The 71,241-nt window shown below is 46.6% G+C and overlaps 1 protein-coding gene across 1 annotated transcript; it reads left to right on the forward strand.

Moving 5' to 3' along the window:
- Nucleotides 1-3,428: 3,428 nt before the first annotated feature.
- PLEKHO2 (pleckstrin homology domain containing O2) lies at nt 3,429-32,534 on the forward strand. Its single transcript, XM_055002766.1, has 6 exons — nt 3,429-3,787; nt 15,324-15,476; nt 17,699-17,815; nt 25,324-25,428; nt 29,033-29,131; nt 30,722-32,534. Exons 1-6 carry the CDS (start codon nt 3,779-3,781, stop codon nt 31,865-31,867), a joined length of 1,629 nt encoding a protein of 542 aa, XP_054858741.1. The 5' UTR covers nt 3,429-3,778; the 3' UTR covers nt 31,868-32,534.
- Nucleotides 32,535-71,241: the final 38,707 nt, after the last annotated feature.

The following is a 71,241-nucleotide window of genomic DNA, read 5'->3' on the forward strand; positions in this document are numbered from 1 at the left end:
TGTTGTGGCCTGCATCTAAGCTGAGGAACATGAACTCAGTGGCCACAACCCCACAGAGTGATGCGGATATGTTACTTGAGGCGACAAAATATCCCCAAATGTCCTAGACTGAGGTTCTTGGAGCTGGCCTCTTCACATATTCCAAGAGTACACATTACAGATCTGGTGTCACCCCCCTATCGTGGACATAACACAATCACACATCAGTTGTGGGTTCTCCTCTAATACTGTGTGTGTAGTGCCTGATTAGGATCAGGACAGTGGTGTATGAGGAAAAGAACCTTCCCCCATGCACATTCTTCTAACCTGAAACAGGGTGGCACTATTTGGGGAAGCCCATGTCGTCCCTGGAATACACGTGGGTTTCCCAACAGGTCCATTAGCTCGCCTGCCTGGACTGTTTCGGGAAACACATTGGTGGGTATCATGGCGCCTACAGGACTCACGTTGAGGCTAAATGCTACAGTACCTCAACTTCCTGTGTTGATCACGAGCCCTCGCAGTTCAGAGAGCAGCTGAGACAATTTTATTTATTGAACTTCTTGGAAAATCCCCTTAGGTTTTTTTTAAAAATCATTAGCTATGTTAGAAAAATGAAACTCCCATGTTCTGAGTTGGGCCGGCAAGGTTAATGGCAGAGGGTTCTTGGCTTGTTTGTCAGCATCTCTGAGTCATGTTATTTCTACATAAATAATTGTGGCTAGCCTCTTGGCAATAAGGATTCTGAGTGAGATACAGGTGTGGGCTGAATTCATATACATGAACCTGTCTTATACTGAATTAGAACATCAGTCCATCTACTGTATTGTCTCCTCAGGTTCTCCAAGTAGACATCTTTCCCATCGCCAACCACCCAATCCTTTTAACTGGAGATGCAGAGGATCAAACCTGGGACAATCCGCATGTGAAGCAGATGCTCTATAGGCCAAGCTACAAGTGACGAATGACATTTGAACGGCAAGTGAACAGACTCACATGTATTCCTCCCTGTTCACTTGTGTTCCAGAGCACAAGTGGAGCACAAGGGAACAGGGAGGAATACACGTGAGTCTGTTCACTTGCCGTTCAAGTGTCATTCATCACTTGTAGCTTGGCCCTATGTCTAAGGGCCAAGCTACAAGGGACAAATGACACAGATTGGACACTTGTCAGCTTCCCTCAAGTTTTGATGGGAAATGTAGGCAGCTTGGCGGAATGTTGGACAAGTGACAGTTGAAAAGTCCATTGGACAGCAGTGGGAGAGCCAAGCTGCAGGACTAGGATGCCTACATTTCCCATCAAAACTTGAGCGAAGCTGACAAGTGTCCAACCTGTGTCATTCGTCACTTGCAGCTTGGCCCTAAAAGACATACCCTCTTCTCATACCCCAAGGGGAGAGATCATTTGGGACATACTCTTTGGTACCATTTCTCAGTTCCATTCACACCCAATAGAAGAAAGCTGCACACGAATGCTGGACTATGTGTAACCCTCTAGTGTCACACATGTAGGCTAAAAACATTGTCAGCTTTTTAAACGGATTAATATTTTCCAGGAATACAATTATATTGGCCCACATCCTGCTTTTCTAGAGACCTGCCCATTATCCCCCCCCCCCTCCACTGTGTTGGCTTTTAAAGCTGTAGGATTACATTTCTAAATATTTAGTGTGGGGTTTTGACTAGCTGTGGATATACAGCGGGCCATTGATGCCTGTGGCATGCACATCTTTTTCTCTCTGTCCCACAAAACTAGTGAGTTACGCTAGTCTGTGTGTAAAGAACTTCCTTTGGCCTGCCTAGAATCTACTGGCCATCTTTTTCATTGGATGGCCCCATTATGGGAGAGGGAGAAAAGGTTTTGTCAACCCACTTTCTCTTGACCCAGGCATAATTTTTGTAGAGCCTCAATCACATCACCCTGCAGTTGCCTTCTTTCTAAAGCAAAAAAAATCCCCAGATGCTTAAATTTTGCTGCATAGGGAAGGTGCTCCAACCCTGTGATCATTTTGGGTTTCTCCTGATCATGGGATTGTAGCGCCTTCCTTTAGCTGAGAAAACTTCTCAAAATCCTCTTATTTTATAAAGCCTTGGACTCAGCTGGCCCCCACCAGAAATGAACCTTTGCACATTTTATTGAGAGTCTCTCTACAGAAGACATCTTACCCTGTGATGCTCAAGTGTAGGGAGACGCAATGTTAGCCGGGAAGCATAGTTTAAAAAGACAGAATAGGCAGAGATCCCTCCTCGGAGGGTTTATTAATTTCATCTTCACCTCCCCAAAGGCTCTGTCAATTTCACCTCCCTTTTGGATGAAATTAACAAACCCTCTGAGGAGCAAGCTCTGCCGGCTCTGTCTTTTACAACCACCCTGGAGCAGAGAGGTGAAATTGACAGAGCCTTTGGGGAGGCCTAAGATGAAATTAACAAACTCTCTGAGGAGCAATCTTTGCAGATTCTGTCTTTTAAAACTATGCTTCCTGGCTAATGTTGAGTCTCCCTACACTTGAGTGTCTTCGTGTACAGAGAGACTCAGAGTTGTATATGAAATGAGTATGAGTGCATTTTTATCCTGCGCTCCTACCCAGATGAGTGAAGGGTGCCATAGATAGTTCTTCCCATGGCTATTTTATCTTCTCAACAACCTTGAGAGGTAGATTAAGACAAGAGAGAAAGATAACAGTTGGGTTAAGATCATTCAGCAAGGGGTGTTTCCCTCTTCCATTTAATGCTCACAGCAGCCTTGCAAAGTAGACTATAGTGAGATGTGGAACGACTGGCTGGAGATTACCCAGGAAATGTTAGGATTCTTCCCTCCTCCATTTTATCCTCACAACAATGATCACAACAATCCTCCAGCGAGATTGATGATGTCCCTTTTCTCTGTATTAGTGGTTGGGTTGCAAATCAGCATTTTGCTGGTTCGAATCCCACCGTTCCCGTGTACTCAGCAGGTGGCCTTGGGTAAAGACCCTCTTCTCAGCCCGGCTGTATTGTGGGGGTAATGACAACAGCGCTCTAAGTGGGGCACTAATCTGTCTAGGAAAGCTGTACATAAGTACAGTTGTTGTTGTTGTTATAATAAATCCTCACAACAGCCTTGCAAAGTAGACTATAACAAGAGAGAAAAAGATTGGCTGCTGATCTTACATGAGGCCTGGACCGGGATCCAGGTTCATGTCAGAAAACACAAACAAGCCTGTTTGCTCTAGAGTAAATCCCTGCTGAGTTCCAGGGAACTGCCAAGCGCTGTGCTTGCCAAGGAACATCCCCGGGGCAGAACTTTTCTGGACGAAGCTTAAAGGCGCAGATCTAGGACTCGCTCGCGCTAAGGGCTGCAGCAGCCCAGATCTCTATCCCACCCGGTTTTGCTGCGGAAGGAAGGCGGGGGGGATCGCTTGCTTCCCCTTCTCAGCGGCTGGTTTCTCCTCCTCCTCCCGGACCGGAAACCAAACCTCTCCTCGCTGCTGCGATTCTCTGGTCTGCTGCGAAGTTGTTTTGGAGCGCGCCGGGGACGCTCCGGCGAAGTTGCAGCCGCCCTTCTGCCCCGGGGGTGGCTCGGCTCGGTTTCCCCGCGCCCGCCGGGGAAAAGTTCTGCCGCTCCCAGCATCTCAGAGCCGGCATGCTGGAGCCTCTGCCCGCTGCCTCCGGGGGACGAGAGGCGGAGAGGAGGCGGCAGCCCGGAGGCTCTTGAAAGGGGGGGAGGAAGGAAGAAGAAGCGATCTCCGAAGGAAGATTTGGGGAGGGGGGAGAGAAAGGCGGCAGGAGGGGCGCGTCGCCCCCCGGCCCCCCTCCCAGCTATGGAAGATGTGAGTATTATTGGGGAGTCTTGGAGGAGAAGCTGGGAAGAGTTTGCAAGGAGGGAGGAGGAAAGGGGGAGATGGAGGGCCCAGAGAGAGAGAAAGACCCCCCCCTTTTTTTCTTGGTGCGTGGAAAACTAAGTTTCCAGTCCTCTGCGTGCAATCCCCTTCTTTGCTTGGTTGCTTTTTAAAAACCCGCTTCTCTTTCTGGCTGTCCGGAACTGCAAACCCCAGTGCAGCGTTGAGTTTCACGGGAAGCAAGTTTTTCATGTTTTTTTTTCTTTTCGAAAGGGATGTGTGGCACTTTGGGAAGTCTCCCACCCACCCCCTTTCCGGCCCAGCTTGCTGCAGGAGTGAAACAGAGCGGCTCTCAGAAGGGCCTGGCTGGGAGAGAAGCCCCCCCCCCCTTTAAAGATTTGCTTTTTTTTTTTGGCAGGGGATGGCATTTAGTCTGGTGGGGGTGGGATAGCCTTGTTTCGCTGATGGAAATTGAGAGTGGCAAATAAGGGGAAGAAAAAGAGCGTTGGCTTCAGAGATCTCTTTGGGAAATGCTTCTTTGCTGCGAGCTTATAGTTTTGCCAATTTTTTAAAAAAATCCAGCCCTGTTCTTGTGCCTTTCACAGCAGATATTTTAGCAGGTAAACTTTGTTTCCTGTCATGGAGATTAACAGTGCAATCCTATGGAGAGTTACTCCAGTCTAAGCCCATTGAAGTCAATGGGCTTAGACTGGAGTAACTCTCCATAGGATTGCACTGTAAGTGACTAGGGGAAACGGGGAGCGGGGGCGGGGGGGGGAGAAGATCTTAATTTCTGGACTGCTGTTAAAGCAAAGGCACAAACTACCGCTAATGAATGACCTGAAAGGCCGTCCCAATTTAATTGCATACGGTAGGCACAGAGAAGGAATTGGTGCTGGATCACACCTATGCTTTAGGCAGCTTATAGGTTTTATCCTGAGCTTTGCCTCTAGAAAAAAAAAGCACTAATAAGGAAGGATTAGTTCGAAATGCACAAAAATGGGAACCAAAGAAGAGCCGTTGCCAGCTGGAAACATGGCATTGACCCAGAGGAGTTAGCCGTGTTCGTCTGTAGTTGCAAAATAGTAAAGAGTCCAGTAGCACCGCCAAGACGAAACAACTTTATTGTAGCATAAGCTTTCGAGAACCACAGTTCTCTTCATCAGATGCGTGGCATTGAACCAACACTGTATGTCACAGAATGGTGCAAGATCAGCTACCACCGGAGGTCTGCACCTTTTTTGGATCTTGATAACCCGCCCTTAATGCAGGACCTGCTTGGACAGCCCTGTTGAGAAGACTGGTGCTTCTGCCAGGGGCCTTGATTTTTTTTTACCCTCCTCAGAAAACCTGAGTAACTCGACCTTGGAAACAAATTCACAGATCTGACTGTCTTACAATATATTTTTTCCCATGCCTAGCTCAACTACCTAGGTGTGCCTGTTGTTTATCTGTGGGCTAAAACAAAACACCCAACTTTTTAAAAAATTCCCAGCTTGGTCGCCCGGAGGCAACTGTTAACTTGCCAGAGGGGAGCAGGCAAGTGGCTGAATCCCCTCCCCCAACAGAATTAATTCAAAAGGGTCCTGAGAAGCAAATGAAAAAGCCCTGTTGGATCAGGCCAGCTGTCCATCTAGTCCAGCAATCCGTTTCATACGGTGGCGAACCACTGACTCTGGACAGCCAACAACAGGGATTAGAGGCCAAGGCTTTCCCCCAATGTTGCCCCCTACAACTACGGGTCATATCCTCTGAATATGGAGGTTCTCTTTGCTCCCCATGGCTAGGAGTCATTGATGGGCCTATATTTTGTGTGCATGACAGGCTGCTTCTCCTACTTTATAATGCTGATAACTCCAGGGCCTGCTTTTCTAGCCACACCTTCCGCCTGCAAAAGATTTGCAGCGAGCAGCTTTTCTTCCCTACAAGGGTTAAGATACGTTCCTTTGAAACGATGTAGTACATTGTGACTGGACAGCAGCACTGCTGTTTATTCTTTTTAGGAAAAGCATAAAGAGCGTTCACTCTCGAGTGCTTCCGCCCTGCCCATGGATTTTTTTTTAAATGACTCTGTCAAGACTGGTCTGTGACTCCCCCCTTCGCTGTCTGTCTTTTGAAGCTGTTCAGATACGGCCCCTCTTTTGCTCCTGCCCATAAACTGCTTGCACCGATTCTGTCGACTTGCTTTGTCCTGTCACCCGTAGCTGTGTTCTCCTTGTTCTGTTATCGAGGCTTTAAAGTGGATTTCATGGAGTGTTCAGCTATGCAGTCCTCTGGGAGGAACTGAAAAAGTTGTAGGAGATTCACAGCTCCTCTGCCCATATCAAAGCCAGCTTGAAATCTGTTCGGCTGACCTGATTCTTGCGCAGGACAAGATCTATACTAGGAATGAAATGGGTAGAATATACTCAGTTTCTCTCCCCAAGGAACTGTGGGAAAAATAATTTGGGGGGGGGAAAGCCCACTGACTTCAATGGACTTGGAAGAGTGTGTCTCTGGGGTTGCACTGCAAACTATGGTTCCCAGGATACTTTGGAGCAAGCCATGGCAGTTAAACTGGTATTCAGCCAGTATAAGTTTGTAGGGCAGGTATGCCCTTCCGTCGCATAATGCAGGCACTTTTTTTGGTCCATTTGGCCACAGGCTTGGGCACGCAGTAAGGAGTTATTGTTTATGAATGTGCGACAGAAAGGTGCTAATGATACTTGATTAATTAAAACTCTGTACAAATGGGCTGCCACGGCCAAGACTGGTTTGACCTTCTGTCCTTTAGAAAATAGTGGCCAGATGGATTCTCCGGGAAAGCCCTTCAGAAATGCATAAAGGTGGGAAACCTGGCATATTGTTGGTTCATGTCATGTTGTATCCAAAGATATACTACATCTGAACAAGGAGGTTCCATTTATTTATTTAGAAAATGTCTTTGCCCTCTCTCCAGAGTTCCCGTTCAAAGTGGCATACAAAATAAATATAATAAAAACCAGGGCTTTTTTTCTGGGAAAAGAGGTGGTGGAACTCAGTAGGTTGCCAGCACACCTCCTGGCGGGAGGTGGTGCCCCTGGTACCACATGCGCACATGCAAAGTGCGTGCACACTTCTGGGACTGCTGGGTCAGCTGGAACAAGGGGAGGAATTTTTTAGAGTTTAAATCGCCCTCAGCGAAAATGGTCACATGAGTGGTGGCCCCGCCCCCTGATCTCCAGACAGAGGGGAGTTTAGATTGCCCTCCGTGTGGAGGGCAATCTAAACTCCCCTCTGCCTGGAGATCAGGGGGCGGGGCAACCAGCCATGTGACCATTTTCAAGAGCTGCCAGAACCCCATTCCACCACGTTCCAGCTGAAAAAAAGCCCTGATAAAAACACAGCACGATAAAAGTGAACAATTAAAACCCAGCCAGGGTGCAAAAGCAACAAGCTGTTTAAGAAGAGTCTCAGGACAGCTCTTAGCAAAAGCAAAGTGTAAAAGAGGATGCTAAAAGATCAACCCTTAATTAAAAATCTTGGGTAAAAAGAAGTGTTTTGGTCTGGTATCTAAAAGGGAGCAAGGCAGGCCCCAGCCATGCCTCGTGGGAGCGGGAGGGCATTCCAAAGAACGAGCACCATCTCTGGTCACTACTTGACTCACCTCTTCAAGATGGGATGCACAGAACAGGACTTGCAAAGAAAGCCTTCGTTGGTGGGCTGGTCAGTTGGGTGGAGGCTACTACTAGTACGTATGCATGTGCTGTCAAGTTGCAACTGGCTTATGGCAAATCCGGCAAGGGGCTTTCAAGGCAAGTGAGAAGCAGAGGTGGTTTGCCATTGCCTTCCTCTGTAGAGTCTCCCCTGGTGGTCACCCATCAATGTACCAACCCTGCTTAGTTCTGAGATTTGACAAGATCGGGCTATATGCTGCCAGCTTCCCTCCCCTATTATTAGTAACTAATCATTGATAAATCTACCTTCCTTAGGGGCTCAACTGTATGCTATGGTTTTGTCTGTGTTTATTTTAGACATTTTCCCCCCAAATACAGACTCTATGGGGTTTGTTTTATCAAGGAGGAGAATGACATGGAGGGAAAGTGACTCTTTTCTTTCCCAGCCTTTTTCTAGCTGGAAGAAAGCACCTCCTAAACAGATTTTACTTTCGTTGGGAGGAAAGTTAGAGGTATTTTTGGGGCTTGCAACTTAGAAGTTTTTTCCCAGTGGGGCAGAAAGGGTTAATGCTTCCTTCTGTCCTTGATAAAGCAATCCTGACAGCTGCCTTTGCAAAAGAGAAAAAGATCATTAGGAAATCCTAACTGTGGTTGCTCTCTCAGCAAACAGGCCCGTCACTACTTTTTCTTATTTCCCCTTTTCTCTCTCTCATCCCTCTTCCTTCTCTGCTTCCTCAGCTCTGATTATGAGGTATCTTGCTAAATTTTGTTGAATATATACTATGCAAATTCACCAGTCTAAGGTTTCTGGCATGGAAAAAATAGAAAGTGCCAAAGATGCTCATTTTCTAAAAAGCTGATGGGATTTTGCTACACATCAGAAATATAGCTCTTGCAAGCAATCTTTTCTTTTTTTAAAAAAAAAAGAGCTTGAGAGCAAAACATACGAAAGTATAAATGCAAGCTGTACGTATTTTCCCCATTGTCCCCGAGATGGGTCAGTCACATAGCTGGACAAAGTAGTTGAGTTTTGAGGTGGGGTAATGGACTAACAGCCCAGTCGTAAGAAGAGTTACTCCAGTCTAAGCCCATTGATTTAAATGGGCTTAAAATGGAGTAACTTTGCCTAGGATTGCACTGTAAATATACTACACACCTTTTTTAAAGTTCTCCTTTACATGAACAAATTCTCTGAAAGGAGGAAAAATAAGATACAAGGGAGTAAACTGGGTGCAAGTTTTTTTTTCCTGGGAGTTCTTGAGCAGCCAAAATCGGTATTCTGTATTTGAATTCTGTAATGTTTTGGCTACCACATATTCTGCTACATGTACAGGCCAGGTCTCAGGGCTATTCTATGGTTGCATCCACACCTCAAGGATTCTCTGTTCTTCTTGTCATCACCACAGTGAAGGCAGAAGCATTTGCACAGGCAACAGAGAATCCACACAAATTTTATGTGCACTTTCCTCTGTCAGCCACCCTGTTCCGTTTGCCACCATTGTCCCTGCATGTACACCCTCCATACCACTAAAACATGAAATCCTGCCCTCGAGTCATGGTTGACTTATGGCGACCCCTGGTGGGGTTTTCATGGAAAGAGACTAACAGAGGTGGTTTGCCCTTGCCATACCACTAGAAGGCTTTTAAAAATCGGTACTAGATATTGTGCTATTGCTGGGAATTCAGAAGAGCTAGTAGATTGTGGCAAGAGAGCATTATGATATTATAGCAAAGTTGTCATTTTTTCAAAAGCTATTAGAAAAAAGCCTTCAGTGATGCAGAGGGGGAAATGGCAGCCACAAGACAGTCATGAAATGATACTAATCTGGACGAGACCTTTGAAAATGCACACCTTCCCATCCAGGCAGTTTGTGAATGTGCTTTGCCTGCGCTCTTTCTAGAAAGATCATACTAAACCAGGTTTGAGAGAAAATGTTCCAGGGGATATTATCTGGATTTAGGTGGTAAACATTTGAACAGTGCACTAGAAGTTGTGGAATGTGTGCCTTTAATTTTTTTCCTCCTCCATGCAGTAAAGCTCCTTTCAGGTAATAATCTAGCTTAACCAGGAGAAAGATTGAGTGTAGCTTTCTTTCCGATGTGCTTGCTTGACCCCATTCAGGGAGTTTTTTAAACCTCTGGGAAAGGATCCAGAAATACAACTCTCCCCCATGTAAACCAAAGTAGAACTCTCCAGAATTTTATCGTCTCATCCTGTGTGATGTGCAGCTTGAGTCAGACCGCTGTGAATAAGCTGTTTGGCTGGAGGAGTGCCTTGCTTAACACAAATGGGCTGTAGCCATTGTGGTGATGAAAGGAACTGAGTTTATTTCCCGTGTAGACCTATGTGGGAGGGGCCGTGGTTCAGTGGCAGAGCCTCTGCTTTGCATGCAAAAGGCCCCAGATTCAATCCCTGGAATCTCCGGTTAAAAGGGCCAAGCCATAAGTGATGTGAAAGACCTCTGCCTGAGATTCTGGAGAGCAGCTGCCAGTCAGAGTAGACAATACTGACCTCGAGAGATGGATGGTCTGATTCATTATAAGGCAGCTTCATGTGTTAAGGTGATATGAAAGACCTCTGCTTGAGACCCTGGAGAGCAGCTGCCAGTCAGAGTAGACAATACTGATGCAGATGGACAGATGGTCCGATTCAGTATATAAGGCAGCTTCATGTGTGTCATCGCTTTCTCCAACACCCCTCAAACCATGGTGGACCACGGCAAATAGAGGATCTGGTGCAAACAGAGATGGCTGATTTCAGCAACTAGAAGTGCTTGAATTTGAAAGGTTGTGCTGGCTACTGTATATAGCCACTCAGAAACGGGTTGCATCATTGGAGAAGAAAATGCAGCCGAAGGCAAAGCTATTCTTTTCAGAACTCTTACTGATCGAAGGTCATCTTAGATGGCACACTTGGGGTTCCCAGGCATTTTTGCTTTGTAACTGTGTGTGAGGACCCATTCAGATTTAAACTGGGGAAGGGGGAGGGAAGTGGTTTAACTCCTTTCCCCCTGGCATGTTTCTGATCTCTAACAGCGCTCACAGAACTGGGCTTGCAAAGATGCAAGCAGCCTTCAGAAAACCCAGGGGTCATGGCATTTGATCCTCGTGCAAAAGAAGTCATGGACAGATTCAAATGTGTTTCTGAAAGATACAACAAAGGAGCCTTCATCTGACTTGTCTATATTTGTTCAAAAGCTGAAATCTACAGGAAGCGTCAAATTTAGCAAGACTCCACTTCCTGGTATCTTCAGAAGACTACTTTAGATTTTATTTTTAAGCTGATGAAGAACTCCTCATGTCGTTCCCAGAAATGCTTTGAATTGAAGGAAGTCTAAATCCAGTGAGATGCGGTTAAAGTCAGGAGGGATCACCTCTTGAGGCTCTCGTAAAGAAGAGATTTGGAATTCTGTGTTAGCGTATTATTAGAATGTTTCCTTGCTGTTTTTATTGAGCTTTCCAGAGTTTAAAGAACTCCTTAGACATTAGCTCAGGGCTTTTTTTCTGGGAAAAGAGGTGGTGGAACTCAGTGGGTTGCCAGCACAGGGGGCAACTCTTGGCAGGATGTGGTGCCCCTGGTACCACATACGCATGCGCAAAGTGCACGCATGCTTCCAGGACTGCACAATGACGTCACTTTGGATCAGCTGGAACAAGGGGGGAGTTTTTTAAAGTTTAAATTGTCCTCAGCAAAAATGTTCACATGGCCGGTGTCCCCGCCCCCTGATCTCCAGACAGAGGGGAGTTTAGATTGCCCTCCGCGCCGCCAGTGGCATGGAGGGCAATCTAAACTCTCCTCTGTCTGGAGATCAGGGGGCGGGGCCACCAGCCATGTGACCATTTTCAACAGGTGCCAGAACTCCGTTCCTCCATGTTCCAGCTGAAAAAAAGCCCTGCATTAGCTCAATAATCTTTGCAACTGCCCTGTAAGGTATGTCAGTTCTGAGTGTATGCTCTTCATTGCTAAGTATATTGCACACAATTGGATGAAATGGCCTATCAAATTAAAGAATCTAACTTTTAGTTTTCTGAAAAATTGGAATTGCATCTTTGAATGCAAGGGAAAATGCTTTGAAGAAGCAAGGAGGTTCCTGCACCTTTGCACAGAAACCTTCAGATCCTCTCCCCTCTCAGATCAGTGCTGTCGACACAATTCCTTTGACTCTCCGTGCATCCAGTACATGGGACTGCGGTCACGATTTCTGCTTATAGCTATTGCTGCAGGAGGGTTGGTATTGTCTCCTCTTTGACAATACAAGTCACCTGCCTGACTCAAAGCTAAATGGAGGATATTTCCTCCAACAGTTGGCTGCTTCCATCCAAACTGGCAAGGGTACCTCTTTGATTGTTGCACTGGGAATCCAGCTTGGGAACTGGCTGGGACAGGTTGGGATGGGGAAAGGGCTGTGGAATGGGACCTTGCCTCCAGCCTTAGTTCACAAAGGAGAAAGCAATAGTGAGACAGAGCCAGGCAGCCACATGTGGTTTGGGCAAGCTGGGCACCTTCTTCCCTGCCACAGGGGTTGGCTGGGCAGGGCACTTCCTTCCACGTGCAGCCGACTCGCAGCAGCACTTTACAAGCGTCGAGGGCTGCCTGATGGAGGTAGTGGTGGCTTCCGTGTGCCTGATATGATGAAGGGCTGTGGCCATCCTTTGCTTGGGTATCAGGGGGGAGGTGTGGGCTTGTTTTTCCTAGCCTCTGGCCCACTGGAACGTTTCCCAGTGGCCTTAATGGCCAATCCGTTCCAGGAAGCTGAAACTGAACTGAGCATTCAAAGCCTCCCCAGATCCTCCTATGGTTTACACATAACCATCGCTCCACCAGTCTGTTGGTCTGTTTAATCTCTTTTAAAGGCATCTTCAGCTAATGCCTGAGACTATATCTTGTGGCATTCAGTTACATTTAGGGTTGTCAACCTCCAGGTGGTGGCTGATCTCCTGGAATGACAATTCCTCTCCAGAGGACAGAGATCAGTTCCCCTGGAGAAAATGGCTGCTTTGGAGGGTGGACGCTATGGCGTTATACCCCACTGAGGTCCCTCCCCTCTCTAGACTCCACCCTCCCCAGGCTCCACCCCCAAATCTCCAGGTATTTCCCAAGCACAAGTTGGCAACTCTAGAGTTTCTATAAGTTAGTTATGGAGTCATGTGCAATGTTTGGAACAAGTACTTTTGAAAACGACTGCCTCCTTTGTTGGAGGATACCTGCTTGATTGTCTTTGAACTATGTCTCCTGGACATTCCCATGCACTTGGTGTGCTCGTCAGATAACTTCCTCCTTGTGGTGCCCTCTGTCAGAATTAGGCACCTGGCACCAGTTCCTTCACAAGCATTTTCTGTGGTAGGTCCACTCCTTTGGAATGGCTTCCGAAGGACACCTCTATCTTCTGTATTCAGGAAGGTATGATGGTGGGACCACTCTTATTCCAAAGGGCGTTTGGTGGACGGTAAAGTGTTCTTACAAATCTGGCTGCATTTTTATCTTGTGTGTTGATGGTGTTTTTATCTGACGAAGTGAGCTGTGACTGATGAAAGCTCATACCACAAATGTTGTTAGTCTGATAGGTGCTACTGGACTTTTGCTCTCTATCTTGCCGTTTGTTTTTTTTTATATTTTCGCATTGTGTTGCTTTGTTAGCTGCCTTGAGTCAGAGGAGATGGGGGTGAGTGGGGTATATGTATTTCAAATGAAGAAACAGAACTTTCGAACATTTGACTGCAGTATCTCACAGCAGTCATTTTGTGATTAGCCCCAGTCCCCGCAGTGGCCATTTTGTGGTGGCACCCATTTCCTGCGCTCAAAACTCCAAAAGTGCCCACAGGCTCAATTTGATTGCTGTTGTAGTAAAGATAAAATTGAGAAAGGGGCATATGCTGCTCTGAGATCCTCAAAAGAAGGGAAGGCTAGAAATAGAGCTCTTCAGCATGGGTTGCCAGCCTCCAGGTGGTAGCTGGAGACCTCCTGGAATTACACCTGATCTCCAGGCAACAAAGACTAGTTCCCCTGGAGAAAATGGCTGCTCTGAAGGGTGAACTCTGGAATTATACCTCATGAAGGCCCCAAGAGCCAAAAGAGCCCTGCCCCACCACAAACCCCACCCTCTCCAGGCTCCACCCCCCAAATCTCCAGGAATTTCCCAACGTGGACCTAGCAACTCTGTATCACACAGATGATATATCAAACACCCTATATTCTCCTTGCCCTGTTCACACATTATAGTAAATGAACTCACATCTGTCGGTAAGAGAGAGCCAAGGTGCTTTCACTTTAAAAATTAAACTGAATAAATGTGGGTTAGACATTCATACGCTGAATGTACTGCAAGATTTACTGAATGCATATACACAGAAAAATCAAGTGTACACTCTACAGATTGTACATACATTCACTGAAACTTGCAAACAGGGTTTCTCTGGCTGCAACTTGATACTGATGGGCGAACTGATTTTCAGGGATGATCATCTACTAGTGTGGTGTAATGGTTAGAGTGTTGGGCTAGGATATGGGAGACCCGGGTTTGAATCCCCACTCTGTCCAGCTTGCTGGGTGATCTTAGGCCAGTCACACACTCTCAGGCTAACCTACCTCACAGGGTTGTTGTGAGGATAAACTGGAGAGGAGACAGATGTAAGCCGCTTTGGGTCCCTATTGGGACCCAAATCCAGTGAATAAATAATACATTAGTTATCTTCTCATTGAAGAATGCCCAACCCCTGGGCTCTCTCAAACAAAGTTTGAGAACCTCTGGCTAAGTATCACTGGTGTCTAATAGCAGATATGCTTGGTCCTGGAGCCAAAACGCAAAGCCCGGAGACATGGCTGGTTCATTATTCCACACACCTAAGGGTCATTCCAGTATCTCTTTCTCTTCTTTCTTTCTGTAGTGTGGTCCCTTCTCTGCACTTTTAGTTTAAGCAAACCCGTCTCTGAAATGTTCTCATATGTTCACCTGAACAGAAGAGTTGTAAACAGTCTCATGAGAGCATGTGCTATAAAGTTTATGGGCATTCCACCTTTTGGCACTAACAAGATATTTCAAGAAGTTTAATTTTTAAAGAAGAATGTGAGAGATGCTCTTTGGTTTGGAACATAGAAGCTTCTTTTCTCCAGAAGGCCTGAAGGAAGGAAGCAGTCCCTGTATTTAGGGTGTATTTCTCCAGTCCTAAAGGATACTGGATGCTTGCTGCACTGGTTATGGGCTTTTATAAGAGTTGTTAGGAGCAGACCTGGCTGAGGTGAAAACCTTCTGAAAGCAAGGCTTATTAAAAAGAAAATGAAAAAGTCTGCATGTGACATAGAAGTAAAAAACTGAGGTCAGGAAAGGACGTGTTCCTGTATAACTGTGTTCTCAAATAAGCCCCTGGTTTATTTTATTTATTCATTTATGCCCTGCCTTTCTCCGCAAACTGTCTTAAATCATTTTCCGCTCCTACATGTTGTCCTCACAACAACCCTGCGAGGTAGGTGAGGCTGAGTGCGTGACCAGCCCGAGATGTGTGTGGCACTGAGTTTCTCCAGTCTCCAACGTAGCCAGAGCAGGAGGTATTGTTCTCTTCATCAAGCTAAGGTAGAAGGTCAGGCTTGGAGCATTCATCCCAAATCTGGCCAATCCAGTGTCCTCATGCTGTCTGCCAATCAAAGAATCTGATGTTGCGCACACTTAATGGGTGTGCTTGCTTGATTGGAGTGCCAAGCAGAGGTCATTCTTGAGAAGTGGATGCTAGCCTCGGGGTGCCAGATTTCCTGTTTGTGTGGCTCAGATTCCTGATGCCGCTCTTAATATGGTTCTGTTGTGCCACGCAAAGGAAAATAAGGAAGGTGCTTGCATAATGAACTGCAAGGCTGGGACTTGAATTTCGAATGACCGCCTTCCCTCTTTTTTCCCTCCTAGGGGGTGAAGCAGGAGATTCCCGAAAAACCAAAATGTGCTTCTACTGCCGACAAAGTGGGCTGGGTCAAGAAGAGCAGCGGCGGGATCCTGGGCCTCTGGAAAGAGCGTTACATTCTGCTTTGTAAAACTCAGCTCTTGATGTATGAAGATGAGGTAAGATTTGTTAAAAGCGACTCCTCAAGGAAGAGGGGACAGCTCCTGGGTAGTCCTGGGTGACATTGAGGGCCAAACTACAAGTGACAAATGACACAGGTTGGACGCTTGTCAGCTTCCCTCAAGTTTTGATGGGAAATGTAGGCAGCTTGGCGGAATGTTGGACAAGTGACAGTTGAAAAGTCCATTGGACAGCAGTCAGAGAGCCAAGCTGCAAGACCAGGACGCCTACATTTCCCATCAAAACTTGAGGGAAGCTGACAAGTGTCCAACCTGTGTCATTTGTCACTTGTAGCTTGGCCCTGAGTGAAATGATGTTTCCCCTCGCTTTTCCTTGAAATTACGTGAGGCAATTTTGGTGAGGTAAATCCCAAGGATTTAGACCGTCGAATTCTTATTTTCCTTCAGTACTGTATTTACCTGTAAAGAAGATTGGTTTCTAAAACTTTATTTATACTCTGCTTTTCCCCCAATGGGGACCTGAAGTGGATTATGCTATTCTCATTCCCTTTATATTATTCTCCCAACAACCCTGTAAGGTAGGTTAGGCTGTGACTGTGTCGTAGAGATATCATTTGAATCATATATATACATGAATTTTGGTAAATGTTGTATGACTTAGTTTATTTATTTTATTTATGTCAATTATAGTCCGCCTTTCTCACTGAGACACAAGGCGGATTACACAGTGTGAGATTAGTACAGTCAAGGGCCGATTCCAGACGGCCCTCTGCCTCCCGAAACGTTGCGCGTCGTCGCGCGTCGTCGCGCGTAAAACGCAAAATATCGCGTTTTCTCGCGCGAGTTTTACGCGACCTCGCGCAAAACTCGTGCGAGAAAACGCGATATTTCGCGTTTTCCGCGCGACGACGCGCAACGTTTCGGGAGGCAGAGGGCCGTCTGGAATCGGCCAATATCAAGGATATTTCCATAAACAATACCATAAGGTAAATAGATACAAGTTCACAAAGACGTAGTTTTAGTAGGAATCCAAAACAACATAGTGGTGAAGTCTATGGTCTATGCAGTTTAGCAAGTTGTGGGAAAACTCCTGGGTAGTCCTGGGTGACTGCAATGTCTGCATTGCAAAGGAAGCAGGTATCATGTATCATGTCTTGAAACTCTCCCTTACCCCCGTGCCCTTTCCCTGCAGTCTCGTGCTAAGCACAAGTGCACTTAATTGAACTGCAGATATTGCTTGATGGATTCAAACAGGCCCACCCAAAAATAACTCCGGGTTTGCGTAATCCTTCCATTGTGCTCCATTTTCTGCAAATGGCTTCTTGCAACTACCTGTGTGAGACAGATGTTGCAGGATTGGGAACAAAACGTTTGCCAGAGCCGGCATGTCCACTAGATTGCTTTATGTGTATGCGTGTATGAGCAGGTACCTTTTCGTCCTGAGATCTGTAGTGCACTGTGTGCATTCATAGCTATTTGATTACGTAACAAATAAAAATGGAACTTTGTGATGCTCCAACGATGGAAAGGGGAGTTTGGATCAGTGCAAATTTCGAAAGGCTAGAATGCATAGCTGTGCTAATTTTGTTTGCACCCTGTTTAGCTTTTAGAAGCTTCATGGTACAATCCTAAACAAAGTTATGCCCTTCTAAGTTCGTTGAAATCAGTGGGCTTAGAAGGGTATAATCCTGTTAAGGATCACACTGTGTAACAGTATGGTGCAATTGTATCTTCCCAATATACTGGGATTCCAAGGAGTGTGTACATTTATAGGGTTTGGCACTTTGTGCAGAATTCACGTTCTTGGAACCATAGTGTTCATTTTTAAAAAAGAAAAACACGTCACTAGTCTTTATGGCTGTAGACAATGGTGACATTGTGGAAATTACGGTTTCCAACCTCCAGGTAGTGGCTGGAGCTCTCTCAGGATTATAACTGATCTCCAGGCCACAAAGATCAGTTCCCCTGGAGAAAATGTTTGCTTTAGAGGGAGTACTCTATGGCACTATAGTGGGCTGAGGTCCCTCCCCAACCCTGCCCTTCCCAGGCTCCCCCCTCCCCTCCAAATCTCCAGGAATTTCTCAACCTGGAGCTGGCAACCCTAGAACTGAATAGGTTGTGCAACATTTGGCTGCGGCTTTTGCTGCCCCGCTGTGCTCTGCCCTTCCCACAATGAAGGCCCTTAAACTTTCACCGACATTAACCGTGATGCTATTTCCTATTAGACAATCAGATGTGAGTATTTTTCTCTACTGCTGTAGGATGAACAGAAGTGTGTGGAAACAGTGGAGCTGGAAAACTATGAGAAATGCCAAGAGTTGCGCGCTCTCCTGAACAGGAAACATCGGTTCATTTTAATTCGGTCTCCAGGTTACAAGGTAAGGGGATCGTTCTCTTTGTCCGTACATCTATTTCTTTTTGCCAGGAAGCAGATGGATTTCTTTGCATTGTGTTTCTAGTGGCCCTCTGCGAGGAGGGATTTAGTTCATATTTTGGCAAGCACCCCTTCCAATCTCGAAAGGAGAGCCTTGCTCGGAGTGGTTCACTCACCTCAATTCTTTTGCATCAGGGGTCAGAAGCAAACCTATATTTGACGTCTCATATCAGTGGGTGCGATGGAGTCTAGCAGGTTTCTAGTCCTTATGATGTCAGAGGAAAGAGTTCTGTCACTCAGTTGCTCATTCCTTTGAAAACTTCTTGGAGAACCAAACCAAGGCAAAAAAAAAACAACCTCAGGAAGAAACTTACCAATGCTGGTTAAAATGCTGTTTGGAGAAGATGATGCAATAGAGGAATGGCTTGACAAAGCAATACACTGTGAAACGGGCTGTCTAAATTGCTAGCGCACCCGTTGCCAACAGCCCAGGAGCTTCCTTATCAACCTTCAGGCTCCCGTCAGACCCTCTTCACCCTTCATTGGCAGGTTTGAAGAAGAAACAACCCGTTGGAACTGTACACTTTGAAAGACGAACTTTGTATTTATATGCATATTATTATACATGTGTTGTATGGACAGTATTCCATGCACTGGGGCTACATGCATGCAGATGGATAGTCCCTAGTATTTTTGGAGTATATATATTGGAATACTTATCTTGCACTTTTTGCACTCATTGCATTGGCACTTTCATGAAAATTGCATTATTGTTATCATCTATCAGGATTCTGTAAACCATTTGGTCCTTGTTTGGCAATATTTTGTTTGAAACCTGTCCCTACTTGTTTGTGATAAAAATGTAGAGACGCTTGTGAAGAGCCAGATAATATTTTTTTTCAAGGATGCTAAGTCTAGCTGTGAGGCAAATGCAGCTGGTCCTGATTTAGGCCCAAATTACAGGGGATGGTGTCAGCAGTGGGATTTGAACCCACACCTCTACACAGAAGTAATTTTGGATCTGTCCTGTTTAAAGGTGAAGCAACCAGTGGGGCATGCAGCGGGAAAGTCCAGGGTTGCCGAATGCTTTCCCTTTTGTGAATCATCCTGCGCCTCCCTCGATGCACTTTTTTGGTAATGCTGATGCTGGAAACGGAGTGGGAGGGATGCAGCTTGCTTCTCCATGTGCACTTTTGCTCCTTTACATTCCCTCACACCCTCTGTTTGCCTCGTGAGGGGTGTTTCAGGACACATGCTACCATTGTGTGCAGTTTGGGCTTTGCAGTAGACATGCTAAATGCCCCTCCCCGCCTAAAAACCTCACTGCTGAGTCGACTCCATTTCAGTATTCTGAAACAAATTGTGCATAGTGATGTGTTTTGTGAAAATATTCCAGTTTTGCTCTGCACGCCTCTTGTTTTTGGGCCTTGCACTTTGGGAGCTTTTAAACTTTTTTTTGCAGAAGTCTCTCCACTGTTGCAATTCTTGGTTTCTCTTCCCACCTTGTTAAGGGACAAAAGGAGGGGTGAAAGTGGAAGATGACGAGGTGGGGGGTGGGCAAGAGGGAAGAGATGCCTCGGGGTTGACGTGTACAAATGAAAAGTTTAATGTTCCTGGTCTTCTCCTGTCCCTCTTCTCTGGGAATCTGGTGAGCCTGTGGAAAGGCAGCAGATGTTTACAGATGTTCCAACAGGCATCTATGAGCTGCCCAACATATGCAACTGTGGGCCCTTTTTCGCTATTTGAAAATTGTCTTTGGGGAAGCAATATCATCAGCAAATCATTCCTGGCTTGCAATATTTGCAGCAATTCTTGACTTGCGATATTGACAGCAGCTTCACATACTGCCCCCTTCCCCAGCCACTGGATTCAAGTTGCTTTTTTTCTCCCATTACAATCAATAGGATGAAAAATCATTTTTTTCTAAAGATTTTGTAAGATGATGTGGAGTTTTGTAAGAGGGTGTGGAGAACTTTGTGTGGGAGGTCCAGAATGCATGCCAGATTATTTTTCTGTCTGTTATTTTGTTACTGCTCCTCTGTGGAACTCAGGAACTAAGTGCACTGGGTTCTCCCCTCTCATCGTTTTATTTTCACAACAACCCTGTGAGGCTGGACTGAAACTTTGGTTGGAGGGTGGGAAGGACAGAAGGAAGCAGGAAAAGTCAAGGATATGGGATCTGCTGGGAAGAGGAAAAGATGAAACAGTGTGGGGGGAAATCCAGAGGAGTTAGCCGTGTTAGTCTGTAGTTGCAAAATAGTAAAAAGTTCAGTAGCACCTTTAAGACTAACCAACTTTATAGTAGCATAAGCTTTCAAGAACCACAGCTCTCTTCATCAGATGCATGACAGGCAGATGCATCTGACAAAGAAAGCTGTGGTTCTCGAAAGCTTATGTTGCAAAATAGTAAAGAGTCTAGTAGCACCTTTAAGACTAACCAACTTTATAGTAGCATAAGAACCACAGCTCTCTTCGTCAGATGCATCTGACAAAGAGACCTGTGGTTCTTGAAAGCTTATGCTACTATGAAGTCTTAAAGGTGCTTGTGGGGAAGAGGATCCTGGAGAAATGAACTGCTCCCTGAACAAGTACTGGCTGGATCCCCACCGTTCAACTGGGCTCAGCCAGTAGCCAGCACTATGTAACTGAGCCATAGTTTTCCCTGGTTGAGGCTGCCAGGGTAGGGTTGCCAGCTCCAAGTTGGGAAATTCCTGGAGATCTGGGGGGTGAAACCTGGAGAAAGTGGAGTTTGGGGAGGGAAAAGACCTTGGCATGGCATAATTCCATAGAGTCCCCCCCCCCACCGCCAAAGTAGCCATTTTCTCCAGCTGAACTGATCTCTGTGGCCAGGAGACCAGTTGTAATTCCAGGAGATCTCCAGCCACTACCTGGAGGCTGGCAACCCTATGCCAGGGGGAGGGAAGGAGGAAAAGCTGAATACAAGAGGGTAGGTAAGGGTAGGTTAGCTGGTGGGTAGGAAGGTCAGAAAGAAGCAGGTTAAGAGGAAGAGGCTATGGATGATGCCAGGGAAGGGAAAGAGGAAACAGTGGAGGAGGAGGAAATGAGACGCACACCGCCCAGTCCTCATCATGAGTCCCTCGCTTGCCTCTTTCTATCTCTGGGATTTAATTTCTATAAATTGCCTACAAAAGCCATTTCAGTCAATGCCTCTCTTGTTACAAGCCCTGTCTGAAAATCCCATCTTTCTGAAGCAAGAACCTCACGCAACTGGCAGCTGCAAGCAGGTTAGGAAAATAAGGGGAGCTGAGTTTGTGTAACATATGATTGACACAGGGCCAGTTCCTGTCCTGCTCTTCCCTTGCTGCAGTCACGGCACCCCAGGACGAGGCAGCCCCAGAACAGAAAAAAATATCCATACTCTATTTCTGCTGTTTGTCGGCAGGTTTGGCTCAGTCACCTAGAAACATCTCCCTTCTGATACCACGTCAACTTGCCATTTTACCATGGGTTTTTTTCTGAACAGGCTGGCTGGCATGGAAAGAAGCTGTCCTGAAGGTCAAGGGAAGTTCATTGTAAAAGGCGTTCGATCAGAATTTCTGCATGAGTTGTATTGAGTTTAATGTGCCGTCAAGTCGCCTCCGACCTATGGCGACCCCATGAATGAAAGACCTCCAAAACGTCCTATCGTTAACAGACTTGCTCAGATCCTGCAAACTGGACGACGTGGCTTCTTTTATTGAGTTACGCCATCTTGTTTCAGGGATTCCTCTTTTCCTACTGCCCTCCACTCTTCCTAGCATTATTGACTTTTCCAGAGAATCTTGTCTTCTCATGATGTGACCAAATTATGATTGCATCAGTTTAGTCATTTTAGCTTCTAGGGAGAATTCTTTTATTTTTTTATTTATTTTCAATTTTTATTCCGCCCTCCCCACATTTCCAGCAGGCTCAGGGCAGATTACAAGATACATAAAGGTTAAAATATATAAAACAATTGTTATAATTAACGATTCTAAAAACATCCTATTTACACAATTAAAATACAATTATAAATTATAAATATCAGCATAGTGGCACAGAATTCAACTGATCAAAAATTTAAAACAACTTCAGAGCACCTCTGCATTAAAAAGTTTTTTTTTTTTAAAATGGGGGGTATTGGTGGTGGGGGAGGGCCTCGTCAACCGGCCAGGGGGGCTCCGCCTAGCACTGCCCATATGCCTGGCGGAACAGCTCCGTCTTGCAGGCCTGGCGAAAGGATAACAAATCTTGCCGGGCCTTAGTCTCTTCAGACAGAGCGTTCCACCAGGCTGGGGCCAGGATCGAAAAGGCCCTGGCCCTGGTTGATGCCAGGCAAGCCTCCCTGGGGCCAGGGACCTTTAACAGATGTTTCTCATTGGAACGGAGAGTCCTCTGGGGTTCATATGGGGAGAGGCAGTCCCGCAGATACACCGGTCCCAGTCTGCATAGGGCTTTATAGGTTAATACTAAAACCTTGAACTCCCTGCATGAGTTACTATTAGTTTTATACATAGCCTTGCTCCCTGACATTTTTGGTGGCAGCCTCTTGTGGCAGCCATTCTGTAGTTGCTCCCACTACCCCATGCCAGAATTCCAAAGGTGCCCATAGGCTCAAAAAGGTTGGGGGCCCCTGGTTTAGGGCCTCCAATTTAGAGCGGCATCAAAAATACAGAAAAATAACTAAATTATCTTTGGGGAGGGTAAAACTATGGGGCCTGTTGAATTTGGCATAGCATGGGGCGGACTGGGAGGCCAAAACACACCTGGAAAAGGGACCGTCCTGATGAAGACAGAAGGGAAGGAGAAACCGCAGACTCCATGAGGCTCCCACCTGCCTTTTGTGAACTACTGGATCACGGTGGCTCACGTTCACCTTTGCTAGTCCAGTCCTCCCAGGGCATCAGCCCACCAAGACTTTCCCATTAGCCAATTTGCCCCTGGATTAGGGTCTCAGCCTGTCTTGCTTTTGCTTTGCCCCCTGGGAGGAAGGGTGTGTTAAAAATGTACATGACAGACGCAGGAGTCTCAGTGCCATGGAACGACAGTCTTATTTTGTCATCCGAGGTGCTCTGCTATTCATTCTCTTGGCTGCGGTGGACAGCAGCAGTCGGGGTCGTGCCCTGGATTGTGTAACCGCATTTGTTCCAAGCAGCCGAGAGCAAATAATCTAATCGTGGACTCCAACAATCGAATGAATCGATGACATAACCCTTCTGGGTCGCTGGCGAGGACACACGGGGGGAGGGATAGGCATTGGGTGGTTAGGTCACGTTGCTTCTTGGCTAGAGACGGAGGAAGCTGGTGTGATTTCATGGAAAAATCCTGTCAGCTTGGGAAGGCCCGGAGAACTGCCTCGCCTCTTCGTCCAAAATGAACTGCGGGTGATTCATTCCCCTCCCCCTTTTCTTCAGGCTGTGATTTTTAGGGAATCGCTTAGGATCTGGGGGTCTCAACATAGAATTAAAACTACAATAAGCTTCACGCATCGCTCAGCTAGCTGTTGTGCCATGTTTTGCCAGAATGACTTTTTCCTGGAGCTCCCAGGACTTGGTTTATAAGGGTGACTCAGTCTCAGCTGGCCCAGCTGTTGGGAGGAGCACCGGTGTCTCTTCTCTGCCGAAAGTTCTTGCCTTGCAGCGGAGAAGGGATTCAGGTTACAACGGGTTTGCTCTGTTGCCTCATCCTGTCCCGGCGCTGTCGTTTAAAATGTAGAAGAGAGGCAGGTGGGGTAGGCCGTATGGTGCCGTTGTCAAGACTGGAATAGGAAAGGATTCAAAAAACTACTTCAGACAGAAGTAAACTTTGCAAAAGGTGCTGGGCTGCTGCTGAAACCAGCATCCCCATGTTTAGATCTCCCTCTATAAACAAGCCCTGCCTGGATAGCCTAGGAGAGTCTGATCTGGTCAGATCTCAGAAGCTAAGCAGGGCTGGCCTTGGTTAACTATTGGATGGGAGACCTCCAACGAAGATGAAGGTTGCAGAGTCAGGCAATGGCAAACCACCTCTGTTAGTCTCTTGCCATGAAAACCCTCCAGGGGTTGCCATAAGTCAGCTATGACTTGTGGGCACCCTTCACTACCATCACTACTGTAAAATAGGCTTAATATTTGTATGCCGCTGGTGGGGAAAACCCAGATGGTGCTCCCATTGCTACTGGGACGGGGGGCGGGGGGAGAGGAGAATGGCGGGGAAAATCTCTTGCATTGGGTGCTGCATTTCGTTTTCTTCTTTTCCCTGACAATGTTTAATCAAAGTCATCACATGATGCAATATCAGCAGTGTCCACATCGTTTCCATTAGGGACTCTGGTCATTCCTGAAGATTTGGGGGGTAGAATCTGGTGATGGTGGGGTTTGGGGAGGGTGCTCACCAGGGTATAATGCCATAGAGTTCATTCTCTACAGCAGACATTTTCTCCAAGGGAAATTGGAGAACTGATCTCTAGAGTCTGGAGATCAGTTGTAATTCTGGGAGATCTTCGGGCCTCACCTGGAGACTGGCAACCCTAGATCTGTGGAGCTTACCTTAATAACATGCTGTGATGTCAATTCTGGTTATGTCGGGCAGAAGGAGAAAACAAAATGAGAGCTTGCTGTTTTCATCTGCAGTCCTGTGTCTGTTATAATACTAGTTCCACACTTGGCCAAGCCAAGTGTTACAATGACTGCTTGTTACAATGACTGCTTGTTACAACTACTGAGCTTAGCCTGCTCTGCAAGATTGTTGTGAGGTTTAAGGAGTGAAAACTTGCCCCATGTATGCTGCTTTGAGCTCCATGGATCCAACTTGCAGGTGTCGAAGATCCTGCACAGTTTCCATTGACAGGTGGAGTAAGGTGGGGAGGAAGCAAGTTCCTAGCTCATATGATCAGCTGCAGATATGGTTGCCAACCTCCAAGGTAAAGGTGCAAGCACCGAGTCATTACTGACCCATGAGGGGACGTTACATCACGACGTTTTCTTGGCAGACTTTTTGTTACGGGATGGTTTGCCATTGCCTTCCCCAGTCATCTACACTTTACCCCCAGGAAACTGGGAACTCATTTTACTGACCTTGGAAGGTCAGTAAGTCAACCTTGAGCCAGTGATGAGAACCTGGCTTCCGCCAGGATTGAACTCAGGTGGTAATCAGAACCTCCAAGTGGGCCTGGAAATCTCCTGGAATTGCAACTGATCTCCAGACAACAGATATCAGTTCCCCTGGAGAAAATGACTGCCTTGGAAGGTGGATTGTATGGAATTATAGCCCTCTGAAATCCTTTCCCTGCCCTTCTAGGCTCCACTCTGAAATCTCCAGGAATTTTCCAACCTGGAGTTGGCAATACTAGCTGCAGAAGAGCCTCTATGTTGTTTTAGGCTAAGCAAAATGGTGATTGCTGAGCAGAAAAAAGGATTTCTGGTTCAAAACGCAGAACAGCATGGGGGAAATAAAAGAGAAAATAAGCTAATTGTGTGAGGCCAAATAGTACTCTTTGAGATAAAAAGCTTACTTCTCTCCTCCCTGCTCCCGTTCTTTTCTTTCCCCTCCCAGGTGCATGATATCAAATTTCAGGCATGTCATAAAGAAGAAAAGGAGTCCTGGATGAAAGCCCTCAATGAAGGCATCAGCCGAGGCAAAAACCGAATCTTCGATGAGGTAAAGTGTGGAGTCGGGGAGCTCCGTGGATTGGTTTAGGGTTTCCACTTCTTTCGCTGTGAGAAAGTTGACACAGGAGTCTCCTCAGACAGAAGCAGAAGCAATTCCATGGCGGAGGACCTTCTAGAGAATTCTGAGATACCTTAGAGCAGAACCACAAGTGACAAAAGGCACAGATTGGACACTTGTCAGCTTCCCTCAAGTTTTTAAGGGAAATGTAGGCATCCTGGTCTTGCAGCTTGGCTCTCCGACTGCTGTCCAATGGACTTTTCAACTGTCACTTGTCCAACATTCCGCCAAGCTGCCTACATTTCCCATCAAAACTTGAGGGAAGCTGGCAAGTGTCCAATCTGTGCCTTTTGTCACTTGTGGTTCTGCTCTCACTAAAGTAGGGATATAGCTAAGAGTACGGAAAGGACTTTGGGCCCCAGCGATCCTGGCGCTTCCCGTAGACATTCTGTGGACGAAAAAACCTGCAACAGTCCTGGGTTCTGCAGAGCTGTTGAATTCTTTACAGACTGTGCAAAACAGGTTTCTACTATTCACTTTATTTACTAGCTCTGCCTTCTCCCTGGAAATCAGTGGTCCTCCATTGCTTGGTCCAATGAATTTCAAATCTGTTCATTTATTTAGCATTTATTTATGCTGCCTCTTCAGACTTCTGCTTGAGGTGGAAATAGTGGAGTTGAGGGAAATGCATAGTTGTAGGTAGGCTTGCCACCCTCCAGGTGGGGCCTGGAGTTCTCCTGGATTTACAGCTGATTTCCAGACTAAAGAGATCAGTGCTGCTGGAGGCGATGGCAGTTTAGGAGGGGGGACTCTGCATCATGGCTCTGCTGAGCTCCATCCCCAAACTCCATTCTCCCCAGGTACTGCCCCCAAATCTCTCCATGGATTTCCCAAGTTGTGGTTGGCATCCCTAGTTTTAGGTTTGGGCAGGGCTTTTGGGGCGGGGGGTGAAGAGGTGGTGGAACTCAGGGGGTTGCCCTCGGAGAAAATGGTCACATGGCTGGCGGCCCCGCCCCCTGATCTCCAGACAGAGGGGAGTTTAGATTATCCTCCGTGCAGCTCGGCAGTGCAGAGGTCAATCTAAACTCCCCTCTGTCTGGAGATCAGGGGGCGGGGCCACCAGCCATGTGACCATTTTCAAGTGGTTCCAGAACTCCGTTCCACCGCGTTCCCGCTGGAAAAAAGCCCTGGGTTTGGAGTGTCAAGAGGAAAGAACGTATTTTGGCAGGTTCCAGGAGTGGAAAAATTGGTCTGCTGGCTCTCGGTGTAGGGCCGGCATCCACAATAGTTTTGGCAGTGGAATGTAAACTCTGAATGAACTTGAGTCTCTCTCTCTCTCTCTCTCTCTCTCTCTCTCTCTCTCTCTCTCTCTCTCTCTCTCTCTGAAGCCAAAAAGAAATTTGGGCTCTGTTCAGTGAGAAACAGTTTCATAAGTGCAACCCAAGTGGGTGGTTGTCTTTCTCAACAGCAGATTCAGGAAGAGGTGTGGTTTCTCACTCCTTCCCCAGCAAAATCAAATTGTTTCTGAGTCTCAGATTATTTAGGACAGTATCTCCCCCCACCCCCCGCCTGCCACTAAACCCATGCAGCTAAATTGTGCAATGGATCCAGCTGAGAACAGCAGACCAATTACTTTGCCTTGCAAATCCAAGCAGGCGAGAGAAAGGAAGGTTGCCGTCAAGCCGTTCCCATCTCCTGTTTCATAGGGAGAAGAATTTGGAGATGTGATGTCATTCTGGGTGACGCTGGCAGCCTTCACGGTATCTATGGAGTTGATGCCAGGAGAGGCCGTGCATGCCCAGCGTTGGCACGTTGCAAAGTCTGGACATATTGTTTTCCTCTGGCTGTGCAAGCTAATGTAATGAACTCCATCCGTCCCTTGCTGACGGTATCTAGAAGAGACTGCTGCCTGGGTGAAAAGGCTTGTAAAACTTTTAATGGGCCGGATCCTTAAAAAAATCTATGTGGGAAAGAAAACCCCAAAGGGTGGAGAGAAGAAACTACAGGCCAAGCTTTTCCATTCTTGAAAAGCCTAGCAATGTCGTTAATTTACACCAGGAGATTGCTTTGGCTGAATGTTTCGAATCAGAGCTGCTTTGCACACAACTAATGTTGGTCTTCGAAGTGGTTGGGGCGGTGGGGAGAGAAAAGGACGTCATTTTGTCATCTTTGAAATGGATGGCTGAATGTTGCTGTCTTTGCCAGTGCGTGCACCAGCTTGGGAATCCGCCGCGTGTATGGATTCCCTGTCCATCTGTCCTCAGTGCAAAGTAACCAGTTGTGCCACACTGTCTCAAAGCAGATGAGACACTATGTGAGGTGTCGATTTAATTCCTTGCGAATGCTATGTCTTTGTAGACTTGTATTTATTTACCCTATGACGTTGTTTATGGAAATATCCTTGACACTGTATGGCAGAGGTGGGCAAATTGCGGCCCGTGGGCCACATGTGGCCCGCTACAGAGTTTTTTGTGGCCCGCCAAGACAGTCAGAAAAATCCGCCTTGAACCGAGATTTCCTTCCCGTACATGACCGAAGATTTGCTCACTCCGGATTTAAAAAAATCTCACTCCTGATTTCAAAAAAATTGTAGAAAAGTGTGATAGGGTACATTTGTCTCATTAAACTGATTCTAAAATTAAATGTGCTTGCAGCTATAGATGATATGAAATTAGCACAATAAATAAATTGAATAAAGCTACCACTATTTTATTTAATTTATATTTATTGATTTTTATGATACAATTTATACCTTTTCTGAAATGCAAAGTTAACTAATGAATGCAATCATTTTAAAAGGTGCGGCCCTCCGCTAACCTCCGCTCCCACAAAGTGGCCCCTGAGCCAAAACAATTGCCCACCCCTGCTGTATGGAAATGCCTGCCCTTGTCCTTGCTACTGATGGTACTGATCTCACACTATGTAATCCACCTTGAGTGTCAGTGAGAAAGGCGGACTGCAAATAAATAAACAAACAAACAAACAAACAAATAAATAAACAATGGTTTTAGTGAATTGAAAACCAGAGGGTTTTAGCTCTTTTTAGCTCTTTTAAAGAAAGCAGATGAGCAAGAGATCGATACCCCTCTTCCTCCCTCTTCAAAGACTAATAATGGGATAAGGTAGAATCAATTGTTTGGGAAGGGTTAAGCCCCATCTCACCTCGATCATATTTTTATCCCATCCTTCTTTCGGCAAACTCAGGGCCTACATACAAGGTTCTTCCTTCCTCATAACAACCTAGTCAGGTAGGCCGGGTTGTGAGATGGTGGCAGGTGCCGTCACCTCTATGGATGAAAGGGGGTTCGAACTCGTATCTCCCCAACTGAGCAGCTTATTCACAACACCACATTGGCTGTCAATAAAAAAAATAGGGGATGGGGACCAGATGTGGCTCTACCTATCTGTCAGCCATCACCCTCATCAACAATATTTTTTGGCACAGAGATCAATCTCACACCAGTGAATGTGTGAAGTTAGTCCTCTGTATAACTTCGCGGGTTGGAAAGACTTGAATCTTCCTCGATCTCCAGACATCAGTGAGCAAAGAAAGTGATTCTCTCTCCCCTCCCCCTTATTTCTCCACTGTTTAAAGGTGAAAGTTGACGAAAGCCTTTCTCTGGAGCATGTGACCCGAGGCAGAGCCAAAATGGGGCAAGGCCGTCGTCCCCCAACCAGAAGCCATCTAAAAGAGGTAATAATTATGGCTGAGGGAACGGGGAACCTGTCTTTTTTGGTGCTATGGAAATCTATCCCAACAGAAGTTGGTTTGCCGGCCAGTGCTGGCCTCTGCGTCCTAGTCTGGATCGGCCTGGGCGGGGCTCTGTAGTTTGGACCGCAGGGGTGAAGGAGCAGTGGCGTAGCATAGGTTAAGAGCACCCCGGGCAAGACAAGTATCCTGCCTTTTCTTTTTTGATCTCCCTCTTCCAGTGACATCATCACACAGGGCACAGCTGCCCCCCTCTGCAGCAGCTGCCTACCCCGCCGCAGCCAACTGGGCCGCTGCAGGAAGGCCGGCTCGGCACCCAGCGAGCCAGCCATACTATCAGCGCGCAGGCAGTGTGGGCAGCCTCCCCAAGGGCATGGCGCAGTCTCCACTCCAGCGCAGTTGCCCATGCTGCCGTGCCCAGCGAGCCTGCCGCCCCGTCAGCATGCAGGTGGTATGGGCGGCCTCCCCAAAGGTGCGGCACAGTCTCTTGTGCCCCTACAAATTTAGTGCCCGGGGCAACCGCCCCTCTGCCCCCCCCACCCCCCGCTCTGCCACTGCAGAGGAGTTAGGTATGGGTGGTGGAGCGTCTCTCTTTTCAATCTTCTCCATGCAAAGGATTTCCCATTTGTTCATTTTTTATCTTTTTTTTAAAAATCACCCCTTATATTGTTATAACAGTGTGCAAAAAATTAAAGGGGTGTGTGTTGTGATGTTACCGATGATGCCATTGAGAACGACATCACCCTTATTTGAATACTCTGATTATTTAAGACATGTGCAGAACACAATTAACAGACTCCACAAATGTATAAATGCAGTGGGAGGGCAGATGTATGGAGGAGCCAAGCATCAGCTGCTAAAAAAATCAGGAATAAGTTGAGTCTGCGGAAAAGTCCATACACGGGAAGGAGGGGCAGTACAGGAAGTCCAAACAGAACAAAAAGGTGTTCATCCACTGGTAGAAGGTAATGAGAGAGGGAAACAGATGAATCTCCCTGGAGACAGAATTCCACAATTTTGGTGCCATGTCTGAGAAGGCCCCGCATATATTCAATCTTCATATGGCTAATACCCAATAAAAATATAAAGTATGGCATTGATTGACAAGAGAAATATAGCAATGTTAAGATCTTAAGAGGCTGGTAATGGATTTCTTTTGATGGTCATTGCAGAGAGGTTTGTTTTCAAATCATATAAGAAGGCCTGCAGGGGCAGGGTCTGCCAGTAGCACCACCTTGACTAGGTTGTTCCCCAGCACTGGGTGGCAGCCAGTTAGGCCCACTCATGAGTCCCGCCACATTCAGGCTTCTCCATGCGGTGATCTTCTCCTGTGCCGTGCAGCACAATCCACTAAAATTGTAGTTAAACCAGATGGTTTCAGAAAGTTTAGTTAAATAAGTATTAGTCAGACGGCACACTGCACAGTCAAGTCCTGATTTCCTCATTTTGGTTCCGTAGCTACTTGGTTTCAAGAGCTAGTTCTGCCTTCGCTGGTGATCAAAAGTTTCTAGACCGTTGTTTCAGAGTTAATTGGTTCATAGGATTGATGCAAAGATCTCTCTCTTCCTTGTCTAGGTTGCCAATGCCGTGTCCGACGGGATCCTGAGACTTGACTTGGACGTGCCGGACAGTGGCCCTCCAAATGCCACCTTGGTAACGAGCGACCATGTGAAAGTGCCTCCTCCTAACGAAAAGGTCAAACCACCCATGCCCCCTGCAAAACCGCTTGCCGAGGAGCAGAATCCAGATTCGATGCCGGAGGAGCTCGAAGTCAAGAAACCCCCGATGCCTCCTGCTAAGAATCTGAAAGACACCGAAACACCCAGTGACAGTCAAGGGGATGGGTGTGTTCAAGTGGGAAACGCCGAAGAATCAAAAGTTGGCCCAGAGGTGGAGAATTTGATGGAAGTCGGTGACCACGCTCCCAAAGTCCCGGTCCCTCTCCCGAGGGCTCTGTCTGTCAAGATGAGGGTAACATGGGATGACCCAGCTTCTGAACGGCCGGTTGTCGATGACGGGAATCCGCCTGCAGCTGGCAGCCAAGAAAGCCTCCATGAAGATGCCAAAGAGGTGGCCAAGCCCCCAACCCCCCCGCCTAAAATTCTGTCGGAGATGTTGAAAGCCAGCATGGACTCCAACCGGGGGGGCTCAGCGGTTGATGCTTCCGAAGACGATCAGAGACACGATGACCCAACCCCCCCAGTGAACGGCATTAACGGGGAAGGAATTACAGGGCTGCCGGACTTGGGACCGAGGGAAGAGGAACTCCTTTTGCAAGAGCAGAGAGAAAATTCCTCGGCGCAAGAAGCAAACGAGGAGAGCTTGAACCTTCCGGGTTTGCAGGAGTCTGCAGGAAGCTGTTCGCCTCTCATGCCTCGGTCGTCCTCTGTGGGGGACCTGTTGACGGAACCAAAAAAGAAGCTCTTCCCAGGGCAGGATCTTCAACTGGGACCTGCCCTCTTCATCACCCCGATGGAAAAGAAGGTCGCTTGTGAACGAGAGAGAACGGAGAGGCTTCTGCAGCAAGTTCTAAACGAGCAGCCCCGTGAGGTCAATGGACCGCCAACGAACAGGGAGACGCTGCTCAGCAAGGCAGTGGAGGAGCTTCGGCAAGCCACGCAGGCCTTGCAAGAGACCAGAGAACTGAAAAAGGAAGCTGGGGAGAGGCGCAAAGATGTGCCGAAGGATCTAATGACTCTGTATAGGAGAAGCGCCCCCTGAGTGGGAAGACATTCTCCGTTATGATTTAGCTGCAAGGTTGCCACCTAAGATTGTACAACTAGGCCAGTGTTTTTACAAAAGGGTGTGTGCGTGTGTGTTTTGTTGTATGATCCCAGCTGGAAATTTCTGCTTGATTTTGCATTGCCCGTTGTATACGCTTGGCTCTTTAGCTGTGGGCTGGACGCCCCAGGTGGGTCACCTGCGTGGAGATCGATAGTGCAGGGACTTTGTGAGTGATCAGTTGATTATAGAAAGCAAGCATTTGCATGTGCATATGGACGGGGGCAGGGGGGGGTCTTCCCACTCTTTAAGAGGTCTTGAACAGGAACTTTAGAAACAATGGCTGAAAGGCAAATAGCTGTGTCCTCTTTCTTAGCAAGAGATTTGGGGGGGGGGGGGCGTGTTTGAGCCAAAGGCCAGAAGCATACCTGCTGATGTAGCCTTTGATACTGAGAGCTGGTATAGCACAGTGGCTAAGAGAACGAGCTTCAAATTGGACACTATCTGGTTTGACTTTTACTTCTGCTATGAATTCACTTAGGCAAGCCCTTCCCTCCTTTCAAATCCCTTTGTGGGGATAATAATGCTGACCTAACCTTCCAAGATGGGTAACCATGTTAGTCTGTCTGTAGCAATAGAAAAGGACAAGAGATCAGTAGCACTTATAAGACTAACAAAATGTAGGGTATGAGCTTTCATGAGACACAGCTCACTTCTTCAGATACAGTTAGAATGTGAGTCCATCTGTCCTTATCTGACTCACATTCTAGCTGCATCTGAAGAAGGGAGCTGTGTCTCACGAAAGGTCATACCCTACAATACATTTTGTTAGTCTTATAGGTGCTACTGGTCTCTTGCTCTTTTCTATTCCAACCTTACAAGGATGCTGTGAGAATTACTAGGCCATGAAAGGGATGTGCTTTGAGCCCCTGAAAGTACTATGCCTATTGTTGCCTGTTCACCCCAACTTGCAGGTTGTTGGAAGTGGCCGTGGTAGCTCCAGGCATCTGCCAAAGAGATGAGCAGAATGAAGAATCAGTTTAAGAGAGAGATCTCTGGGTACCAAATGCTGGTAAAGCACTCTGTTTATGTGGTAGCTTCCTGGCCATCGCCAGACCTGGAAGTCTAGCTGCCCTTTCACATCAACAGGAAATGGTTCCTCATTTCTGAATGTTGAGTCAAGGGATATGCGTATGTGTTGACAGGGGCCATGAAGCCATGTTTCTAGGATGTGAGTAGCCCAATCTGAATATTTCAGGCACTCCCCACGTTTAAAGAATATCCCAATCGACGTTCTCTTTCTGCAGCCTCTGCTATTTGAGAATTGCAAAGCAAAGACCATCACATGTGGAATGTTGCACAACCATTAGAAGCTGCATGGATGGGAAGTATGCACCTCCTGTCCCCCTCCACACACATTGCATTGCCAGTTAGGCATACATCAGTGCTGCGCCTGTGGCTATTGCTGGAGACTCTTGCAAAATTCATGCACCTTGGCACCCACTTCCCGTGATTTTATACCCATGAAATGAACCCCTTTCACTTCCGGGATTCTCCACACTAGAATAGCCCCTTCCCCAAACAGAGCACTCTTTCATGAAACCTTGGGTCTGATCAGTCTTGCAGATTTGGGAGGCTAATGGTTAACCCTGTGCCTCTTTTAAAATTCAGATACCCTCAAAATACAGAGTGAGCACCGCATTGTTAAATCGGTAATTAGGAATCAACGTTTGCAAATCCAAGCTAGGTGCGAAAAACTGCCCTTTAACTGCTCTGCGAAGGTAACTGGTGTTCTCCGAACCCCCCTTGGAGAATGGCGTGAAGGATCATCTCACCCACTGGTGGTTACATTACCACTCATCTTGGGTTCTCACAATCTATCATTTGGCCTTCGTGTTGGCAAATCAAGGGGGAGCCATACAGCATGCTATGCTTACTAGACCTCATTTTGCCCCCAGCGCTCTGTTTCGTGTAGCTCTGCCTGTGCTCTTGCCAAGTTCATCAGGCCAGTAGCCTGACAAGTCAAGGAACCAAAGGAAGAAAATGAAAGAAGTTATTCTCTTAGCCCTTGTAGAAGGAGAGGTGGTCGTGGTGGGGGTACGTCGTAGTGCATCTGCCTCTTTGAGGGCTAGAATCTTTCTTTGTTTAAGTGGAAGCTGGAATTCTGGAGATCCTGAAAATTTTGACTAAGTGCCTTGGGGCTGCATTTCCCCATGCTCCCGTTCTATCTTGCTTTGCGGAACAGTCTAGCTCTTTTAATGTAACCTACTCTGACAATAATATGAGTGTCTGAAACGAAAATGGCCACTCGCCTGGTCACCTAGGGCAAGTCAGAACTGTATGCAGGCAGGGGAGACTTTGTGAATTGGAAAAAAAGTTGATTCTCAACCCTGGTCCCTTCTGAGGTGGTCAGTGCACTGCAAATACAGGTCAGTGCTTGCAGGTGAGCTGGTAAAAGTTTTTGTGGACTCATAATCTTTATTTATAAGGGCTGTGTTTTTAGATGAGGCTCCTGGCAGACCAGTCATTCTTGCCAAGGTCCGATAAATAAGGTATGGCCTGGGAGGGTGCCGGCATCTCCATGGGCTACCTGTTGGAGAGCTGAAGTCTTCCCTTCACGTGGCTTAGTACAATGCAGGTCTTGCATATTGCCCCATTTATGTGAACAACCAGGTCCTCCCAGTGGTTGCACAAGCCTGCTTTCCACCTGAGGACCATCCAGAAGTGACTTGCACATAGGCTTACCCAGGGGTCATTTCGTAGAGAAAGAGCCGGAGGAACTCATTAGCATAGCTCATTAGCATAGCTCATTAGCATATGCCACACCCTTTGCCATCACCGGAAGTGTGTCATTGGCATGACTGATTTGCATATGTCACACCCCCTGACATCACCTATCCTAGCTGTTTTGGACCCAATTCTGGCCATTCGAGGCAGAAATTGGGCCCAAAATGGCAAAAAGGGGGCTGAAAATGGCCCCAAAGGGGCCCAACATGGTCAGGATCGGGCTGCTGCTGAGCAGGAGAGTGATCCACCACCCATCAGATGCCCGATCCAGGCCGTTTCGGCCCCAATCCAGGCTGAAGGGCCCAAAATGGCCAAGAGTCAGGTGGGCGGGGCCATCTGACATGTGACCTCTTTGGGGAACTGCCGGAACTGTGTTCCTGTGTGTTCCCTCTCGAAATAAGCCCTGGGCTTACCATTTGCCTGGTGGCCGTGGCCAGCCTTCTGCCCCCACTTTGGCAATTATTTGGGGAGTGGGAGAATAAAATGGGGAGGAGGGAGAATGGTGCAGATGGGGGTGCCCTGCAATGTTGCATCCTCCTTGCTGCTTGAGGAATTTCCCCAATCTCTACGGGGAAATTCCTAAAACATTACCTGGATGTGGATTCCCATTCCCTCAAAACTCCACCCACCCCAAGCATTGCCCCAGAATTCTCCCAGTATTTGCTGGCAACTCCATTTGGACATGCAAATGAGCTGGAAGAGATTCGTTACATCTCCCAGTTAGAACTTGTCTATCTTTGTGCATCTTCTTCGGAGCAGCGCTTTTCAATGTGCTCTGCTTGCAAACTGAATTGAGCGTCCTGGGACAATTTGGTGGGGGTGAAGCAAGTGGGACCCGCCCCTCTGGAGTCAGACTGCAGATGATAATTTTCCTTAAGATGGAATTTGTTCTTTCTGCATCCTTTCATATCTGATCCCAATCTTAAAACTGTGGCCTGTATCTTTTTAAACTCTTCTTCTGAACAGCCACGAATGCTTCTGAAGGACGAGGAAATTTTTCCTAAACAGTTGATAAGCCCTTTCTGTCTGCTCAAGTTTGTATTTTTTCCCCGCTTCCATTTTGTAAGTACTTGGTGTGCTGGGTAACTGTGAGCCTATCTGGGCCGTTTCCACATGGCTTACCTTATTCTGCAAAATAGCGAAATCTCACGCGAAATCTTGCGAGAAGACGCTGTTATCACATGAGAAGATGCTGTTATTGCGCGAGAAGATGCGATAACAGCGTCTTCTCGCGAGATTTCGCTATTTTGCAGAATAAGGTAAGCCGTGTGGAAACGGCCCTGTTCTGACCACGTGACTCATTGTCAATGGAGTGTATTGCCCTGAACTTGGAGGATGGTTAAATCAAAGCAGGGATCTTCTCTCATATGTGATCTGTTTTGCACTTGCAACTTAAATATAGGATGATAGGTATTAATTTTTAGGACTGCTTCTTGCATTCCTTTTTTTTAAAAAAAGGTGGTTTGCACATACATCAAAAAGTACAGAGTGGGAAATGCAAAAAATATGGGTTTGCAAAAGAGAGGGGCAGTTCACACATGCGTGTTCCACTGCTGAGGACCGCAGTGTCAAGTGGGGATTCTCCCATGTTGGCGGACTACTGCAGATCTGAGCATCCCCAATAGAACTTGCCTAAAGGGTAAAGCTTTATTAGTAGAGTAAGTTATGTACATTCTGCTGCCAGTCATGAAGGATAAAGACTGCATCCGTACAGCAAAGATTCTCCATTTCACCATCACTGCCATGGTGAATGCAGACATTTGCACAAGCAACTGCATGAGATTTTTTTTTGCTCATCTTCTATAAGCCATCATTTTCCTTGTGTTTTTCCCCATCGTGCCACTGGATTAAAAAAAAAAATTCCATTGCATTATAGCACAATAACATTATTTTAAAATTTATTTTTACTTCATTTATACCCCATGGGGATCCAAAGTGACTGACAACATTCTCCCCTCACAACAACCCTGCGAGGTAGGTTAGGCTGAGTGTCTGTGACTGGCCCAAGGTCACCTAGCAACTTCATGCAGAGCAGGGATTTGAACCTGGCTTTTCCAGATCCTACACTGACACTCTAACCACTGCACCACACTGGCTCTACAATTTCCTAGTTCTTCTAAATCCCCAGCTTCTGGAAAAAAGTCTCTAGCCCTTTTTATTGCAGAGATAGCTGGTGGTATGGTGGGGAAAGTAGCAGGCAGAAGGAAAATGGTGCCAGTGTGGCTGAGACCTTAAAAATGGGCATCTTCTTTTCCAAATGGCTTGTTGACATGCTCACGCTGCCATTTTTTCTGGAAAGATCATACCAAACCAGATTTGAGGGGGGGTGTACTGAGAGCAGAGGAAGTCTCAAAAGTGGAGGATTAGAGGACAATGTTATGCTCCCCTCCCCCAAACCCTGCTGCAGTTTAGAAGCTGGGACACCTCTGTGTTTATGAAGTCCAAGTTTTGCATTTGTGAACCCAAACCACATAGATCATCTTATCAGGGAGTCTGGATTGACTGTAGACCCAAAGGAGTTAGCCGTGTTAGTCTGTAGTCGCAAAATCGAAAAGAGTCCAGTAGCACCTTTAAGACTAACCAACTTTACTGTAGCATAAGCTTTCGAGAACCACAGCTCTCTTCATCTGACAAAGAGAGCTGTGGTTCTTGAAAGCTTATGCTACAGTAAAGTTGTTTAGTCTTAAAGGTGCTACTGGACTCTTTAGGATTGACTGTCTCTCTTGCATATACTTGGCTGCAAATTTGGGATTGCTGCCACATGAAGTGTGAACTGGCCCATAGGTGTTTAGCTAAGCATGAAGGAAATTTCTGTTCACCTTGCTTGCGGTATCAGTCTATATTGCTGTTACACTGAAGGAATTGTCTGTCCTTAACAAGGAAGTCAATGTCGCATTTTTATTATTGTTTTTCAAACTAGAGCTATATATAATATAACCTAGAATAACAATAACTTAAAGATCTTTTCTATGGATGTCTTGTAAAAAACGGATAACTTAATCTCTGGGTTTTTTTCCAGCGATAGATGATGGGTTGAGTCATCAGGTGCCAAAGAGCCAGGTTGTCCAAAATGTTCTTTCCAGACAACTTTATAGTTTGGCACAAATACTGAAAATGCCTGGGCCCTTAAACTCCTGAGAAACTTTAAAGATTCTATTTAACAAGATTTTTCTGTGTCTCTTCATTCTCTTGTTTGGTGTTAGAAGTTCTGTTTTTATTTCCTTGAATGATTATCTGGCGATACCGTTATCCTAGTCCTTGAGAAGGGCATACTCATGTGAGAGAGGCTGCAAACAACTCCAGAGAAAGGAGGCCACGGTCTTCTCCAGACCGTTGCCAGTTTCAGATTGGGAAATTCCTGGAGATTTGGGGGTGGAGCCTAGAGAGGGCGTGGTTTTGTGAGGGGTGACCTTAGCAGGGTATAATGCCATAGAACACACACTCCAAAACAGCCATTTTCTCCAGGGGAACTGATCTCTGTAGTCTGGAGATGAGTTTTTATTCCAAGTGATTTCCAGGCCCCATCTGGAGGTTGGCAACTGTATCTGGACGTGACTGTCTCAGCTAGATGTAAATTAGGGAAGCCGCAAATGTCACATCGAATGTGTTCAAAATTGATCTTGCTGCATTTGCTTGTAGCTCTGTGTAGGCGACCCACCTGCTTGCTGGGGAGGGAGAGGGCCCATGGGTGCTAGCCCTTGCCGCTCTGTGATGGCCAAGATGTCTGCATAGTGGTAATATGTTCAGGAAGTGCCCACATGTATGCCCGCTCTTCATAATGCTGACTGCAGAGAGAGGGTGTGCATGCAATCGCTTTGCCCATTTGCATCATACAGACAACTCGGCAATTGTGAGGGATGGGGCCGGCATGCTCTTGCCCTCTCCATTCCCAAATGGTGAATGAACATGCGGATAAGTTTGTCTGCACAGGATAGACGCGAGCTGATCAGGGATCCTGTTCCGCTCAGCACTGGACCACTCAAACGCCTGCCACACAGGTTTCCTTTAGGCTTTCCGTGTCCCAGGAAACCAACTTTGAAACATTGGAAGAGAGATGCAGGGGAGGAACTTGGAAATGAGCGTGCAACAGGCATTTCTAGCAGCTGAAGAGTTCTGTGCAGGGACCTTTCACAACCTGCTGGTGTCTCCAACTAGCCCTTCTCTCCACCCCCTGTGGCTTCATACCACTGCAATCTGTTTTACGAAGCTGTTCCTAGCCCAGAGCAGGAGGATTGCTAAGTGCTGTGCTTTTGCTAAACAGCAAAATCCCCCAGCTGGTTAATAGTCAAGCCACAAACCACCGGCAGGGAGTTTTCCCTTATAAGGAAGACACACAGCTTGCTGAGAGAGCCTGAATCAGGGCTAGGAAGCAGTCGTGCTAGCTTCTAAACTTCTGGCTTTCAACCTGTTTCAAAAGGCACCTTTTGAGCCAGAAGGGCTCTGCTTGAACCGTGTGTATGTGTGGGGGGCAAGTTAGCAATGGTTATGGAGAATAGCCATCCAGGAGAGTTTCTTTCTCTGTGTTCCTTGTATTATTAGTATTATTTTATTTAGATGTTTTTTCCCATTCCGCTTCTTCTCTCCAATCATGACCCTCATTCCGTTATATCCTCAAAACAACAACCCTGCGGGGCGGGTTAGTGGTGAGCCTCAGATCACACAGCTAGCTTCCTGGGCGCAGTTGGGGATTTGAACCATCTCCCAGATCTTAGTTCGACACTCTTAATCATTCCACAGAGCTGCTGAAGTTTCAGGAGCCTGGATCTGACTACAGTTATCGAGGGAAGGGAGTTTCAATGCTGCAGAGGATCAATCTCTTAAAATGGGCGGGCCACGGAGCCAAGCCAGACACAAAGGAAGTACTTTTCTTTTCACCAAACTGGTAATTAATTTGTGAGATTTATGACCAGAAGATGTGGATACGGCCACTAGCTTGAAAGGGGGGGTTCAATAGATTCAGGCAGGGCCGGTCTACTGAAGGCGGTTAGTCACTTTGGCTCAAGAGAATCTCTGTGTCCAGAAGCAGAACACCTCTGAATAGCAGGCACTGGGGCTAACCCGTGGCGAAGGCTGACAGTCTTCCCTGTTTCTTCATGTTCTTTTTGTGAACGATTTTAGCCTGCAGGCTGTCTGGAATACGGGGGAAGAATCCTGAGTTGTTAAAGTGCCTTTTTTGTAGCCCCCTTGAACAACTGCCTGCTAGTAAAGAACGAGTACAGCAAGCGATTTCTTAAGCCTTGTCCGTTCCCTGCTGTGGCTGGTTCTTGTTTTGGCCTTGGAGAGAAGTGGGGTTTTTTTTAAAAAATGAAATGCACAGGAGAGCGTTCAGAGGTGTGATCCTGCATCTCCCATTTGGAGCTGTCACGGTCTCTGCATTAACGATACCACCTCAGAATCAGCAAAGCCCACCCCGAGGGTTGCCAGCTCCAAGTTGGGAAATTCCTGGAGATCTGGGGGGTGAAACCTAGAGAAAGTGGGGTTTGGGGAGGGAAAGGACCTTGGCATGGCATAATTCCATAGAATCCACCCTCCACCCCCCAAAGTAGCCATTTTCTCCAGGTGAACTGATGTCTGTGGCCTGGAGACCAGTTGCAATTCTGGGAGATCTCCAGCCACTACCTGGAGGCTGGCAAACCTACCCACCCTCCACCCATCAACTGTTCCCAGCCTCTAATACATCACTGTTTTGGCCTTGTTTCTGATTGTGAAGAGTTACTTAGAAGTCTGAGCATGAGCTGCTAGTCTGTTCACTGTCTGTCCCTAAAGTCTCTGCGAGTAAATCTCTGTGGCATGTATGGAAATTCCTATGCACAAGTACTGTGTACAGCCCACACAGCCTGACAATTACACTGGGCTTGAGGGTGTAGGGTTGCCAATTCCAGCTCGGAAAGTTTCTGGATATTTGGGAGTGGTGCCTGTGCAGGGTGGAGTTTACAGAGTGTTGTGGTGTCACTCTAGGACTAACATTTCTTCTAGACTCAATGGACTACCATAGAGTCTATCCTCTGAATTTGCCATTTCCTCCAGGGTAAGTTAGTCTGAAAGGCAGTGGTAATTCTGGGAGACTCCCAGCCCTCTGCCTGAAGATTGGCAACTCTAAGGTCTATAGGTTGCAAATCTAACGTAAGACTACTGCTGATATTATTATCAACAGGTGCCATGCTGGTGCAAGAATCAGCGACCAATTGGCTAATTATAAGAGAGATTTTTTCTCTCTGTGCCCTGAAGGGATTTCATGGTGGGCTTGCAATATCTGAAAATACACACATCATCAATAAAACACTTTAAAAATCATTTTTAAAATTTATTTCTTATGTATACTTTATTGCAACTTCTGAAAGTACCACATCCAATCGCCATGAATGTAATAGTGGAGAAGGGGTTCTGGCAGTGACCCTTGGGGGAGTATGAAGGTATTGTAAGTGTACACTTTCCCCCATCCCACCCCAAGGAATGCTGTAGGGCAGTCAGTCTTTCCTGGTGAGTGCACAGCTTTCGGTCTGAGCCAATACAAATTGGGTTTGTCGTGCCACACAATTCCAAGCCAAGATCAACACTGCTTTCAATGGGAGAGGAAATCAGACTTGAGGGATTGTGTGGCTGTGACTTAAAAATACAACCAATAAACAAACATGGCCTAAAAATACCCGGTTTATCGCCTTGACCCAGTGGCCAGAAAGGGTAAAAATGCTGTTTCAAAGCAGAGGGAACTCAGGCTTTGGGTTTTGAGACTTCCTGAAGGCTCTCCCAATAGCCTCTTTGTCTGTGGACTATTTTCACAGCTGAATAATACTCAAATGGGGGTTGCTGTTGCAAAATTTCCTATGAGCTTGAGGGATGGTTGGACCTGAACAGGGCTGTTCCTGTTCTTAAATATCCAGGGCAAAATGGGGAACTGTGCAATCTAATGTTAGCCTATAGTTAAGATGAACCCACGAACCGCCTGATCATCTGTTCGCGAACCGGTGGTTCATGAGGGTCCATGGCCAATGAACCAGCGTTTGTTGGAAAGCCCGGTTTGTTGTGTTTGCCCGTGATTCATGAAGCCAGACAGTCAGGCACCATCAATCAATTCCCTTGGAAACGGAGCTGGGGGAATGCCTGAACTCTGTCTGCACTCCTTCCGTCGCCCTGGAAACCCGAATTGAAGCCCAGCTTACCTTGATCGGCAGGTCTTCCTTCCAACCATGGAGCTGCAAATTGGTTACAATTGGTTACATGGAAGAAGACACCCGGGGGGAGGGAGGGGGAAAGGGGGTGTTCTGTAGCCATGGGCACTCCATTCTCATCCCTGCAAACCCTGATAGGCAGTTCTGACGGCCAACCCCTTGTACACTGGGCCAATGACAACTGGTGGCTCTAATTGTATCGAATGGGAGTTTCCTGGGGGCCTCGGATTGGAGAGGGTATAACTCCAAGATCCCTATTGCAATCTTGACCAAACCTGGGTGCTGGCTGGAGGAGAGCCTGCTAAACGCTCCCTGGGAATATGGGCTCTCTAAGTCCAACAGGGGCCATTCCGATGCCCATGAACCACGAACCTCAAACCGGTTTGTCAGCGGGAAATGTTCATTTCGTTTCGTTAGTTCGGGTTTATCGGTGGCACCGTTGGTTCGTTAAATTTTTTTGCTTCGTGCCCATGTCTAATTGAGAGCCAGTTTGGTGTAGTGGGACTCTAATCTGGAGAGCTGGGTTTGATTCCTTACTCCTCCACTTGAAGCCAGCTGGGTGACCTTGGGTCAGTCACAGCTCTCTCAGAGCTCTCTCAGCCGCACCCACCTCACAGGGTGTTTTGTTGTGGGGATAATAATGGCATACTTTGTAAACTGCTCTGAGTGGGCATTAAGTTGTCCTGAAGGGCGGTATATACATCGAATGTTGTTGTTGTTGTTGTCGTCGTCGTCATCATCATCATTATGGGCCCAAATCAAACTTTTGAATTGCAGCTGGAAGCAAACTGAATGTAAAGGACATAATAGGTTTGCTGAGTATGCCACAGCCGATTGTGTCTAGCGTCTTGTCTCACACATCACCAACCAATCACCCTAGAGGGCCAAGTAAATAGGCCTTAGAGGCCAAGGTTTGATGTTCCCTCCTAGAACTTACATCCAGAGGTTTACTGCCTCTGAATATAGAGGTGCCCTTTGCTGGTCATGGCTAGAGGTGTAGATGGACCTCTCTTCTACAAATCTAACCCCCCTTTCAGGCTGCCTGTGCTCATCAGTACATCCAGTAGCAAAGAATTCCACATTCATTGCTCATTGAGTGAAGAAGTACTTCCTTTTATCTGTCTAAATCTGTTGCGCATCACCTTTCTCAGTTTTTGTAATATGGGTGTGGAAGAAGCAATTATCTCTATTCGCTTTGGAAGCCAGTGGAGAACTTTAAGCATCAGCGATTGGCATTCAACTTTGTTGTCATGAAGGGGGTGACTGCTGCCAGGAAAACAGAATTGTATCTAGAAGTAAGGTGTATCTCTGCCTCACAGCCCTTAAACGGCAGCTTTCAGATGCGAAGCACAGGCCCTGGTCTTTCCACAACCCGCCTCCATGCCAGCAGCCAGCTTCTGGATTCATACTGAAAGTTTGCAAGAGGAAGTGAAAACTGACGGTGCGAAATGTATTTAAAGCGCATCTTGTAAACAGCAAGCTCTAAGATTCCCTCACTTCCTGCGAGTTTTGTTCTAAAAGAATTTCCCTTCCAGTTTTTGCATCTGGACAGGAATCTCTCTCTCTCTCTTTCTCTCAACAATGTGTAAACATACCCCTCTGGGACAGGAGGCCAGGCAGCCAACGCACTGGGAGGTCTGGAGGCATATACACTGGTTTCCCCTTGCGTCTTCCTCCACTGTTATTTTAAAAACTTTAAAGCACACGGATGGAAACCTGCCATTTTGGGTGACGGTGTCTAAAAAGCTGTCTTGTAGAGGTGGGAGGTGGGTTGTATATATAGTGATGTGTAACACAAATAAATAGGCAGATGTGTGCTTGCGTTAGCCCGAGATGCGCACGTTCGTACAAATGTGTTGTGGAAACATGCGGCTGCAGCTGCCACCTGCTTCCTGTTCTCTCCTAAAAGTTATAAAAAAGTGAGAAAGCTGTTGCACTTCGTAAATCAACCGATATTAACAGTCAGCATCCATCTGTGTTTGACTCTTTGGCCTACAGCAGGAGCCAATGGCAAGTTCTGCCCACTAGAAGGGTAGGGATTTCACTGCCTGCAGGAGCTCCGTTAGGCAGTCATACGAGAAGACGGTGGCGTAGCATGGGGGGGGGGCATAGGGGCGGCTGCCCTGGGCACAAAATTATTAGAAGGTGCCGGCTACCAAGGAGAGTCTGCACTATGTCCATGGGAGCCGGGAGGCCACCCACGCTGCTCTGGCTGCCTGCTGTGCCAAGCTGGCTCACCGTGGCTGCTGGCTGTGGAGCGCGCCGAGCAGGCGGCAGTGGCTGCGGTGAGCGGCGGTGGGGAGCTGAATCAGGGGAGCGCTCGCAGGGGCGGCCATGCCCTGTGCAATGCCGTCACTTCCTGGAAGTGATGTTATCACATGGGGTCCAGGAGCACGCGCATGGTGCCACAGGCACCACCTCCTGCCAAGGGTTGTCCCGGGCGCTCGCAACCCATGTTACACCGCTGCAAGAAGAGTTGCACAAACACAACGGTCTCTGCCCTTTCTGATCACAAGGCAGGATTGCTCATGACTGGACACGGAAGTTGGTTTGGGGGCTGGTTCACATATGCATGTTTGTCACATGCCTGCTTGCAATGTCCCATGCTGACTTGCATGTGTGAAGGGACTGCCGCATCACAGATCTAACCTGTGGCAGGGGTTTATCTTATCCCCCAATGGGTAGTGTGGGATGAGGAGAGGGGTGGGACTTGGTCCTGTTGTCACCCCCCCTCCAAAAAAGGTCACCATTTGAAATGTCATGCTTTGGGGTGTCCTGTTGCCTTTTCCCTCTTGGCTGGGTTGGAAGGCACATTTGCACCAGTGGTAGAAGGCATGGATTTTGCCCTCAGTATAGGGTTACTATAGCCATCTACCTGTGGCGCTCTGAACAGGCTTGGACTTAGAAAGGGCTTTATATTGAGTCAGACCTGTGGCTCACAATTGTTTCATTTGCTGCCCTTGACACGCCCGGATCCCAGTCGGGGAAAGGCCATTTCTATCATGTGGTCCTTGAGAGCCTGGAGAACTTCTGCGCGCAAAGCAGATGCTCTAATGCAGTCGTTCTCACTCTGTGGCTCACAGAGAACCGCCTTTGCAGCAGCCATCAACCAAAAAAGCCACATTCCTGGCGTAAGACCTGCATCTCAAGAAAGACTGTAGGTTACCTGTTTCTCCTGCGGTGGCTGTTTAAAGGTGGGAATCACAAGCTCCACCAGGCATGGCCCTTGCCTGCTTTCCTGAAACATGGGGCAGGTGCCACATTGGGAAACGATGCTCAGAAGATCCACAGGCAGCTTGTCAAAGAGCCACACGTGGCTCCTGAGCTATTGAGCGAGTTCCACCGCTCTAATCACTCCGTGGCACATCTTTAGAAACAGAGCATCCCTTCGCTCGTTTTTCATCCAGACAAACTTGCACAAGTTCTGTCAAAGGCTTTGGCCGGAGAACATCTCTACAGAAGCATACAAAGACTGAGGAGGACCACTAGAGGGCCCCCTTGCACAGATTGTGGGGGTCAGAGGGGTTGGTAAAATCCACGCTGTTCGCAGCATAGCTGCAAGAAAATGCTAGAGACGGCAGTCCTTCGGTTTGCAGACCGGATTTCCTGGTTCTTTTTAAAGGCTCCCCTTTTTCTCATTAGGGTGGTAAAAGTGACAAGAACTAGCCACAGGAGACAAGGGTGAACTGGCCCTGTTATTGACCTGGATGTTCCTGGTGGGGGGCACCTTGCGGGGTCACTGGCAAGGTCCCCGATGGGCAAACACCATGGTGCTGCTGACATCCCCTAGGGCTGCCCACTTTTAGACTTGTCCTGTAGGCCATACAATAAGTCACAAACCAGAAGCTATACTACTGAGCCTATGCCACAAAACTAAGGTACCTGTCTATAGGATAGATCTCATCTCAATAATGCTGACAGCAGCTAAGACGACCATAGCTCAAAAATGGAAAAGTGACTGTATACCCACCATCAGACAATGGATATCAGAGGTCTGGGATCTTTTAATTTCTGATAAAATAACCAACCAAAAGTTATGCTGTTGTTATTCAAAAACATCAGAAATAACAAGTTATTAAACTCATCCTTCTAGCTATTTAATAGTAGCCTTTAATAGTGTGATCTTCCATGTCAATGAAAAACTTCAACTCAGTTTCCGTACATTAAACTTCTGTTAAAGGGACAGGTTTTTTTCCCCTTGGGTCCACTCAGTCCAGCTTGTGCCAAGGCTGTTTTAATGCCCCAGTCGTAGAAATCCAGAACTTTTTATCAGTGTCAGGATTTGGTACAAAATGTTCTCCTGTCCCCGTTCACCAAAACATGTCAAAACAGCTGCACATGCATTTTTTGAATGTAAGCCTTCTTGTGCGGAAAATAAGTGTGAATGTTGAAGCTTGAATTTTTTTGGAAAAACATTGCCCTAAAAACGCTTTCTGCATTAAGATAACTCAACCGTCCTGTACGGCTATCTCTATATGAGGAAGGAAGGGCTGAACCTGAAATTATGCTCCTATCAGATGAGATGGGGATATAGATAATTAAAGAAAATTAGAGCATGGCTTATATAAGCTCTGTATAATTTGGTATTGTTAGCACAAGCCCTGTAATATATTTATGTATTGCAGATAGATGAGAAAGCGTTGAAGCCGAGAGAGTGAATTACAACAGCCCTGCATTTTTGTCCATTGGGAAATTATTTCCGCACTGCAGATGGGAAGAGGAGAGGCCAGCTGCTCATGGTTTATGACAATCCTGTACAGTTGTCCATCAATAATATCCCTCCAAATCACAACTCAGAAGGGGTGTCTCTAGGCTGGGGGCGTCTTACAACAATCTGGTGATGTAGGCCAGTGTCATCGTCTTCCTGTTACAGATGTGGGGAGAGGGTTAGGGGAGACCACATGAGTTATGATAAACCTCCCCCCTGAAGCTGCAAGCAGACGCTTTGGGGTTTTGATTAGATTTTTCCCCTGTGGGCACAGGAGGAAGGCTTTGAGCAACTGTGTGGTCAGCTGTGCACGAATGATGACTTTGTATTTCCTGAGAGAAATACAAAAGTTTTGCCCAGAGGTTTTAGCAGTTCATGGGGTTGCGTGTGCTATATTTTTGTTTCAGAAACAATTCCAGCATGCAAAAAGCTTTTGGTTCAACCTCTGGCATGTACTGTTAAAGGATTTCATGCAACAGTTCCAGGAAAGATCTTCATCGGCCTGAAACCCTGAGGAGCCGCTGCCTGGCAGAATCTACTCTGCAGAAAACCAGACTTTTATAAGGTTGCTTGAAATCTCCAATGCAGGTAGCTACCTGTTCAGTTATTAATGTTTGCAGAAGACGTATGAGTAAATTTAAGACTGGTGGAGGAAAGCCTTCAGCATCCTAAAATAACTTTGTCGGGCAGGGGCTCATACTGGGATTAGGTTTGCCAACTTTTAAACCAGCCCTTTAATATCTATCTATCTATCTATCTATCTATCTATCTATCTATCTATCTATCTATCTATCTATCGATCGATCGATCGATCGATCGATCGATCGATCGATCGATCGATCGATCTATCGATCGATCGATCGATCGATCTTCCGCCTTTCTCACTGAGACTCAAGGCGGATTACATAGTGTGAGATTAGTACGATTAGTGGCAAGGACAAGGGCAGGCATTTCCATACAGTGTCAAGAACATTTCCATAAACCAATGTCATGGGGTAAAAGAATATAAGTTTACAAAGATACAGTATTAGCAAGGATCCAGTACGGGGTTGAGGAATTGCTGAAACAGAACATAATCAGTTCTAGGACTTACATTGAACAACATAAAGCACAGGTAGGATATAGGAGTACATATTTAAAGCAACATAATGGTGAAATCTATGGTTCCTAACTCATTAGTGAAACATCTGGGATCCCTTTCCTACAATACCACCCTCTTAGCTGAGGAAAAAGGCCTTTTTGAATAATTCAGTTTTGCATTGTTTGCGGAAAGCCAGGAGGGTGGGGGCTCTCCTAACCTCCTCAGGCAGGCCGTGTGATGTTATTTGGCTCCGTGGCATAAAAGGCATCAACTGCATATTTTTGCATATGAAACCTCTATTAAAAAGACAGGATTTCCCCCCCTGCACAGTGGGCAACCTTAGCTGTGACTCTTCCCCCCTAACAAGGAGTGTAACAAATACACTCAAATGTGTCCCCATTTTCTTTTCTTTTTTTGGTGTTATTAAAGTTCTGTTCAGTTTTGTTATTTTGTTAAGTTTTATTTACGTTATTATTATTTATTGTTATTTATTTTGTTAACTTTTGTTATTTGTGTATTGTCCGTTTAAATAAAAACAAACTTTAATAAAGTGTCCCCGTTTTCATTTGTGACACATTGCAGGATGTGCATACGGGAAATGGTCCATGACTGCACTCTTGATTCTTTATCCATGCACCCCTTAGAGCTGCATTACCCACTTTTGCCAGGTCAGGCGGCAACCTGAACTTTAGGGTTTCATGTAACCCAGGGAAGATCTTTTGTTTTTTGCGGATTAATATTAATTTACTACATGCAATGTTATTCTGCACCACAAGAGGGAGATGTGCCATTTCTTATTGCCCAGAGGAGCCTCAACAGAACCTTTGCTCACTGGATCAGAGTGATCGTCCATCCAACCCAGTATCCTGTTTCCAATAGTAGTCAGTCAGTTTCTCCCAGGGAAGCCCATAAACAAGCCCTGTGGACAACAGCCCTTTGCTGCTGACTGCACCCCAGCTTCTGACAATCCGAGGCTCTGAACCCAGAGGTCCCTTTCAGTTGTCATCATGGCTACTAATCTGCAAATCTGTCCAACTCTCTTTTAAGCCAGTGATCATCATCACATCTCTTGGCAGGGAGTTCCACAAGCCAACTCCCCATTGTGTAAAGTAAAACTTCCTGATCAGAATCACCATGAAAATACATTTTAGGTTGGAGGTTATGCATTGGGTGGAAATGATGAGGCATAACCAAGGGGACAGATATCTATAAAAAATGTTATTTAGGTTCAAGATCTGCAATTTTCTGAGAAACCGCTTCTTTCCGGGTTGCAAAAGGTGGTAGATTAACAACAACATCATTCATTTATATTCATCATTTATATACCGCCCTGCAGGATGACTTAATTCGCACTCAGAATGGTTTACAAAGTATGTTATTATTATCCTCATGACAACCACCCTGTGAGGTGGGTGGGGCTGAGAGAGCTCTGGGAAGCTGTGACTGACCCAAGGTCACCCAGCTGGCTTCGAGTGGAGGAGTGAGGAATCAAACCTGGCTCTCCAGATTCAAGTCCTGCCACTCTTAGCCGCTACACCTTTCACATTGCCCACTGCATGTGATCTGAAGAAAAGATCTCTGACTCTCCAAAGGACTTACCCTGAAAATCTTGCTGGCCAGTAAGGCGCCGCTGGATTCAAATCCTGATGCACGGTCTTTTCAACTGGCCTTCTGCAAGTTAGAGTCCCACATTCTTAACTACTCCACCAAACTGAATCTGTTCAAGAGAGTGGTTGCTAATTGTTTGGGAATGCAGAACTCCCCCCTCCCCAATTTTACAGTTACGTCGCTGAAATTCTTGGCTGGGCATTCACATGGCTTTTGTGGAAGCAACGTCCTTTCTTGGAGACCAAGGTTTCAAGAGATGCTGCTAAATGACTCCTGAATTCATGTGAAGCTGTCATATACCAAATCAGTCCACCACGGTCAGTAGCTTCTACTCAGACTAGCAGCAGTTCTCCAGGGTCTCACAACAACATTCAATTTATATATCACCTTTCAGGACAACTAAACACCCACTCACAGAGGTTTACAAAGTGTGTTATTATTATCCTTATGACAATCACCCTGCGAGGTGGGTGGGGCTGAGAGAGCTCTGAGAGAGCTGTGACTGACCCAAGGTCACCCAGCTGACTTCAAGTGGAGGAGTGGGGAATCAAGCCTGGCTCTCCAGATTAGAGTCCTGCTGCTCTTAATCACTACACCTTTCACATCACTCCCACTGCATGCTATCTGAGGAAAAGAGTTCCAACTCTCCAAAGCTCATACTCTGAAAATCTTGTTGGCCACTGGATTCAAATCCTGATGCATGGTCCTTTTACCTAGCCTTCTGCAAATCAGACACTCTCCCACTGAGTTACAACTCCTGCTCTGTCAGGCACAGTTAAGATGCCTTTAAAAAATACTGCAAGACTTTCCAGGCTAAGAAGAAGTGAGCTGTGACTCACGAAAGTCCACACCCTTCCAAGAATCTTGTTAGTCCTACAGGTGCCACTGGACTCTCGCTCTTTTCCACTGCTACAGATAGACCAACCGGGCAACCCCTCTGGATCTATCTTTCCAGACTAAAGAGGTCCTATCCCAGCATCAGCATTCCTGGCCCAGGACCCACTTCTTCTTTGCAATGGGTGGCTCCTCCCCGCGCAGACACTCGATGAGAAAAGGATGAAGAAATAAAGCCCTTCCCCAGCAGCGGATCCCGGGGCCATGAAATCATTTGGCACGTTTCTAAGGCGCCTCTCCAGGGGAATCTGCTTGCCTGTTAATGAGGACCGGAGGGAAGCGCGCGGCGCCGGGAGCTGCGCTGGCGTCGCTCGGCCACGAGGCGGCGGTGACGGAGCCCGTCGAGGCCCGAAGGAGCAAAAGGAGGCGGCCTCGACGGGGCTTTCCCTTCTTTCTCTCCCTCCGCCTCCGTTTTCTCGCCCGTCTTTTCCTCTTTCAAGCGCCGGCCTCTCCACGCAGGCGCTCTCTGCTGGAGCAAAGCCCGGGCGCCCGCCTGCTTTCGGGCTTCGGGAGCGCGCAGCGAGAGCGGTCGGGTCCCGGACGGAGCCAGCCGCAGCCTCGGTCGCAAGCCCGCAGCGGTCCGGCCGGTGCAAGCGGCCATTCCTGCCCCGGGAGAGAGGTAGGTAGGCGGGTGCCTTCAGGGGCCGCCCAGCCCTTTCCCCGCGCCTGGAACTTTTGCAAAGTTTTTTTTGTCGGGGGGGCCGGGTGCTTGGTCGTTGGGTGGGACTTTACTTCCGAGGAGCCCTTGCTGCGATCCTGCGGCGCCCTTGCTGAAGAACGGCTTTTCAAACAGGGTGGGAAACGTCGGAGGAAAACTTTTCCATTTCTTTTTGGAGCGCACGCAGGGGAGCAGGGCGATAGCGCGGTTGCGCGTGGGGCTACTCGCGAGTCAGTGAGGATCGCGGCATCAGCCTGGTCGGGGTGGTGGTGGTTGCTCACGAGTTGGTTGTCGCGCGAGTTGGTTGTCGCGCGGGTAGGGGGGTAGGACACGGGGGGGTATGAGCTTACTCGCGAGTCAGCTGAGGCTGACGCATGCTCTCCCCCAGAGGGTCCCCCCCCCCCAACTTTTCCCCTCCCGTTGCGTGCATGCTTTTGTATTTTTGCAATTTTTGCATCAAGGGGAGAGGCAAAGATGTGAGTTGGAAGCCCGTCGTTTAAAGCTGGGAAGGGGCAAGAAGCGCAGTTTCTAAGACCCTTTGTAGAGGGTGCCCCGGGGGCTGCCTGGGGGAGGGAAACTGGAGAGGGGGCGATCTGCCTGCTGGAAAGATTCCCGGCTGCTCGGCCTGGGGCGGGGGAGCCGGGCAGGCTGTGCAGCTTCCGTGTCTGAGCAGCCCCCTTTCAGCCCGGCCTTGTTCAGTCTTACTCAGAAGGAAGCCCCTCTCCGCCCAGTGGAGCTCGGCTCCCCAGCAGAATTGTTGGAGGGCGGCCCCTTGGCAGAGGAGGGTCTCTTTGCACCCCTTTCTAAATGGACCAGGTTTGGCCAAAGTGGGGGCTTCTCCTCCCCTGCCCAGCCCTCCCCGTTTCTGGAACTTGAAAAATTGGGGCTGCTTTTTAACTTCCTCTGTGTTGGCTCTCTGGGCCCCCTCTCTGGGGGGGCTTAGGTGGTCTCTGGCATGCCGTGTGCACTGAGCGTGTTTGGGCTATGGGGGATGAAGTGTCTTCTCCGGTTGGGTACAAGTTCTGGGACAGGCCACTTCTACGGGAGAGAGGGACAAAAAGTTTTTTTGGGAGGGGGGGAAGCACAGTGCTTCGTAGGTCTGTGGAGTGCCCCCATGCGTTTCTGCTGTGGAGCAAGATTCGGGTCTAGTGGCACCGTAAAAACCATCTAGATGTCCAAGGTATGAGCTTTGAAGAACTTTGAACTCTCAAAAGCTCATACCCTAGAAATCTAGTTGGCCTTTATGGCGCTACTGGACTCGAATCTTGCTCTTCTACTGTGGACCAACACGGCTACCAACCTGAAACTCTCTTCAGCTATGGAATCTTATTAGAAGGGGCTTTTCTTCCTGGTGGCAAAGTTGCTTGGGGATGTGTCCTGTAGAATTACTATGTTCCCTTCCCTCCTTCCTGCCCCTCTCCAAATATCTGGTTGCTGGCATGCTTTATCCAAGTTGCCCATTTTGTAACATCTGGGCCTTAAGGGTTTAATTTAACATGCAACATAGTTACTTCAGCCGCACAAGTGGTGCTTGAATGGAGGGGGAAGCTTCCCCCCCCCTCTAGTACTTTGTTGGGGGTGGGGGATGGTACAGGATGGTGGTAAAGCTTCCCCCTCAACCTCCCCCCCCTCCCCACTGTAACTTGAGCCATGCAGAGCCAGAAAAGATTTTCTGTACCTCTTTCCCCCTGGCTTTGTTTTGAATTGTGAGTTCTAAATGTTGCCTTAACCTGCAATTTCTGTCCAGGGTTCTGCTTAATGGCCCTCATTTATTTCCTTAGCAGAACGCCCACATCCTTTTAATTGTGACTTAAATTGGTGTTTTGGAGGGGAGAGATTTTTTTTTAAACTTTCTCTGAACAGTATAGGGTTTCATAGACGAATCTTTCTAGAGGAAAATGTGTGTCTGCATGGGGGAAAGTTGGAGGGGGGGCATAATTGCCAATATTGTGACAGTGCCTCTCAACAGATTACTGGAATTTACTTTTCAAAAGTTTGGGGTTTTATTTTTGTTTGTTTGCAGTAAAGTTCAAGATCAGTGGCCCAGAATGTAACCAAAAGCCTGTCACTGACGGTGGCGCAGTTTTCTTCCATTCTTTCTTGGGGATTTCTCTCTAGCGGTCTGAAACTTTTCTTTCTTTTTCGTTGTCAGTTTGCCACAAGTGTATTTCTAATTTACATTTGTTTGCAATTTAAATTAAAAAAAACAGTACACTGGTTGCTTTTTTTTAAAAAAAGCTGCATTTCCAGTAACTTTGCAGACACGTCAAATGAATATGACCAAATTGGTCTGAACTAAAGCATTTCTGTCTTACCATACATCTGATAAAGCGATCTTACAAAAGTATCAGTAGGAGTTGCGTCTTAGTGACAGATCCAGAGGAGATAGCTGTGTTAGTCTGTAGTAGCAAAATAGTAAAGAGTCTAGTAGCACCTTTAAGACTCACCAACTTTATTGCAGCATAAGCTTTTGAGAGCCACAGCTCTCTTCATCAGATGCATCTGACGAAGAGAGCTGTGGCTCTCGAAAGCTTATGCTACAATATAGTTGGTGAGTCTTAAAGGTGCTACCGGACTCTTTACTGTTTTGGTGACAGTTTGGGTAACAGTGTATTGGGTTGAGTAGGGCTGAGCAGTCTGTTGCGTTTTCTGTGATACACGGTGCTGTGTGAATGGCAAATGCCATGCCCGTACCTATGCAAATTGGTCTGAACTAAAGTGTTTCTGTCTTACCATACATCTGATAAAGCGATCTTACAAAAGCTTGTGTTGAAGTAGGCTTTGCTAGTCTTTAAGGGGGCTACTGGAATCCTGTTTAATTTTGTCTTGTTGTGTGCCAGAGTAAAACTATTTTACCCCTTGTTTACAAGCATTTCTTCATCTAGTCCAGTGTTTCCCAACAAGGGTTCCCCAGAACCCTGGACTTCCTGAAGACATTGTCAGGGGTTCCATAAGAAATCATGGAATAAATAAATAAAATTTTTGAAATACTGCAAAGATTTCCAACTATCCCTCAAAATATTGCCGTTATCAAGGTTCCATAAGCGAATAGATAGCAAATAAACTTGACAATAATTTAGCTGTGCACCCTGCTTTTGCTGGCCTGTAAACATTATGGGTAGGGGATCCTTGGGATTTAAAAAATTAATTTAGGGGTTCCTCCCTGGAAAAAAAGGTTGGGAAACACTGATCGAGGCTCCATCTGTTCTGGTTGGGAGTGGCTTTATGGCAAAGGTCTTTCCCGTTCCTGGCTGTTAACCAAAATCTTTTTAATAACTGGAGATACCGGTAACCTTCTGCATGTAAAGTAGGTAGGGCCGGTATCGCCATACCATGAGGTTGGGCAGTGACCAGAGCCCAGGGTTTCTGGCAGGGCCTGCTGCTGTTGGCCCCTGACCCCCACTTAATGTTCCACTGTGTTCACAGCTACATGAACTGCCCTGTGCCAATGAGGAAAGGGCTGCAGGCAATGGAGAGCGTAGGCAATGGAAAATCTCAGAAGCAGGCAGAGAAAGTACTCACAGATAGGTGGTAAGGAAGGAAGGTATATTTGGGGGCCTTCTGGGACATAGCAGAGGAGAACGAGGCCTTGGGAACTCTCTGCCCAGGGCCTCTCAAAACCTGGTGTTCCTAGTCTCTTCCCCTCTCTCTCTAGTTGAATCTATTGTGTCTCTCTAGAGTTGAATGAAAGGGAGTCTATAGAATACGTGGAGAGGTTAAAGGCTTGCTGTTTCTTTGCACCGAAATCACCAGGGTGTATTAATTTGTCCTGTGATCCCTGAAGGATCTTCCCAGAGAGCCTGGATGGGCAGCAAAGGATTTGGGTGGCCTTGGCGACATCTCTTCCATCCCGGTCATTTAGAAGTTTCTCAGGATGATCTCTCTTGCATGCCAGCTCTTGCATTGTCTGCAAATGCTGTATTAGTTTCACTGGGTCCTTGTATCGTATAACTTCAGACGTGCCCAGATGTTGACTTGCCAAACTGGTTTCTGATGTTACGGTGTGAACCATCACAAGTCAGAGTGCTTGCCACGCCACCCTCCCTATAACCATGAATCTTAAAAATACGTTTGGGCTTAGATAATGGAAGTAGTCAAGGGCCTGTGTGTTATAAACAGCGTTAATAGATTCTTTTCTTCAACTGCTGGAAGGTCTTGTGTGCTGGGATTTGCAGGTATTCTAACTTCCAAAAGACCATGGTCAATGTGTGGCTTCTATTTACAGCTTTTTCTTGAAACTGAAACTGCTCTCTTCCAGAGGGATTTTAATTTCAATTTGGTATAGCCCGGTTTTCTTGTGTTGTTGCTTCCATGAATTTAGGTCAGTAGTCAGCAACTAATTTTCCTGGTAGTCCATTTTTTTCAAAAAGGAGTAAAGGGAAGGTGGGTTCAACCTTACTCCTGAAAGCTACCTGTTATGTTGCAAGATACGCCACATATCTTTTGCCTCTGAATTGGGGAAGGCCAGGCCAGAGCCTGCACCTTTTCCATTAAGGCCACTCCATGAAAAGGGCTCATTGAAGAACTTCAGAAGATGCTGCCATGCCTTTTGATGGGGGGTGAACGGCAGGTATTTGGGGGGGAGGTATTTGAGTTTTTAATTTTATTTGGTTTGTAATGTTTCCATGTACCCTAAGTCACCTTAAACCAAGAGGAAAGATGGGATCTGAATATTTTAATAAATGCATAAATAAACATGAAAGGTTTTTGGAACTTGATCTGGTACAAACTTTTGGGAAAGATTGCAGTCAAAGCACCTTTGCACAAAGTGTGGACAAGAATATGTGCATTTTTTTTGCAACTTCTGCACAGATAGCACTTTTTTCCTTCCTTCAGCCCCCCCCCCTTGACCACCTGAAGGTTTTCCCAGGCATTCAATTTCTTTTAAAGTATCAGTATGACAGTAAGTAATGTATGTCAGTTACCTATCTTGAGCTATAGAGATATGTCAATTACTAAATGTAATTGATTTTTTAAAAAGTGGTGGGGAAAGAGGACATTCAAATTGGTTCCTGAGGTTCTGTTGTAAAATAGGGACCTACAAGACTGGGGCCTTCTTGGTGGGGCGCCCTGTTTTTGGCATGTCACATGCCTAGCACTTTCCCTGTTAATGCTTAGGCTACAGACACTAATATTGCTGTTTACCTGGGCTTTTAGTATGTTTATTTGTTGGCTGATTCTCTTCCATTATTGTCTTAAAAATGGTTGCTGTTTCAGTTTCTTGACCATTAGTCACTGCTGGTTTGATTGTGTCTATTATTTATTGCTAAGGATTTCCCCCCACTGTCTTGAGAACCTTTTGTTTGTGAGGTGGCATATGAACATGAGTTCAATTCATAATCAGTCAACCAGGGCCAGCCAAATTCTTAAGTTTTTGGAAGCTGGCTTAATCGTTCAAAGCATTTTCTTAGTGAGTTATGCCCGGTGGTTGAGATCAGATCAGCTTCTTCCTTTTGCTACCCTCTGGATGCCACCCAGGGCAGCCCCTTCATCCTGTTTCTAATTGCAGCGCTCCGTCTGTTTGTGTGGGTTAGAGCTACAAGTCAAATATTGCCATTTTGCCAGTTCACTCTAGCCAGTATTCTTTCCACAGCGCAGGACAGAATTGGATACTACAGAGAAATCTGGAGAAGTAATCGGATTATGACGTCTCTTTCTGTTCCCTGTCATATCATCTGGAATTTTCTGGAGTGAGTAATTTTAACAAGACGGGGAGCCATTGAGAGGACGCTTGGCTCATACAGCAGTGGTAGTCTGAGATTCCCGCTTGCTTTGTGTGATAACTTCACAGTGGCGATATATTTCCTGGCACCCTCTTGCCAGAAGTCTAAGAGCCAAGCTACAAGTGATGCCTGACACAGGTTGGACTCTTGTCAGCTTCCCTCAAGTTTTGATGGGAAATGTAGGCGTCCTGGTCTTGCAGCTGTAATGGAGAGCCAAGCTGTAAAACCAGGACGCCTACATTTCCCATCAAAACTTAAGGTAAGCTGATGAGTGTCCAACCTGTGTAAGGCGTCGCTTGTAGCTTGGCTCTTAGAGATAAAACCGAAAGGGTCTTGAATGGAACAGAAAAAAATGAGAGCTTTGGGTTACTGCTTACTAGCTTTAAGGGCTAAACTTGTTCCAGGCAGGCCCATCACAGCCGTGCCGTCTTGTCGCGGCTGTACACTCAGACTTCCTTATGGCCTGGGGCTTGGAAAAAACTTCCTTTCGTCTGTGGGAAGTAAATCTTCCCAGGCTTTGGAAACAGAAACTAAACAGCATGTCACCAAGCAAAGACCTTGGTTTTCATCCACCTTCTTGGAGCCGGAGATGATTCAGAAGAACACAGGAGGGCCCATCTTTGCGTCTGTGAGGAGCACCCGTATATCTGATGAAGAGAGCTGTGGCTCTCAAAAGCTTATGCTACAAATAAGTTGGTTAGTCTCAAAGGTTCTACTGGACTCTTTACTATTTTGTGGCTACAGATTAACACGGCTAATTCCTCTGGATCTATTTGGAAGAAGCCACCTCAGTCATAGAAGCTTGCTTGGCTTGGAATCTCTCAGAATTTTGTGGACTCCTCTGACTTTTTATGGTTGGCCCTGCCTCTCTGGTAGCCCTTTTCTGGCGGTGCCTTCTGCCCTTTATCAAAACCCCCAAATTGCCTGCGCGTCATTTACCTGTCGCTATGCCATTAGGGTTGCCAGCCCCAACTTAGGACTTTCCTGTAGATCTGGGAGATGAAACCTGGAGAAAGTGCGGTTTGGGGAGGGAAAGGACCTTGGCATGGCATAATTCCATAGACTCCATTCCTCAAAGTAGCCATTTTCTCCAGGGGAACCGATCTATGTGGCCTGGAGACCAGTTGTAATTCCGGGAGATCTCCAGCCACTACCTGGAGGCTGGCGACCCTATATGCCATACAACCAACTCCCATACTCTGTTCAGAACCAAGCTTATCAAGTTTGGGGAGAAGGCCAGCAGGCATGATTCACTCCTGGGTGCAGCCTGTATTGAAACTAAAGGGAGTAGAACCCATCAGCTGTCCCAATATTTTCCTCTTCTACCTCCCAACAGTTTCCACGTCCCCAAAGCTCCTCTTACGCCCTTGTCTCTTAGCAACATGGACCTTCTGTGGGGAGCTTCTCTGAAGCAGGTGGTAACAGCTGTCCCAACTCTTAAGCACTTGCTTCCTGTTGCTCTCTGCTCATGAAATATTGGGGAAAATAAACTTAGCATGTGGTGTTTCTGCTGAAAGCAAACCTTGAGGAATTTGTGGCATTTTTAGTAATTCAAAGGTATCTTGGCCTTTTTCTTCTTGTGCTTCGGGGCTTTGTCTTGAACTATGTGGAGAGGCAAGATACGAATGCTTTAATAAATAAATAATAGTAAGTTAAGCCCAAGATGGTGTTTAATAGAGTCCAGTGGCAGCTCTGTGATGAAGTGCCGAGGCCGTGTGTGCTTAAACATAATTTTATTGTGTGTCTGTGTGTGGTTTACTAATAAAATATTGGTGAGAGGTTCTGCTTGCTCAGCATCTGTGGGCCGGGAATAAGCGGTGCTTGAGTTTCGTGACATTAGCGTGGCAGCAATCTGGTTTATGTGTGACTCCCAGCGGGTGGAACCTCATGCAGGTAAATTTATTTTAACACACCCAGAGTCATGTTTAAACCGGGCCTAAGTTCATAGAAATGTTTAGCCCATACAGTATTTGCCTAGCCTGCTTGCCCGGATGTACCTGTGCCAGTTACTTGGTGGCTAAAAGATGGAGGTTTAAGGGTGAGAAGGAAAGAATTGGGTTCTTCAGAGATTCTTTGTTGTTTGGAGGTGGTTCTTACGGCTTTATTTAGATGTTTATTACCATTTCCTCTTGTCCTCACAAGGTTGTTGTGAGGTTAACCTGGAGGAGAGAAGGATATTATAAGCCACATTGGGCCTCCGCTGTAAGGAATAAAGGGGGGTAAATTACTAAATAAAGTGGTAAGAGCCAAATTACCAGATAAGGATGCGATTAGATTGACAGTGATTGGCTAAGGTCACCCGGAAGCTTCCATGGCAGAGAGGGCATTCAAACCTGGCTGTCTTGGTTCTGAGTCTGGCACTGACCCCTACACCACTTTTGCCAAACAAATGCCAAATTGTAGTCATATTTATAAATCACGCCGCCGCCCCGCCCCCGCATCAGCTTATGTTGGTGGTTTCTCAATTTTAACATTTAGAGTGCAATTTTAATGTTTGGACGAATTTAGCCGTGAGCGGGAAGTCTGATTTTCACTTTGGCTCTGGACTCATAACACATTTTATTCATTTAACACTCAGTTCCTCATAAAATAGAAAGGCTAGAGGATTATACCCTTCAAGGTTGTAATATTGCGGTTTGTTTTTTTTCTGTTTTCCACCCTCTCTTTAAAAAGAGGGTGGAAAACCACTTGTTAATCTTTAGGTAAGGGACGTCATGTCACATTACCAGAAAAACTTGTGACCAAGTTTGGAATCCTTGGTTGCAAGCAGGTGAAAGAAACACAAACATGGACAAAGAGAACAGATCAGGGCCCGGAATTAGGGTTGCCAACCTCCAGGTGGGGGCTGGACATCTGAAATTACAACTTTTCTCCAGACTATAGAGATTAGATTCCCTGGAGAAAACAGCTGCTTTGGAGAGTGGACTCTATGGCATTATACCCCATTGACACCCTCTCCCCACCCCATACTCCTCCTCCTTCAGGCTCTACCCCTTAGTTCTCCAGGAATTGCCCAACCCTCTATCCATAATGCATAATAAATGGGTGGGGAGAACAGAGTTACTTTTCTGACTTCTGCTAATGCCAATTAATTAGGCACCTCTAAACATTCAAGGAACCACTGTGGAAAAGAGGGCTCTTCCCTTCTTTATGATAGTATCTCTATGATAATTTATTGCCCCCCCCCCTTTCTCTTCCTTCTAATGTAATGGTTGTACTTCAGCTTGTTACAACTTTTATGGTTGCATCATTTAGCTCTTTTCTTTAAAAACACCCCTGCAGTTAAAAAGAAAAAAATTAGAAAAAGTTTCACACCTTTGGAGAAATATTCGTACAGTGGTTGGTCTACTGTTCCTTGATTGGAGCAAGAGTCCAGTAGCACCTATAAGACTAACAAAATTAGTGGTAGGGTATGAGCTTTCGTGAGCCACAGCTCACTTGTTCAGATACTAGAAGCAGTGAGCTGTGGCTCACGAAAGCTTATACCCTACCACTAATTTTGTTAGTCTTGTAGGTGCCACTGGAATCTTGCTCTTTGCCACTGCTACAGACAGACTAACATGGCTACCCAGCTTGATCTAGTTCCTTATCTGCGATGGTATCCCCACAGACTGGAAAGGATTCTAGGACAGGTTACAGGGACCATGTTTGGGCCCAGTTCTGCCAGAAAGCAGGTGGACTTTATAAACTTGTATCTGGTTCCACCGTTGCAGACTGCAGGTAAAGGTCCATGCGGTGGAATATGGCTCATTTTTTAAAAAAACATATTCTGTACATGAGCTTTGAGGTGCCACTAATGGAATCATATGTCGTTGGTTGCTTTCCCCCTAAAACCTCTCCACTTCTTCAAAAGCAACAAGTCAGCCCAGTCTTTCTTCCACCTCAGTGAAGTAGGAGGTGGTTCTGTCCTCTTTGGGTCTGCGCAGAATCTCCTATTCCGAAACATGTGCCTCTGTTCTAGTGAGGATACTTGGCTTAGAGCCTCTCCACATTTCGTTATTGGCCCTGACTCGTAGGGAAACCATTTTGTGGGGCATCCACTCTGCATCCTTCAGAATTTCCTGAAGTGTTCGTAGGATTAACAAGATGGCTTGGATTATAGGAGTCATCTGAGCTGACCAGGATTGTGCCAGTTTTGGTGGAGCAGGAAATCCCATCCCCCTGGACAGGGGTCATTTCGTAGAAAAAGAGTGGGAGGAACTCATTAGCGTAACTGATTTGCATATGCCACACCCCCTGATATCACCTATCCTGGCTGTTTTGGACCTAATCCTGGCCTTTCAGGGCTGAAATTGGGTCCAAAATGGCAAAAAGGGGCTGAAAATGGCTGAAAAGGGGCCCAAAATGGTCAGGATCAGGCTGCTGCTGAGCGGGAGAGTGATCCACCACTCATCAGAGGCCCGATCCGGGCCGTTTTGGCCCCAGTCCAGACCGAAATGGGCCCAAAATGGCTGAGAGTCAGGTGGGCGGGCCCACCTGACATATGACCTCTTTAGGGAACTGCCGGAACTGTGTTCCGGCGTGTTCCCCCTCAAAATGAGCCCTGGAAATCTGGAAATCAGGCAATGGAAAGGCTCTCCGTTTTAGCTCCTTTTTTCTCTGGAGGAAGGAATTCAAGCTATTTCCTTAATTTTAATCTTCAATTTCTGCACCTATCAAGTAATCAAGGCTCCTTAAGAGCTTCTCTGAACTTCAATCTCAGCCCTTTTGCTTTGGACAATTTTAATAAAGTTAATACCTTTTTTCCTTAGCTGTGTTGCTTAGCTGGCGTTAACCTTTATGTCACATTAGGAGGCTGTAAAGATCACACACAAGTGTTCCTTTAGTTAGCGATAAGAACGGTACTGGCTGTATTCCAACACAAGCAAGTTTGTTAAGAAAATTGGAGCGACTCCTGGGCTACCTGGAGGACAGAACTTGCTGTTAAAAACATGAACCTCTGAGCACCTTTTTTGCAGTGAGAAAAATTAAAGCACACATCCCGTTGGCAAACAAATGATAATAATGATAGGCAGGGCTTTTTTTTCTGGGAAAAGAGGTGGCGGAAATCAGTGGGTTGCCCTCTTGAAAATGGTCACATGGCCGGTGGCCCAGACCCCTGATCTCCAGACAGAGGGGAGTTTAGATTGCCCTCCGACCATGTGACCATTTTCAAGAGGTTCTGGAACTCCGTTCCATCGCGTTCCTGCTGAAAAAAAGCCCTGAGGATAGGAGTCATATTAAGAAATCATGTTATTTTGCGGAGAGCTTCCAGGCAAGTACCGTATTTACCCAAAAGGAAGATGACCCTTAATGTGAGAGAGAATCCCCTTCAAAAAGGTTATACTTTAGAGCTTTTTAAATTTTTTACATAACTTTAATTTGTATGCTGATTTAAGACTTCCCCCTGTTAATTAATGGTAGATGTGGGGTAGAGGGGGGAGACTCTACTATTCCTTTTAAGTAAATGATTTGTGATCAGGGCTGTGTGTAGTCTGTGGCAGTGAGTTTTTAGACCTGGCCCACCCAACTTGGTCCCACCTTGATAACTTTCAGCAGCCAGAGGAGTTGCCAAATAAGATTTCTAGCGGTTGAAAGTGGGAGTTGAGTGCCTGCCGTAGCTCCTTGCCCTTCCCTCTGGCTAACAAACACAATAAATAAAGATTGCAAAATGTACTTAATCTAGGATGCTCTCGCTTGCCTAGGTGATCTTTAAAGTGCGTTATCGATTCAAGTCATGGAGTTCACCTGCCCTCAGATGCAGAATTTGAATTGCCTGCTTTCAGAATTCTTATTTCTCAGCAGAGACCACTGGTCTAAAACTGGTGGGCCAGAAACCCAAACAGGCTTCCACACAGATCACACTGTACGTTTTCAAATTATTTGAGGAAAAATGTTTAAAGAGGTGAGGGAAGAGAAGGTAAAAAACAAAAGGAGGGCAGAGAAGGAGAAAGGAAGGGGAAGAAAGAAACCGAGAAAAAGTTAATGTTTTATTACTTCATTTATATCCTGCCGTTCTCCTCTACGGAGACCCTAATCAGCTTACATGGTTCTCTTCGCTTCCATTTTATCCTCACAGCAGCTCTGTGAGGGAGATTAGGCTAAGAGTGTGTGATTGGACCAAGGTCACTCTGTGAGCTTCCATGGCAGAGTGGAGATTTGAACCCGGGTCTCTCAGATCCTAGTCTGAGAGTTGGGCTATGTGACAGGTAGAACCAAGGCAGGTGGGCCAGGTCTAAAAACCTCATTTTAAATATCAGCTGGGCAAGCTAGATCATCTTATATTAAATATATTTTGCAATCTTTATTGTGTTTGTTAGCTACAGGGAAGGGCAAGGAGCTATGGAAGGCATTCCAGTCCCACTTTAAAACACTAGAAATCTAATTTGGCAACGCCACTGGCTGCTGAGATTTACCTGCCCTCTCTACCCTAATGAATTCCTGATGAGGTGTATTAACGTCGCACATTGCCGCTTGGATTTGGTTTTAATTTTTATATCTTGCATTATATTACTGATTCTATATTGTATTTTATGTTATTCAAATTTTATTAATGTTGTTACCTGCCCTGAGCCTGCTCGCGGGGAGGGCGGTCTAGAAATGCAATGAATTGAATTGAATTAAATTAAATTCTGCAGTCTTTCAGCAACTTTACAGAGCAGTGAGAGCCAGTGTTGCATAGTGGTTAGAGCGTCTGACAAGAATCTGGGGAAACCAGGTCAGAATTCCTACTGTTCCATGAAAACTTGCTGGGTTACCTTGGGCCAGTGCTGGAGTTGCCAGCTCTGGGCAGGGCAATTCCTGGAGATTTGGAGGGTAGAGCTTTGGGAGGGGAGAGAGATAATGTCATACAATCTACCTTCCAAGGCAGCCATTTTCTTCAGGGGAACCTGTTTCTTTTGCCTGGAGACCAGTTATAATTCTGTGAGATCTCCAGCCACCACCTGGAGGTTGGCAACTCCAGCCACACTTTCAGCCTAACCTATCTCTGCACAGGGTTCACACATCAGCCAGTGCAAGAACTTCACTGGATCTTGAAGTTGCCATTTCCTCTGTGTCTAAGGCCTGTCTGCTTCCTCCTCTTTGTTGGCATTAGGGATCCTGGATAATAAGTTTCTTTTTCCATAAGTGGCTCCAGTCTTCCTCTTTGTTCTCAAAATAGTTTTCTTACGGTGCTGTTGTGACTAATTCCCGCCCCCTCCCCCTGGTGCCCTTTGCCAAGGTTTTGAGAACAAGAGCTTAGCAACCATCCTTACCTGGGTTAATGTGTACTCAGGCTTTCTTGCTGAAGTGGAATCCGCTTGAACGCTGAGAGGTTGTTTCATCAAGGTCAAAGGGACCAAACCTGTTGAAATTCATTCTTGAGTTGTGAATCATAAGAACTTGAGAAGAACTCTGCTGAATCACATGGATGGTCCATGGAGTCGCAGAAAACTGCCTTATATTGGATCAGACCGTTGGTGTATTAAGGCCAGTCTTGTCCGCTCACAGACTGGCAGTGACTCTTCAGTATCTGAGAGTCGAACTACACCATACAAAATTCACGTGAAGGACACGCGAAAGAACTCAGTCTGTCTGGTCTTACCGTCCCGTGTATCTTGCTAACTCGTGTCCGATATTCTCCTCCCTGCACGTTTACATATATCAGAGCAGCACGAGTAGTCAATACCATAGAGTTGCCAGTAAGGAGTGGTGATCCTGTTGTGAAGCAGCAGTTGGCTTCCGGCTCTCTGTCCTAAAGCACATGATATCACGTGATATCACAGATCACATTTTTTCCGCTTTCTTTTCACCGTTTTGTCTGGCTGCCAGAATGCTCTTTTCCGCATCATACAGGTAAGTGTAGGCCATAGTTGGTCCTATGGCCATTGCGTGGGGTGTTGAATCATTACTTTGGGTTTATTAGTATGTTCCTGGAGGCTTATCGGATAGGGGGCATGTCATGCAGAGAGGGTTTTCAGCACTGCACTCTGATGCTAAGTTAACGACTCTATGGTATTGACTACTTGTACCGCTCTGATATACGTAAACGTGCAGGGAGGAGAAGATCGGACACGAGTTAGCAAGACACACGGGATGGTAAGACCAGACAGACTGAGTTCTTTCGCGTGTCCTTCACGTGAATTTCGTCTTGTTTAGTTCGACTCTCAGGCAAAGCTCTTTCACATCACCTTCTACCTGGTCCTTTTAACAGGAGGTGCCAGGAACTGAACCTGGGACTTTCTGCATGCCGAGCAGATGCTCTACCGCTGAGCCACGGGCCAGCATCCTGTCTCAGGATGATTGGACAGTTTGTTTTTTTGTTAGACTGTCCGGTGTTTTAAAGGGATGTTTTAAGAAGCACATGCCACTCCCAGCAGCATATAAGTTCATCTCAGAAGCTCCTGTTCTATAGGGGAAGGGGCTTCTGAGTTCATCTGTTCCTGGTGGGAGCAGATGGACCCAAATGTCTCTAGTTGATGGGGGCCCGTCTTCTTGGCCATGGACTTTGCCAACTCTGGCAAGTACTTTCCCTATCTGTACCAAAGTACATCCATTTAGTAAGGATGTTTAGAGATCCAACTTAGGTTTTTGAGTTTTTTAATCAAGCTTTTCCTTTGGCAAACAATTGTTCAAAGCTACTAATCTTTAGATAAAGATAGAGTGTGCTTGCGTGCCTTGTATCTTTTCATCCATATCCTAATGCTGTGGCTAGGGTTGCCAACTCTGGTTTGGAAAATTCCTGGCGATTTGGGGGTGGAACCTGGGGAAGGCGGGGTTTGGGGAGGAGAGGGAGCAAGGTAGGCAGTGATGCCATAAAATTCATCCTCCAAATCTGCCTATCCCTCTAGGGAAATTGATCTCTGTATTCTGGAGATCAGTGGTAATTCTGGGAGAACTCCAGGCCATACCTGGAGATTGGTAACTGTTTGCTGTTCTGCTTTAGATACTACGTGCTGCTTGGGAAACCCATTGTGTATAGATTGGATTCTCTAGGATTGTAACAGGCCTCTGTTTGTAACAGCTCCACACCTCCTAACTTTTCTGTTGCTTGTAACTTTCAGTAGAAATATATATCCTTTGGCTGTACACTCCATGCACCTGATGAAGTGAGCTCTAACTCATGAAAAGCTCACGCTGGAATAATTGTTAAGTTTTCCAAACTAACAATTTTTAGGGGGAAACAGTACAAGAATTTTCTTACAGGAAGAGTAGAAAGGATGATGGCCTTGGATAGCCAAAATGGTGGGCTTTCTTCATGGTCCCAATTCTCAAAAGCCGAACAGAGAAGAAGAATCCCTCAGCTGTACTCTCTTGAATTACGGACCACTTTGTCGTTCTTAACAGCAGGGAGGCCCAGGGTGTGTTCAGTGCACTGCCTGCATTTCTCAGTTCTCCCAGCTCTGCATTTTGCATGCGGTTGCACGATTCCCTCACAGCTCGCCTTGCATGCCCTGCGTCCGTAAGCGTTTCCCGAACCTGTTGGGTGCTTTTTGCAGTGCTCTGCCTTGGTGGTGCTGCTTCTTTTCCAGAATGCTTGTTCTTACATAATCACATCCTGGGAGGTTAGAGAGAGAGGTGCTGTGCTGTGCCAAGCTGTGTTCAGAAGTGCTGAGCACCTGGTTTCAACGACTGGCTGGCCTGCCGGTCGATCCTCTGTCATGCATATGGGAATCCTCTGTCATGAATATGGGAATGCCACATAGATCATGAGTTTATAACTGGGCTGCAGGAGTAGCCACGTCTGTGTTGCCTGTGGTAAGAATAGGGTTGCCAGCTCCATGTTGAGAAGTTCTTGGAGGTTTTGGGGGTGGAGCCTGGAGAAAGTGGAGTTTGGGAAGGGGAAGAAACTCAGCAAGGTATAATGCCATAGAGTCTATCCCCCCCAAACAGCCTTTTTCTCCAGGTGAACAGATCTCTGTGGCTTGGAGAATAGTTCTAATTCTGGGGGATCTCCAGCCACCACCTGGAGGCTGGCAACCCTAGTTAAAATCTCATCCAGATACTTGGGCACAAAAACTTTTGTGAATTTGAGAGTGGGGTGTTTCCTCCTTAGATTGTTTTGGGCACAAATTAGTAGGCATGGGCGGGTGGGCTAGTTCAAAACCTTTCTTAGCTGCTGACTTTTACTGGTTTGTGTGGCTGCATAATAATACCAGCTGTTGTCAGGTATGCTTAGACTGGCCCGTAAACTTACCAGGAAAGTTCTCAGTGGGTCGTTGATCCAGAGAACTGCTAGGTACAAGCTGACCCAAACTTCTCCTTCCTTGTAGGCAGTGGTGCAGGGGTCCGCTTCACTTGGAACTTCAGCGAAGATGAAAATGGGTGTTGGATCCCTTTCCCCAGTCTTGTCTAAACCTGCTTCAGACTGTTTCAATGTCCTTGTGTGTCCCTCCTGCGGTGACCCTATTCTTTGCGAGTTAATGTTGCCTAGTAGTAAAGATCATGAACTGATTCTAACCTTGCCTGGGGGCATGAGTTCTTTAAGAGGTCTTAAGCAAGCCTTTCTCTCCTCCAATCTCAACCCTCTCTCCTCTGTGTCTTACGGAAAGGATAGTACTGTCCTACCTTATCAGATCGTTGTGTGATAGCACCATGAAACAGGATGAATAAAAATTAGTTGATTTGCTGCTGCTTTTTCAAACCATTTCAGTTTTATTATTCTTCAAATAGCCTTGCTTAAAAGACTTTCTATTGCTTTCAGATACTGAACTCTACCGATTCACAATCTCTCTTAAATAGAATTGCCAACTTCCCGGTGAGGCCTGGAGTTCTTCCTGTATTACAAGTGATCTCCAGACTACACAGATCACTTCCTCTGAAGAAAGTGGCTGCTTTGGAGGGTGGACTCTATGACATTATGACCTACTGAGGTCCCTCCCTGCTCCCCCCCCAAACCTTCAGGAATTTCCAAACCTGGTGCTGGCAACTCTAATCTTAAAATTGAATCAGATACCCTTTAACAAACATACTGGCTTGCTTTAGAAGTAGTATAAAACTCATGAGCTGGTTTGGGAGGGGGGAATCCTTGGGCTTTGTACCCCCCCCACTTCTGTTGCCAACCTCCAGGTGGTGACTGGAGATCTTGCCGAATTACAACTGATTTCCAGGCCAAAGAGATCAGTTTCCCTGGAGAAAATGGCTGCTTTGGAGGATGGGCTCTATGGAATTATACTCCTCAAATCCCATCCTCTCCAGGCTCCATCCCCCAAATCGCCAGGAATTTCTCAACATGGAGCTGCCAACAGTACCCCCCCCCACCCCCATCTCCTTGTATGGGATGAAGTCATGGATTGTTTCTGCTTTTCTAACAAACAGACTGTTTGGTGTTTCTGTGAAGCTTGGCTTGTGTATTTCCTGCAAATTCTGTTTTCCAAACTGGAAACAGGGTCAGTGTTTGGGTTCGTGTTTTGCATAGCTTTCTGATACGGAGGTAATGGTAAACTTAATTTGGTAGTTGCGTGCAAAGAGAAGGAGCTGCCTACAGGTTCCTCCCCTGCCCCCACATTGTGTCCCGGTTCTGGTTTGTCGGTGTGTTTGAACAGTTGAAGTTGAAGCCTATCTAAAGTACGAAGCAGGGGTTAGTGGGAGATTTAGGTCACATGTAGAGTTGTCCACCTCCAGGTGGGGCTGGAGATTTCCCGGAATTAGAACTGATCTCCAGACTACAGAGCTCAGTTTTCCTAGAGAAAATGGCTCCTTTGGAAGGTAGACTCTATGGCAGGGGTGGCCAAACTGCGGCTCGGGAGCCACATGTGGCTCTTCTAGAGATATTGTGTGGCTCCAGAGGTCTCTTGAGTATTGCCATGGCCATACATTTTATTTTAGTTTATTTCCCTCTCTCCCGCCCTTTCCTCCCTCCCTTTCCTTCTTTCTTTCCATGTCTTTCATAGTTTCAATAAAAATGTTGGGGTTGCCAGGTCTGACTCAGAAAATACCTGGGGACTTTGGGGACGAAGCCTAACAAAGACATGACATCACTTTCGTGATATCACTTCCAAGTCAAAGGTCAGGTGATGGCTCTTCCCAAGCTCCACCACTTCCGATGATGTCACTTCCAGCATACTGCAACAAAACCCTACCCCTTCCTGTGATGTCACTTTCAGGAAACTCCCCCAAACCCACCTCTTCATCTGAAGTCATTTCAATGCATCATGTCTTGCGGCTCTCAAACATCTGATGTTTATTCTATGTGGCTCTTACATTAAGCAAGTTTGGCCACCCCTGCTCTATGGTATTATGCCCCACTCTCCCTAGGCGCCATACCCAAATTTCCCAACCCAGAGTTGGACACCCTAATCAGATGTGACATAACCAGGAGGCAACTTCTTTGACTATTAATTAACTACAGTGTGGTCACATACTTTAATACTGTTGTGTCCCAAACCTGCCAGCTAAAGGAAATGACCTTTCGTAGTAGTGGTCTGTGCGGGTAGAGAGTGTGGTGCGTAAGGCACTTAGGATGCGTGAGCAGAAGTTCTGGTTTATGCTTCTGAGCAGCCAGAAGTCTTGTTTTACAAAGCAAGTGGGCACTTAATTCTGGAACACGGTATGAGTGCTGGTTGAGGAAATGAAGTGAAGGGCTTTGAGCACGAGGAAACACTATGCAAATACCAGCAATGGTATATATAGTTTAACTTTATTATGGTTGCTAGTGCAGGTAAGTGCCTGGTTGTGCTCAGCTGAAACCCTCCACCCCTTTCTTCAAGAGTCAGATTTTGTGAAAACCTGCCAAACAGGTTAGATTTTTGCTAGATTTTTTTTTTTTGGTTGCAAAAACAAAAACCTCCGAGTGCATGGCAGAAGCGTGGGAGAAAGATGCATAATTAAAGCCCCTGATGAAAGCGGATCCTGCAGTTGCTTAAGTAAATGGGAGAGACTGAATCCAGCAAGGTGGATTTGCAAGCCTTTCTGTAGAGCTGCGGGAAAACCCTAGTTGTCAAGGAGTGATTACTGAAAAACAAACACACGGAGACTCTGGCTTATCTGGCCACAAGAATTGAATGGGTTCTAAGTATGCTTTTTGTGGCTGGGTTTCTCTGACGCAAAAGAGCGAAAATATTTTGAAGCTGATAGCTTTCTGACGTTCGGTATGCTCATGAAGCGCCAGTAAATTAACTTGCATGAAAACTGTAAGTGGTCCCTTGTCTGATTGTCTGCCATTGTTGTTCATGAATTTCCGTTGCCTTTTCTAATGCGCGTGGTGCATTATCACCTGTGGCTTATGTGTGTGCATGCAGTTGGGACTGTTCCTCCTCGGTACTGTTTTGGAACACACGCAGTCTGCTTTTTCACAATTCCAAATCGCTATTACTTATTTATATCTTGCCTTTCTCCCCAGCGGGGACCCAAAGTGGCTTACACTGTTCTCTCCTCCTCCATTTTATCCTCACAACAACCCTGTGAGGAAGGTTAGCCTGAGAGTGCATGACTTGCCCAAGGTCACCCAGCAAGCTTCCATAGCAGAGTGGGGGATTTGAACCTGCGTCTCTCAGAACATAGTCTGACAGTGAAACCGCTATAACCACACTGTGAGCGAATACTTCTTTACAGTAAAAAAGCTCTTTGTTAGGGTGATTGGAGTGTTGGGGGAGCAATTCTTTTCCGCTCTTCCAGAGCCTGTGAATGACTGCAATGTGCGTTTCCCATTATGACAAACTGTCCGCTAGACCCAGAGCTGACCCGTGAGTTTTACCATTTCCTGCTTCGGATCAGCAGCTCTTGAGGGGGATCTCAGTACCCATGTGTCCTTCCCTGAGTCATCCTTGGCTCTTCTCAAATGAATAGGTGGCGTTCTTTTCCTTGATACTCAGACTTTGCAGTTCCTTCCTGAAAATTAAGAAAAGCAAACTTGACCCACCCGTTCATGAATAATGAGTTGAACGTGTGCCTACTTTCGATGTGGCATATAAATAGTCCTGTCCGCCTTAAGAGAAAGGATTGGGGTGCAGACACACCTATGTGAACACCTCGGCTTCTGTCTTTTGAATATCGCCTTTCTAAAACTGCCTGATGCTTAAAAGATAAGCTTCCTGGGCTGTTTTTCTGCTTGCAGGCTAACGGCAGAAAGCCAGTAGTTCAGAACTGCAGCTGAAATACATTCTGTTTGGATAGAGAATCAGCTTTCTTGGGAAGGGGACAGTGGGGAAGGCGAAGGAACCACCCCAAAAACAGTGTATGCTGTGATTCTGTATGGGACCACAGTGGAACAATGCGGCATGCAACTACCTGCAGATCTCCGTTTTCTGCACAGATATTCTATAGGAACTTGTGCATTGGGGGCTGTGATTGCAGTGGGAGATCTTGCTACCCTGGTGCACTTGTCCTCTGTATCTTGGATGTGTCAGTGTGGTGCCCAGCCACACGGTCCATTTGGATGCACTGACAGGTACAGGACATTGCTTATTGGAGCCTTTCATTTCCTGCCCACTCTCTAAGTATGTTTTGAGTGTCTGCACAGAGCTAATGTCAGCAGCTCAGAAAACGCAACATGCACGTTTCAGAAATGACACTGAGTTGAATACACACAATCAGCAAGCCCACCATGTCAGCAGAGCCACTAGGGTTGTCACCTTGGCGTTACAAAATTCTTGGGGATTGGGAGTGGAGCCTGGGCAGGGGAGGGTTTGGGGAAGGACCCCAATAGGGTTTAATGCCATAGGATCCAACCTCCAGAGCAGCCATTTTCTCCAGGGGAACTGATCTCTGTAGTTTGGAGATCAGTTGTAATTCCTGGAGATCTCCAGGCCTCACCTGGAGGCTGGCACCCCAAGAGCTGCTGATGAGT

This window comes from Eublepharis macularius, chromosome 18 (assembly GCF_028583425.1).
Source record: "Eublepharis macularius isolate TG4126 chromosome 18, MPM_Emac_v1.0, whole genome shotgun sequence".
Lineage (NCBI taxonomy): Eukaryota > Metazoa > Chordata > Lepidosauria > Squamata > Eublepharidae > Eublepharis > Eublepharis macularius.

Excerpts from the sequence above, each read along its gene's own strand:
- PLEKHO2 (XM_055002766.1), top strand. Across the intron at positions 17,816-25,323 it reads TTCGGTCTCCAGGTTACAAG|GTGCATGATATCAAATTTCA; the intron begins GTAAGGGGATCG and ends TTCCCCTCCCAG. Across the intron at positions 29,132-30,721 it reads CCAGAAGCCATCTAAAAGAG|GTTGCCAATGCCGTGTCCGA; the intron begins GTAATAATTATG and ends TTCCTTGTCTAG.